Genomic DNA, 72,089 nt, shown 5'->3' with positions numbered 1-72,089 from the left:
GGGGAAATTAGCTGCATTGTGGCAGCAGGAAGCAAGTCTTATGCGGAGTGTTGTGCTAGGAATGGCAAAAGCTTTGTGAGGGCTGATCTAACAGGAGGATTGGATTCCCCTCCCCTTCCTTGGAAATTGAAAGCCCGAAGAGAGATTGTATCCTTCAGTGTCCTATTCAGTCAACTACAATGAAACAAAAAACCTGCAGCACCAAGTCTCAATGCCCAGGTCAATTGACTTGGGCTTGGGCTTGGGCAGTGGGGCTAAAAATCGCAGTGTAGATGTTCGGGCTTGGGCTGGAGCATTGGCTTGGAGACCCTCTTCCCTTGCAGGGTTTCAGGGCCCGGGCTCCAGTCTGAGCCCAAACATCTACACTGCAATTTTTAGCCCTGCAGCGTGAGCTCTGTGAGCCTCAGCCAGCTGACTCAGGCCACTTGTGGCCATGCCAGGGGTCTCTTATGGCACTGTAGACATATCCTAAGAGACCAAGGAGAGTTTGATAAGCTCCTAATCATGCCCCAAACTGTGGAACTCCAGACTGGCAGGAAGTGAGCAAGGGAAAAACCTTATTTGGGGTAGCTCGGTAACGGGGCTGGACACTGATAAATCCCTAGGGCCCTGGTGGGAGTGGGTTTGCGCCCCCACCCCTGGTGGGAGCAATTAGAGCACACAGGGGAGATTGAGGCAGCAGCTGCGGCCCTCTCTGGGATGACTAGGCAGGCAGAAATAGTAAGGCCACAACTTGGCCACCAGACCCTCCCACTAGAGGACCCATTGCATGGAACATTTCTTTAACACCACATCTGAACTTGTACATGCTTCGACTATAAACATATTCACATAAGAAATATTTGCATATTAGTATTATAACATTTTTAAATAGCACATAAATAAGGGGAGACAGAGAGCTGTTAATACGTCAGCTGAGCAACCAGCTCTGCTCTTGCAGCTGATTTTCCTACAAGTAAACCTCCTGTAGTTCTCCTCCAAGGAGTCCCAGTTTCATGAACAAGAGGATGTTTCCCAGATTAGGAAGACAAGGTGAAGGAAGGCTGAGCCCCATAGAGCCAGGGGAATGATTTTAGAGAAATCAAGGACAGGGGAAATATCCCAGAAGTGCTCCCCTTCCATGTCCCTCTGCTCCTTTATTGGCCCCCACGGAAATATTTTCTCTCCACAGAGAAATGTCTCTGGAAGATATTGTCCACTTCACCACCAGCCTTTCTGGGATGAAACTTCATATGATGTCAAGGACAAGGACTCGCTGCTGGCAAACTATTGGAGGTTCCCCAGACAGCAATGCTATTAAATGAATAGAGCTGGGTGTCTCTGAGATACAGACAGCCTCACCTACCAGTCTTTCCTTCTGCTTGACACCATGATATCAAGGCTTGGAATGGGAAGGGAGAAGGGGAGACTGAGGCCTGAAGAAGTCAGTTCTGCTCTTGTAGCACCTTCTGTGGCCAGCAACTCGCCTGTAATTTGTCACTTGGAAGTCTCAATCAGATAGAAAGTGTGTGTAGTGAGGCAGTGTGGCTCCCCACCACCCCGGAGAGGGAAGAGCCCGTCTGGAGGCTGGAGTGGGTGGAGCTAGGGAGCTCTGAGCCTGCCCCTCAGAGGGTCAGGCGGTGACCGGAAGTATAAAGGCTCGCCCTCACAGCTCAGTCAGGCCGCAGCCACTGGAGAGACCAGACGTCTCCAGCCTAACCTGTGACTGGGAAAACCCCGTGGCCCAAGATGGCTACCAGGACTGGCCAGGCCTGCCCTGCACCCGCTACCCGGAGGAGTTGCCAGACCTGCCCTGTGCCCACTACCCAGAGGAGCTGCCAAACCTGCCGATCGCCCACTGCCCAGAAGAACCGATGGTCCTGGACCCTGCAGAGAACAACACCTGGACCCAGGTACGACCCAAGGGGGAGTTTGGAAGTAGCCCTGGGGCAGCTGACCCTACTTTGGTTGCAGCACTGCCAGAGCCCATGTCAGTGTGTTACGGCCAGGATCCCCACTGACTAAGCAGCGGGTCTTCTGCTGCTGCTAGGGCCCCAGGCTGGGACACAGTGGAGTGGGAGGGCCTGCATCCTCCCTGCCACCCAACTCACGGGTGGCAGTCTCCCCCTCTCCCAGGTATTTGGAGGCTTGGGGCCTACTGTTGTTGCTCAGCCCTGCCTGAGGGCCTGAGCTCTGGCTCTGCACTGCCCCACCTTGACCTAGGGCCTGGGCTTGCTATTAATTGTACTGTTGTTGCTCAGCCCTGCCTGAGGGCCTGAGCCTGGACTCATTGTTGCCCCGCCCTGACCCAGGGCCTGGGCTCCTCACTGGTTGTACTGCTACTGCTCAGCCCTGCCTGAGGGCCTGAGCCCGTGACTCATGTTGCCCGCCCTGACCCAGGGCCTGGGCTTACGGTGTTTCTTTCAGTTACCGCAAGGGCTGCCGAGGGAGACCCCCCGCAGACAGACTAATTCCCCGAACAACAACTGTATGTAGTGAGCCAGTGTGGCTCCCCACCGCCCCAGAGAAGGTCGAGCCTGGTTAACCCTTGTACATTGGGATTGTGGAAGTAGAGAGTGAATAAATGGGAGAATGAGTTTCTTCTTGTAGGATATGAAGGGAGCAGAGCAGAAGAGTCAAGAGAAAGGTGAGGAATTCTCCTCCCCAGTCTTCCTTTCTTCTCCAATCTCAGGTCATGACTACTCAAAATTCACTAGACAAACATTTTTTTTAAAGCTGGAGTTAAGGCTCTGCTGCATTTCACTGTGTTTTACAAGCTAACAAATAAAAGCAAAAACAAACTCCTGACCCACAGGAGGGGTGATTGGACCTATATTCTTCATGTATGTCATAGCCAAAAAAAAACAAAACAAAAACCCACCACCACAACAAAAAAACAACATAACTGTTTGTACTTGAAATCATGATCATAAAGAAAATTATATGAAAATGGTGGCTCCACTATGGCTCACTTTTAAAACCAACATTAAGAATCACCAAAACCAAATGACACTTTGTTTTCCTTTTCAAAAATAATCATCTTTAGGAAGTGGAGACACCAGCTTTTTTGATACAATCTACCTTCATCAAGACTGTATGTGAATTGCAACCAATTTTATACTTAATAAACATTCCCCTCTCTGGGACTGACATCATCCTTTAAACTAGGAATTTGGGGGAGATGGTTGGGAGATGTACAGGTAATCTCCATGCCAGATTTTAATATTGAGAGGGAAGAAAACGAAGTAAGAAAAAATACAGCCGGGGGTAGGAGAATGGACATAAGGAGGAAGGGTAGAGAAGATACCAGTCTAATAGGTGATAGTGGTGGTAGAACGTCTGTGCCTAATTGGGTAAAGAATTTGAACGAAGCCAAACAGCAAAAATGAAGATGTTTGTACACCAATGCGAGGAGCCTAGGTAACAAAATGGAGGAACTAGAGTTACTGGAGCAGGAAGTGAAACGAGATATTATAGGGATAACAGAAACATGGTGGAATAGTAGTCATGACTGGAGTATAGGTATTGAAGGGTATGTGCTGTTTAGGAAAGACAGATATAAAGTCAAAGGTGGTGGAGTAGCATTGTATATCGATGATGAGGTAGACTGTAAAGAAATAAGAAGTGATGGAATGGATAAGACAGAGTCTGTCTGGGTAAAAATCACATTGGGGAAGAAAGCTACTAGAGCCTTGCCTGGGATAGTTCTTGGGGTGTGCTATAGACCACCGGGATCCGATTTGGATATGGATAGAGACCTGTTTAATGTTTTTAATGAAGTAAATACTAATGAGAATTGTGTGATCATGGGAGACTTTAACTTCCCTGATATAGACTGGAGGACAAGTGCTAGTAATAATAATAGGGCTCAGATTTTCCTGGATGCAATAGCTGATGGATTCCTTCACCAAGTAGTTGCTGAACCAATAAGATGCCATTTTAGATTTTGTTTTGGTGAGTAGTGAAGACCTCATAGAATAAATAGTTGTAGGAGACAATCTTGGTTCGAGCGATCATGAGCAAATTCAGTTCAAACTAAATGGAAGGAAAAACAAAAATAGATCTGTGACTAAGGTTCTTTATTTCAAAAGAGCTAACTTAAAAAAATTAAGGAAATTAGTTAGGGAAGTGGATTGGACTGAAGAACTTGTGGATCTAAAGATGGAGGAGGCCTGGAATTACTTCAAATCAAAGTTGCAGAAACTATCAGAAGCCTGCATCCCAAGAAAGGGGAAAAAAATCATAGGCAGGAGTTGTAGAAGAGTAAGCATCTCAGAGAGGTGATTAAGAAAAAGCAGAAAGCCGACAAGGAGTGGAAGATGGGAGGGATCAGCAAGGAAAGCTACCTTATTGAGGTCAGAACATGCAGGGATAAAGTGAGCAAGGCCAAAAGCCATGTAGAGTTGGACCTTGCAAAGGGAATTAAAACCAATATTAAAAGGTTCTATAGCCATATAAATAAGAAGAAAACAAAGAAAGAAGAAGTGGGACCGCTAAACACTGAGAATGGAGTAGAGGTTAAGGATAATCTAGGCACAGTCCAATATCTAAACAAATACTTTGCTTCAATCTTTAATGAGGCTAATAAGGAGCTTAGGAATAATGGCAGGATGACAAATGGGAATGAGGATATGGAGGTAGATATTACCACATCCGAGGTAGAAGCCAAACTCGAACAGTTTAATGGGACAAAATCGGGGGGCCCAGATAATCTTCATCCAAGAATATTAAAGGACCTGGCACATGAAATTGCAAGCCCATTAGCAAGATTTTTTAATGAATCTGTAAACTCAAGGGTTGTACCATATGACTGGAGAATTGTTAACATAGTTCCTATTTTTAAGAAAGGGGAAAAATGTGATCCGGGTAACTACAGGCCTGTCAGTTTGACATCTGTAGTATGCCAGGTCTTGGAAAAAATTTTGAAGGAAAAAGTAGTTAAGGACATTGAGGTCAATGGTAATTGGGACAAAATACAACATGGTTTTACAAAAGGTAGATCATGCCAAACCAACCTGATCTTCTTTGAGAAGGTAACAGCTTTTTTAGGTGAAGGAAATGCAGTGGATCTAATTTACCTCAGTAAGGCATTTGATACGGTTCCACATGGGGGATTATTAGTTAAATTGGAAAAGATGGGGATCAATATGAAAACTGAAAGGTGGATAAGGAACTGGTTAAAGGGGAGACTACAAAAGGTCATACTGAAAGGTGAACTCTCAGGCTGGAGGAAGATTACTAGTGGAGTTCCTTAGGGATTGGTTTTGGGACCAATCTTATTTAATCTTTTTATTACTGACCTTGGCACAGAAAGTGGGAGTGTGCTAATAAAGTTTGTGGATGACACAAAGCTGCCAGTACAGAGAAGGACTGGGATATCATACAGGAAGATCTGGATGACCTTGTAAACTGGAGTAATAGTAATAGGATGAAATTTAATAGTGAAAAGTGCAAGAATTTTGGGATTAATAACAAGAATTTTTGTTATAAGCTGGGGACTCATCAGTTAGAAGTAACAGAGGAGAAGAAGGACCTCGAAGTATTGGTTGATCACAGGATGACTATGAGTCGCCAATGTGATATGGCCGTGAAAAAAGCTAATACGGTCTTGGGATGTATAGGCAAGGTATTTCCAGTAGAGATAAGGAGGTGTTAGTACTGTTATACAAGCCACTGGTGAGACCTCATCTGGAATACTGTGTGTAGTTCTGGTCTCCCATATTTAAGAAGGATGAATTCAAACTGGAACAGGTACAGAGAAGGGCTAGTAGGATGATCCGAGGAATGGAAATTTGTTTTATGAAAGGAGACTCAAAGAGCTCGGCTTGTTTAGCCTACCAAAAAAAGGCTGAGGGGAGATATGATTGCTCTCTATAAATATATCAGAGGGATAAATACCAGGGAGGGAGAGGAATTATTTAAACTCAGTATCCAGGGCCGGCTCCAGGGTTTTGACCGCCCCAAGCAGCCCCCCAAAAAAAAAAAAAAAAAACACGCGATTGCGATCTGCGGCAGCAATTCGGTGGGAGGTCCTTCGCGCCGAGCGGGAGTGAGGGACCGTCCGCCGAATTGCCGTCAAATAGCTGGACCTGCCGCCCCTCTCCAGAGCAGCCGCCCCAAGCACCTGCTTGCCAGGCTGGGGCGTGGAGCCGGCCTTGTCAGTATCAATGTGGACACAAGAACAAATGGATATAAACAGGCCATCAGGAAGTTTAGACTTGAAATTAGACGAAGGTTTCTAACCATCAGAGGAGTGAAGTTCTGGAACAGTCTTCTAAGGGGAGCAGTAGGGGCAGAAGACATAACTGGCATCAAGACTAAGCTTGATACGTTTATGGAGGGGATGGTATGATGGGATAGCCTAATTTTGGCAATTAATTGATCTTTGACTATTAGCAGTAAATATGCCCCATGGCCTGTGATCGGATGTTAGATGTGGTGGGATCTGAGTTACTATAGAGAATTCTTTCCTGGGTGTCTGGCTGGTGAGTCTTTCCCACATGCTCACGGTTTAGCTGATCGTCATGTTTGGGGTCGGGAAGGAATTTTCCTCCAGGGCAGATTGGCAGAGGCCCTGGGGGGTTTTCGCCTTCCTCTGCAGAATGGGGCACAGGTCACTTGCTGGAGGATTCTCTGCACCTTGAAGTCTTTAAACCATAAGTTGAAGACTTCAATGGCTCAGACATAGGTTAGGGGCTTGTTGCAGGAGTGTGTGGGTGAGATTCTGTGGCCTGCGTTGTGCAGGAGGTCAGACTAGACTATCATATTGGTCCCTTCTGACCTTAAAGTCTATGAATCCATGGCTCTATCCTGGGAGCTCTCACAATTAACACTTTCTCTAGTTGACAAAATTCTTCTTTCAGCAGCTATTAGCACCATCCCATTATCTTCAGTTATACATATTCCCAGATAATCCTCTCTATTTTCTACATTTATACAATGAAATATAGAAAACACATAAAACCCACCATACTATCAAAGGTTAAAGTCCAAGTTAGCATGTGTCTTTTCTCCTGAGGCCTAATCCCTGATTTTATTAGCACAGAGAAAGTGGAAACAATTACAGAGAAATGCAAGATGTCATGTTACAAGCAACTCATGAATTTTATCCTCTGAATCTGTAAATACATAATTTTTTTCTTTTTCAATAGTGACATTGTTGAAGATTATCTGCTGGAGGCTCATTAAACATGTACCCCATTTAGACACTCAATAAAGGCCTATACAGTTTTCAGGGCAGTCTTTTGGATTAATGATCTACCCATATACAAATTATAAGCAGTGTCACCAGCTTGATGTGGTGGACATTAACTCTTATTTTTCAAGATGCGTTGTGCACATATACATTGCACTGCAGGCATATGTACACTCAGTCCACTTGAGTCGGAGCATGTGCACCTAGAGCCCTTGAGCTGGAGATTTTCGCCAGCAGTACCACTAGGCAGCACATTTGCCCCTGCTCTCCTCATATTCTCAGGTGAGAATAACAGGGACATGTCTGCTGCCTTTCTTTCACACCACTGAATGTAACATCCAAAGTGGCAGAGGAGATGGGAAGGTCATGGAATGTATATGTGCACAACAGATCTCAAAGAAAAGTTACTGTATAGGTAAGTGATTGTATACATATACATTCCACTGTAGGCGATTCATCAGCAGTTCCCTTACAGGTGGAGGGACTCTGGATCATCTGAACAGAGACTGTAACACTAACTTGCTAAAGTTGGCATCATCACCAGAGTTTTGCGTGATGGTGTAATCAGTGGAAAAAGTATGCACAGGCAACCATGTCACTGCCTTGCAGATACCAGCTATTGGAATGTTGCTTAGAAAAGCTGATGAAGCGGTCTGAGCCCAGGTGGAGCAAGCTGTTATTCTCAGCAGAGGAGAGACTTTAACAAGATGGTAGCAGAGCTTAATGCTGTCGGAAATCCAATGTGAGATTTGCTAAGATGACATCGATTGGCTTTTAACTCCCTCAGTGTAGGCTACAAAAACACCTGGGAGAACTCCTGAAGTACCTAGTGTACTCCAGAAAGAACACATAAATGTGCATTCTACAAACGTACAAGGTATTTAGTGTTTCTTCATCTGTAGAAGAATGGGGTGTCGGGGAAAAATGCTGGCAAATGAATAGTTTGGTTCAGATGGAAAGATGACACTACCTTATGCATAAATTTAGGTATGGCCAAAAGGAAACCTTGTCTTTATGGAAGACCATGAAAGGAGGGTCAGCCAGGAGAGACTGAATTCTAAAACCCGCCTTTCCATCAGAAATGCTGTCTTCATAGATGGTAAAGTTAGTAAGGTTGTAACTTTACTAGAGTCCTATGAGTTTGGAGAGGTCTAGATTCAGATCCCATCAGGTACAGGATCAGACACAGGAACATAAATGAGTAGCCCTTTCAAGAGTCAGGAAATGAGAGAGAAGAAAAAAAATGTTAAACCCATCTCCTGACTGATGCAGTGCAGAAATGGAAGCCAGGTGGACTCTCAGAGATCCAACTGAAAGGCCTGAGGATTTCAGGTGCAACATATAGTCCAGCCCATGCGTAACCTCTGTGTGGTGGGGTGATAAATGATAAGATTGCATCCAAATTGAATCTTCCACTTTGCTTCATTTGTGGCTCTAGTGGATTCTCTTCTGCTGCTCACCAAGATGAACTTAACCTCTTGGGAACAAAATTTGTCATGAGAATTCAACCACACCCCATGCATGGTGAAGATGAAGAAATATGAAGAGGACATCTAAGGGTTCCTCCACTAATTCTCTCCCCTCCACAGGATCCAGCACCGTGAGTGGAGGGATTGTAGCAGGATCCTGAGTAGAGGTTTCTCCCCAGGAAGAGGAGACTTCCTCCTAGAGAGTGACCATGAAAAAGGTCTCTCAGAGCATCCCAAGGCCATGGAGGGTATTGCACAGTCTGAGCCATTCACAGCAGGGACACCAGACTGGACTTTCCTTTTAGGGACCTGGCCTTTGGGTCTCATAATGGTAGAAGACCTTTAAGGTGATTTAAAGCAGTGCTTCTCAAAGCCAGTCCGCTGCTTGTTCAGGGAAAGGCCACTGGCCTGGAGCAGCAAACCGTGGCCAGTGGGAGCCGCGATTGGCTGAACCTATGGACGCTGCAGGTAAACAAACCAGCCCGGAACACCAGGGGCTTTCCCTGAACAAGCGGCGGCCTGACTTTGAGAAGCACTGATCTAAAGGATCTCAAAGATGAAAAAAGGTTCCTCTCTTTCAGATTCCAAAGGAGAAACATAAGTCTCTTCAGAAAAGGAGGAGCAGTCCCAGTTGGTGTTCTAGGTGGTCTGGATATAGGAGACACATTTGACTCCCAGGAAAGTGAAGATTGGGGTGGGCGGAATCCCAGCAAAGTGATTGGTGCCAGCATAATAGGTTGAAGAGATGAATTAATCTGAGCTGGAACTGATGGCACCAAGGACCTATGTTTTTGCCAGTGCTGGGTGCATTGATGGACCTGAGGACATTAGAGGTGGCTACAGCAAAGGAGAGTCTGATAGGGAAAGGCAAAGTAGTTCCCTTGCCAACAAGAAGGCCTGCGGCACCTCAGGTAAATGTATCAGTGTTAACAGTGTCAAAGGACTCAGCACAGGGAAAGAAAGCAGTCTTGACAGCCCCAAAGGAGTCAGTGTTGCTGCCTCAGACAGGACCAATGAGCGTTTGCATTTGTGAAGCCTCAAACCAGTACTGGAAGACTTAGCAGAAAACTTCTGGCTCTTGTCTGCATCAGAATGCCTGGAGCACTTTGACGAGGCTGACAGCGAAGACAAAATGTAACATTTCTGACCAGACTTGTGCTTTGAATCAGACGCAGTTGGAGGAGCACTTCCTGTTGATTGAGTCCCCTGCCACATGGTTGGGGGCTCAGCTCTGATGCAGGATGCATCGTCTCTTTCATGAGTGAATTTTAAGATGAAATTCCCTCTTTTTCAATCCGGTGGAGAAGGAGATACTAATATGAACCCTTTGAGGTCCTCCTGGTATTTGTCCCCTCATGGCCCTCAGCAAAACAAATCAAGCAGCTCTTCTGCCTCTCTGTGGAAATGCTGCATGTGGCCCACTGCTTAATACCTGGAGATTTTGTCATACTAAAATTCTCCAGGTAACTACAAAACTAAACAACTACTAAATATTACTACTATAACTATATACACTGAAAATCTCTAAGGTGCTGGATAATCAAAGCAAGTGGTAAGGGCAACTCCAACTCTCACCAAGGGTGATGAGCCACTGAAAGGAACACAGCAGACACACCCCTTTTAAGCCCTTGCCTGTGCATGAGGAGAGCAGAGATGTATGCGCCACTTATTTATCAGCAGTACCACTGTCTCCGACTTGAGTGCATTGGGCGCACATATATCTGCAGTGTAATGTAAATGTGCAAATCACTTGAAGAAGAACTTGACTTTCTAAATGCTAGGAATGCTTGAAGCACAGTAAGCTTTCTATAAGTAAGCAAAGAAAGCTGACCATGGGTGCACAGCAACACATATAATGGACACAGGAGAGGGGGGCTCTTCTACAAACTTGAGAAGAGGCCATACATGATATCAGCAGTGTCAGTTAAATCAGTGCTTCTCAAAGTTGGGCCGCCGCTTGTTCAGGGAAAGCCCCTGGTGATCCAGGCCAGTTTGCTAACCTGCTGCATCCACAGATTCGGCTGATCGTGGCTCCCACTGGCCGCGGTTCACTGCTCCAGGCCAATGAGTGGCTGCGGGAAGTGGCGCGGGCCGAGGAATGTTGCCGGCTGCCCTTCCTGCAGCCCCCATTGGCCTGGAGTGGTGAACTGCCGTCAGTGGGAGCCGCAATCAGCCGAACCTGTGGACGCGGCAGGTAAACGAACGGGCCTGGACCGCTGGGGCTTTCCCTGAACAAGCAGCGGAACAGCTTTGAGAAGCACAGAGTTAAATAATCCCCTCATCAACTTTCTAAGAAGCATACAGAAATCTTAAAATAAGCTGCTTTTTTTTTTTAAAAGGATCTGTTCTAAACTGGGTGGATGACCAGCACCAAACTTAACAATGACCTGTGAATTTCCAACTTGAAAGTATCCTCCTATTTCATTTTGGCTAAATTGTTTTGCAACGAGTTCCTCCTGGGGTGTCACCTGCAAGTGGGGTACCACTAAGCCCTCTGACCCACTAGACAGGACTTCCTCTCACACTGTGCTACTGTGACAAGCTGTAGACCCACTCCCGGTCCTATACTTCCTCCAGCATTCACACAGGTAGGTACACACCCAGCTGTTGTTACATGCAGGCTCTCTGACCAGCCACTGGATGAACCGACAATAGAGAAGCTACAGCCAAAATAACCACCGGCTTCCCAGCCTAGGACCCTCCCCCTGGAGTATAAACCCAAAATTCTACCGTCTGCACAGGGAACTGTATAGTGTAAGCTTATAGAGTTCACCCCTCCCTCAATGTGGAGTGGAAATGCAACAGCCCCCTGAGCTAAGATCCGCAAACACTTCACTCCAAACTTACTGGTTTAGATTAAAACAAAGTAAGTTTATTAATTACAAAAAGATAGATTTTAAGTCATTATAAGGGATAGCAAACAGATCAAAGCAGATCACCTAGTAAACAAATAAAAATGCAAACTAAGCCTGAGATACATGAAAGATAGGATATGAATTAGGAAATTCTCAGTCTGGCTGATGATACAAGCAGGCTGCAGATTCTTAAGGCACAAGCTACTCTTGTTATGCAGCTTGGGATCTCCACATTTTCTTACACAGGCTAGAAATCCCTTTAGCCTGGGTCCAGCACCTCCCCCAGTTCAGTCTTTGTTCCTCAGGTGTTTTCAGGAGTCCTCTTGTATGGGGAGTGAATAACAACAAATGATGCCACTCCCTGCCTTGTATAGCTTTATCATATGGCAGGAACCCTTTGTACCAAACTCAATTTGTGGAAAAACACTGACATCCCAAGATGGAGTCCAGAGTCATGTGGCCTGGTCACATGCCCTGGCATACTTTGCTGAGTCATAGCAGTCATTACTTACAGGCTGTCTGGAATGTTCACAGGAATGTTAAGTTCTTCCATGGTCCTTTGTCTTTTGCAGATAGGCCATCAGCACTGTCTGGCTTCTTCATTGTTGTACCTGAAAAGGTAGTTGTGGGTGTCACCTAGAGTAAGCACAATTGAAATACAGATACATAGTCAATATTCTTAAAGTTAGATACAAAAATAATATATGCATACAAATAGGATAATCATATTCAGCAAATCATAACTTTTCCAATGACACCTCACATGACCCGTCTTGTACAAAATGCATCCTAATAATATCACTATGAAGAATAGGGGGTGCAGTGTCACACATCTGATCCCAGGTTGACAGAGACCACCATGACCTCTCTTTAAACTTTTATGATCTATGGAAGAGTTTCTCTCAGATTTTAAATATTGTTATAGAATGTCCATTACCATCACAGAAGTTAAAACAGATGGCATTTATGTACAGCTTAAAGAATTGGAACCCAAACTGTGGGGCACGCCCCCTAGGGAGGCACAGAGGAATGTTCAGGGGGTGCAACGGGGCCCGGGCCAGTCTCTATAGGGGGAGGTGAAGGTGCACCACCCAGCCCCACTCTGCCCCCACAGCTCTGCTCCAGCCCTGCCCCAGTCCTGGCTGTAGCTCCAACACCAGCCGCATCCTTGCTTCTGGCCCTGGCTCCTGGCCCCAATCCCGACTGCAGCCCCATTCTCCAGCTCTGCTCCCAGCCCCAAATCCCTATCCTGACCCCAGTTCTGCTCCCAGCCCTGGATCTGAACCACAGCTCCCAGGGAAGCATGAGCAGGTTCCATTATGGGTAAGGGGGGTGCAACAGAAAAAGTTTTGGGACCACTGGCCTAAAGGGCTAACTCCTGAAGTCCAGATGAACTGCAGTTTGCACAGGACCCAGCCTGGGGTGGCGGGGGAAGGAAAGAAAAGCCGTTGTACGTCACCTTTATGCCTCTGAGATATGTCACTGGGAGCAGGTTCAGCTTCTGGTGTAAGTTACAGCAGTTCTAACTTGCACTCTTGTTGCAATGGCCCCCAAGGGCTACTCAGGCAGCTGCTGATTGGCGAAGTATAGAGATGTTCCAGTCTTCCCCTCTTCACCCCACCACTGTGGGAGAGAAGGAACAGGATGGGGACAGTGTAGGTTGGATACGACCAGCCCTGTGCGACCTAGACATTCCCCATATACTGGGGAATCCTCACATTTTGGCTAATCCAGTTTTGCAGCCTTGCACTGGCTGACTGTCAAAAGCAGCTGAAGTGAGTGGCAGGTTCTGCCTAATGTGTTTTGTGCTGTCTGGACAGGTAGTAGAAAGATCACATATTAATGTACATGATTTCAATGGGGCTGCACAAGTCAATACAGATACAGTACTGTGTTCACAGCTGACATTTGGATTAAAAATAAAAATGCTTTCTCTACTTATGGAATTTTTTCCATTTGGCAAACATCTTGTGATGTGGATTCCAGCAGAATGGGACTCAGGAAACTTTTGTTTTACTCGACTCAGCCATTGACAGACTCCCTTTGTGACTATGGGCAAATCGCTTCACTTCTAAGTATTACTTTTATGGCTCTGTTTTTCTTACTTATTTGTCCTTGCCTGAGCATCATTGACATCAGCAGAGTGCTAGGAACAAAATTATTTGAATTTGTGATTCCAGAAACCAATCAGGGCACTTTCAGAGTAAGGTCCTGCTCAATAGGAGTAAGGGTGGCAGAGTGTGACTGTAGCAACTAAGCCTCTGAGCAAAAATTGATTTTTCTGAAACATAATGGTGGGGTTGCAGTGTTCATTTAGGCCCAATTCCTTAGTCACACACTAACACCATCAGTCTTCCTTTCCATCTTCAGCCAGAATCCTCTTTCTCCTACCTGAATCTGTGAGCAATGCTTAAGTTAGAAATCACAACTCAGTATTCTGGATGTGATTGTGTTGTCACAAATGCTGAACATCCCTGAAAATGATGTGGCAGACTGATTGTACATAAATAAAGCTTCTATTTGACGCCAATATCTTGGTCACCATAAATAATGGAAAGGTTGTAAAGGGGAAAAAACAACATTAGTGGGTACTCAGATACTATGTGAGGAGGGCCATGTAAGTGCTTGGGAAGAGTGTGGCAGTACCTCTTTAATACATCGCTAAATTCACATTTAGCAAGTTTTTTATTTTAATAAAAAATATGTCAAACTGTCAGGTGGTTTCTTCTAGATTTGCAAATAGATAAAGCCCTGATATTAAGCAGTCATTTTCATTAGTGTTTAAATGTCCCCATCAACAATGAGATTATGGAAGAGAGAGGCAGCTAAAAAGACTGATGATGTAGAATTAGTCAAGTCTGCCATCTCAAGCCAGCATTGTCTGAGGATGCTGCCGCTCTATCAAATTCTTCAGTTATTGTAGATTCTCACATTCAGTATAACAGAACTGAGTTTTCTAGTTAATGGTCTAAAGCAACATTGAATAAATACAAATAGTTCAATCTTCCTATGCGGTCACCTCCTCCCACACTGGGGAGTATAATTAGGAAAATGCTACATTGCATGTCTTGAATAATGAATGTAGTTGGTTGTTAATCATTATATTTACATAGTTTATATGAAAAATATTTAAATTCATGAATGCTCTAACTTTTTTTTTTTGCCATACCATTAAAACTTGAAAAGTGCCTCAATGTATAATACTGTATTGGTAGCTTATTGATTTTTTTCCTGTGGTATCCTCTTGAGAAAATTGTTGGGCAACAAAATTCCAGGTGTAAGGAAATTTTTAGTTTAAAAAGAGGGATATTATTTTTTGATGAACATGTTGCAGGGGGGATGGAGATACACAGTTGTAAACTGACAGAGCAGTACATTCACATTAACAAATAAGCTGTAATATATTACAAAATATTGGAAAAATCTGTCTTATGGAGCCTATTTTGCAGAATGAATTGTGAAGTATATTTTATCTGTATTTTACACCAGTGTAATATTGATTTCCTACGAAAACACACTAGATAAAAGAGTTATGTGAAGCATAGGAAATCTCATTTGACCAACAAACAGTAACTGCTTCGTATCTGAAGTATGAACAATGGCAAAATCAGAAATGGTTCACATATTTTGATAATTAAAAAAAAAAATTGAGAACATTGATAATTTTTTAACAAAATCAAGCACTTGAGAGCACCAAACGATTAATAATGTAAGAAGTAATTTGTCTTCGCTAATGAAGTCAGTGGTAAAAATTGTAATGTGGCAATTTGTATGAGTGGATATTTCCAAATAGATTAATAAAAGACCGAAAGAGGAAAAAAACAGTGCAGCAGGGTTTTGAGATATAATAGATTTTAAGAAGTTTCTGGTAACAATAATTACTTTAAATACAGTGGCCAAGATTTTCCAAAATGGCTAGTGCTTTTGGGCAACTTGGTTCATGGGTGCCCAGTTAGAGACACCTCAAGGCCTAATTTTCAAAAGGTAAGTACTCAGTACTTTCTGAAAATCAAGCCCCTTTAGAAGTCTCAGGCTGGTCTCCCAAAAGTGAGGCACTCAAATCACTTTACAAAACACTGATTAATAAGAGTAGCTTGATTCTCTTAGGCATGTGAAATGGATGAGTATGCAAGAGTCAGCTTCAGCAGCGGAACCCTGTCTATCCTCATCACTAGAAAATACATACACAGTGCTGTCAGCCCCAAGCATTCACAAATTACATGTCAGGAACCAAAAACTCCTGAGATTTGCTTAAAAATAATGGGATTTTAAAAAAATAACTTTTGGATCTTTTTTATTTCCTCTTTGGTTTCCGAGCATTTAGAGTTCACATACCCCCAGCTTTCCTCCACAACCACGAGGGCTAGAAATCTACTCATTTTTAAATGAAAGATGAAATTCTCACTTATTTACATGACTCACAAACCTAGGGGTATCAAGGGGGGAGAATCTTGAAACTACACCAAGAGTTGGTTACACTGCTGTGAAAACCTGGCCCATTTCCCAGCTCTGGATCCAACTTCTGGACCCCATGTCCTCCTGGGTCTGGGTAGTGACTGATCACTGTTCCTAGGTCTCAGTGTCTCTTTTGCAGTCCCAAGGTGTAGACCCCATGTCTGGCACCCTACTTGGGCAGTGGAACCCCTTGGCCCAGCTGTCTACATCCTGAAACCAATACCACAGCCCTCCTAAGTCCCCAGTTGCTTGGATGTTTACCCCTAGGACTATACCTGGCTGTGGAAGGGACAATCATATGTCAGTAATGCCAGGAATATAGGTTTAGCAAAGGAATTTCTTAGCTACAGAGATTCTTACTCTTGAAAGCATTGAAGAGTTACAGAGCCTTGAAGAATAACAAACAGTCCTAACCACAATCTCCCTGATCTGAGCTCACCCACTCCTGTGAGTCTTGCGTTTGGTCAGAGTCCGTTAGTTAGGCAGCCTTTCCTGCTTTCTGGCTCTGCTTGTTTTCCGTCTAGTGTTGGTTGGTCCTGTGACTCAACTCCCTTCTTCAAAAAAATAAAAATAAAATAAAATAACCTTGTGTCGGGCCTCCCCATAAGGCTTTATGGAATGTGCTTATGAATGTATATGACATAACTGGAATATGTTTTAGGCTACATATGCCATGTAACATATCTGTGTAAAGGTCATGATCTACTGAATGTATTCATCCTATTTGTATGCATGTATCATTTTTGTATTCAAAGTTATGAATATTGGCTGGGTACTGGCTTGATTTTAACTAGCCTAGTAGAGCATTTGGTCAGCTTCTTGAGAAAAGTGCAAATTAAGAACCCAATCAAAAACCACTTAAGCCAACAATGAACTTGAAGATGCCAATCCACATCTGAGCCTTCCCAGGAATGTGGCTTGGCTGGTAAAAACTGAGTCATGCATGGACATGTGGCTTGCCCATGTGACTCCAAAACTCCATCTTGGAGCTGGACTTTGCATAGGAGTGAGGAGGGGGTCTCCACCCACAAGAGAAAGTCTAGTTAAACCCCTGGGAGACCCCTCCATTTTGTCTTCAGCTGGCTAAAGAGATAGCCTCTCCACCCCCAAGGATACCTGAAAGAAACTGGAACAATGGACAGTCACTACAGGGGGTGTGAGTGATTGCTGGACCCAGACTAGCAGGAGACTAGTCTGTAAAAGGAAGCTTTCTGGAACTGGTGAGGTTTTATTTGTATTCAGTTTCTTAGACATAGACTTGCGTGTTCTATTTTATTTTACTTGGTAATTCACTTTGTTCTGTCTGTTACTACTTGGAACCACTTAAATCTTACTTTCTGTATTTAATAAAATCACTTTTTACTTATTAATTAACTCAGAGTATGCCTTAATACCTGGGGGGGGGGGCAAACAGCTGTGCATATCTCTCTATCAGTGTTATAGAGGGCGAACAATTTATGAGTTTACCCTGTATAAGCTTTATACAGAGTAAAATGAATTTATTTGGGGTTTAGACCCCATTGGGAGTTGGGTATCTGAGTGTTAAAGACAGGAACACTTCTGTAAGTTGCTTTCAGCTAAGTCTACAGCTTTGGGGCACGTGGTTCAGACCCTGGGTCTGGGTTGGAGCAGACAGGCGTGTCTGGCTCAACAAGACAGGTGCTGGAGTCTCAAGCTGGCAGGGAAAGCAGGGGCAGAAGTAGTCTTGGCACATCAGTTGGCAGCTCCCAAGGGGGTTTCTGTGATACAACCAGTCACAAACCTTCTCTCCTCTTTAGTCAGCTAGAGAAATTACAGCTCTCCCAGGCCCCGTGCCGGGGATTTCAGCCACCAGACGTGTTTCCGTGTAGAGAGCCCATTCAAAGTCAATGGTCCTTGCCAGAAGCAAAACCATCCTTTTGTAGGAAAGAGTCATTCAACACTGATTGCTTGTGAGCTCTCTAGGAGGTGCTGCACCTCCTACCATGAGCTCAGTATCCAGAATATACTGGCCTTGTCAATGCTAGACTGGTTTGTTTCACTCACGGAACAAGAGTTAGCACACAAAAACAGAAAAGCCAACACAAAATGAAATTCACCATTTGACACAGACTGCAGTCACAACCGCAATGTTGCCAACATGTAAATGTATTGCAAGCCCCACAATTCTGCCCTCTTCTTCAGGAGCTCTTGTGAGGTTATAAGTTATTCCTGTCCTCACATGGACTTTGAAGCAGGTGTCTGCACTCACCTCCCTCCCACTTTCAGCAGCCATCTGCTCTCCCCTCCATGGCCCATATAAGTACCTGCTTCCCTGATCCCTTCCCTCCCCTGAGTGCCCTTATCCTACCAGACTCCTGGCTCCCTTGAGTCCTGCCCCCTCCCACTGTCTCAGCCTTTGCTGCTCCTCAGCCCGAGAAGGTACTTCCTACCCAGTCCCTCCCCATTTCTGACTACCTACAGCCCCTGCTTCCCAATCTGACCCATTCCCTCCTCACCCATCTCTCCCAGTTACCTGGCCCCTTCCTTGCCCTCCCTCCCACTAACCCCACTCTCCACTCCGAGCCCTGGCAGGTATCTGATATCCTCCAGCCCAATCCCCACCTCCTCCCAGTAATCTGGAACTCCTGTACCCCATCCCTTCTATCTCCTCCCTCTCATTGTCTCAGTGTTCACCACTCCCCTGCCCGAGCAGGTACCCACCACCCAGCCCCTTTTCTCATTCTCTGTTGCCTAAAAGGAACCTGATGCCCTGAGCCCTTCCTGCTCCTGGCGTCTACAGCCACTTACTCTGCCCGCCGCCAGAGCTTCTGCCCTCTCATCCCACAAACTCCTCACTGCCCCGAACTGCATCTTCCACCCCACTCACTCTCAGAGGCTTTTGGGGGGAATCTCATGTTCTTGATTTCCCCCCACTACTCCACAAGCTTCTCGGGGTAACTGGCTGACTTGCTCCCCATCTTTCTTTGGGGGACTGACAAGGCGGCCCACTCTCCTCCCCAATCTGATGAGATGCCACTATCAGTGGCTGGGGCCAGCCTTCAGTCCCCTTCCTCATGCAAACAGAGATCAACTGGGGGGAATCCCTTCTCGCTCTGGGAGTGGGGAGGTAAAAATGGTAATTCCTCCTCTGTCTCTCTCCCTGCCTTGTGGGATTGGGAGCTAAGGCTGAGCCCCACTGCCCCTTCCCCTCTTCCCCCACTTTCTGGGGGGTATATGTACATCAGGGGTGGGCAGCCTTTCAGAGGTGGTGTGCCGAGTCTTCATTTATTCACTCTAATTTAAGGTTTCGCATGCCGGTAATACATTTTAACGTTTTTAGAAGGTCTCTTTCTATAAGTCTATAATATATAACTAAACTATTGTTGTATGTAAAGTAAATAAGGTTTTTAAAATGTTTAAGAAGCTTCATTTAAAATTAAATTAAAATGCAGAGCCCCCCGGACCAGTGGCCAGGACCCGGGCAGTGTGAGTGCCACTGAAAATCAGCTTGCGTGCCATAGGTTGCCTACCCCTGAGGTACATTGTTACAGGAAGGCATTTCAATCAGGGCCGGCTCCAGCATTTCTGCCGCCCCAAGCAAAAAAAAAAAAAAGCCGCGATCCCAATCGTGACCGACGGCGGCAATTCGGGGGAAAAAAAAAAAGCTGCGATTGGCGGCGGCAGTTCGGCAGCAGGTTCTTCTCTCCTAGGGAGTGAGGGACCTGCCACCCCCAAATTGCCGCACATGCCGCCCCTCTCCCTTGGCTGCCCCAAGCACCTGCTTGTTAAGCTGGTGCCTGGAGCCGGCCCTGATTTCAATATACCCTTTCAGTAATGGCTGCACTCTGCCTCACAAGCAGTTGCTTGGAGTAGCATTGTCCTGGTTGCTCACCCTGCAGCAGCAGCAGCAGCATCCTCTCAACCCCTCTGCCTGAAAATCTGCCCTTCCCCATGCCGTCCTCTCCTGCTATGGCTACACCTCCTTCTGCTGATCAGGAGTAAGGGAGAGCTAAGGGCAAGTCTATACTACCTGCCGGATCGGCGGGTAGTGTTTGATGTATCGGGGATCGATTTATCGCATCTCGTCTGGATGCGATAAATCAATCTCCAAATCAATGCCCGTACTCCACCTCGGCAGGAGGAGTAAGCAGAGTCGACGGGGGAGCCGTGGCAGTCGACTCGCCGCTGTGAGGACGGCCAGATAAGTCGAACTAAGATACTTCAACTTCAGCTAGCTGAAGTTGCGTATCTTATTTCGAACCCCCCTGCTAGTGTAGCCCAGGCCTAAGGTCTGACTCCTACATCTTCCTCTGCATCCCCCAATCTGACAAAGGGCTTCCTGCAGCAGAGCACTGGGATCTGGGGTAGTAGCAGGGCACACAAGAAGGTAAGGGGGGTACGAAATGATAATTGTGGGGGAGAGGGTGGCAGTAGCAACTGACTTTTATGGGCAAATGAAGTTTTGTGCAGCTCCATGTGTGATGCTCCTCATCTGTGAGAAAGTCTATAATGTCCCTCCCACCTTCCCTCCAGCCCTCCAACCCCGTGCAGTGGCAGCAGAGAACCATGGAGGGAGATTAGTGACATTTTTACATTGTAAAGAAACCTCACACATGGAGCTGTGGAAACGCTGGCAGCTAAGGGAACAAGTGGCTGCCAGGGCCTGGGAAGGGCAAGAACTAGAGAGCAAGACCTACAGGCACCTGCTCCAAATCTGCATAAAGGCAAGAACCCTTCATGTTATTGCCAGAGGAATTGCAGCAGGGGCCAAAATCTTTTACTTGTAGTAAATATGCCAGATTGGCCATACTGTGGTTGTCACAGACTCATTGGGAATAGGCTAGGGAAATAAAGTATCAGAAGACAGACTAAAAACTGTGATTTTTAAAGAGGCTCATTATGTTTTCAGGTCTGACTCGTGATCTTTGAACTCATGGGGCAGGCGATACTGCAACTACATACAGAGTAAGTGTATTTTAAACAGACAGAAACCATAACAGATAATGAAGCACACATTTCCCAGCACATACAGTATGTGATCATCCTCACAAAGGCCTGCCAAGTGCCATGCATCTTACATGACACTCATACACAGAGTCCTGCTGTGTCTCATTCCCTAAGCCCTACTGTAATGTCACACATCAAGCAGGCAGAAAGGTTTGCCCTACAATTACTCATTCCCACCACTGGAGCTACTGTGACATTTGCTAAACAGCTAGCCAAGCTGTCTCTTCTCCTCCCGTCTCGCTGCGCCTCTTCCTGGATCAGGAAGGAGAAGCAGCCAGCATTGAGAAGTAGGGAAGGAAAAGGTAGTAGCTATGACCAGCAGTGACACAAAGTGAAGGCCTTCTCATGCTCTCCACTGCTTGCTAGCTCTCCCAGACTTGTCACCTGATCCCACTACCACCTCACTCCTTCCCCAAATCCATCTAAAATCTTATGTTCCATAATTATGCAGCTGCAGAATTTGCAGCTACACCCATGATACATTGTGCTCCAGAATCTAAATTGTCATTACAAAAAAAAACCAACAACACACACACAACAAAACTTGTGGCTTATGATTGCAAAGATAACCTTGAAAACATGAATCAAGAGTAATGCAGGTCTACACTAAAAAGTTAGGTCGACCCAGCTACATCACTCAGGGGTGTGAAAAATTCACACCCCTGAGAGATGTAGTTAAGCTGACCTAACTCCTTGTGAAGACAGTGCTGTCAACCTCGTTACCGCCTCTTGGGTTGGTGGATTAACTACAGCCATGGGAGAACTGCAGCATTTCTAGTGATATAGCCTAATTGATGTAGTGTTGTCTTTTCTAACTGTAAGGGGACTGTTGCCCCCTTACTAACATTCAGTGGGGTGTTTTGGTTGGCTAGCTCCCAGCACTGAAAGGGGAAGGGTCGATGGCAAATCAGGAGCCTGAGACTGACAGTCCCCAGGGGCAATGGGGAGAGGCCAATGCTCCAGATCAGCCTGATTGACAGGGCGGGCAGGCTAATCAGAGAGTCAGGAGGCCAGGGTGGGTCCCGTCCTCCGTGGAAACTGGAATGGCCTGAGTCAGACAGAGTGGGGCCGAGCTAAGGAGAGGGCAGGGGCCCGAGCTAAGCTGCTGGAAGCAGAGTTGCAGCCCCAAAAGCCAGAGCACAGCCCGGAGAGAGCAGACCTGCCCTGGGACCAGAGCTGTAGCAACCAGAGCCAGAGGGGCCAGACAAGCAGCCAGGAAGCAGGTCAGAGCTGGGAGCAGAGTCACAGAAGCAGCCTGCAGAGCAGAGCTGTCCTGGGAGCAGAGCTGCAGCAACCAGAGCCAGAGAGGCCAGAGAAGCAGCCCAGGGAGCTGAAGGCAGAGCAGCAGCAGCAGCCGTGCTGAGGCAGAGTGGAGCTGGAGCTGGGGCTGGAGCAGTCCGGAGCTGGAGCTGAGGCTGGAGCAGTCCAGAGCTGGGGCTGGGGCAGTCCGGAGCTGGAGCTGAGGCTGGAGCAGTCCGGAGCTGGGGCTGGGGCAGTCCGGAGCCGTGTGCAGTCCGAGTGCGGTGAGCAGCTGGGGAGAGTGAGGGGGACCCTGGGCAGTGGGCCCAGCACAGGGAGACGCCTCAGCCAAGAGGCCTTGCAGGCCAGACTTGCAGGGGGATCATAACCCCGACTGGGCAGGGGCGACGCTGGGAAAAAGGGTCCTGCCACCTAGAGCCTGAGAGCGTGTGGCCACCGCCAGAGCAAGTGTCCAATCCACAGCGTCTCTGCAGCACAGACAGGGCCTGAGAAGCAGGCCTGGGACCTACAAGGAACAGATTGAACTGCCCTGACGTTCCAGAGACACTGGTTGTAATGTTCCCTGCCACAGAGCAGGGTGATGTGTTTTCCTCTAACCTTTCCCATTTTTCCTTATTCTTTTTTTAAAATTAATTGTTAATTAAACAACTTGTATTTGCTTTAAATTGTATGAAATGATCAGTGGGTCAGGGAGGTGCCCAGTGCAGAGAGAGTACCCCGGAGTGGGGACACCCTAGCCCCTGTCCTGGGTGACCACCGCAGGGTTGGGGGTCGAGCCCCCCAGGAATCCTGGGCCCAGCCTTGTCGGGGTTTATGAGGACTCTGCCAGACAGGAGAGTGGAAGGGAAGTCCTCAAGGGCAGGGAGGCCTCTGGGTAAAGGAAGTGGGAGCGAGGACTCGGATCCTTTCGCTAGCCCTCTTCACCGGGGTAGTGCAGAAGCCAGGAAAGTTCCCCACAATAGCGGGACCATTCCCCCGCTTACATAATCATAGCTCTGAGAGGTGCTAACCGCTACCAGTCAGCTCAATGACTTGTTAATTTTGAAAATTAACGACACTTCAATGTCATCACTGTTATCTATTTCACTGCTGATCCTTTTCACAGAAATGTCCAGTTAATTTGTTTATCACACAATCCAGAAAAAACAATACAGGCACTGCAGTGCTTTGTTATTACTCTTATACTTAGTTCAATAACACCTCCTCCCCAATTATTCATTTATCTTTAGCTGTTGCAGAATTTCTACCATCTTGCCAGGAAATTCCAGAGACTATGCAAAAAATTTTTAGTCCATCTTGTTTGAATATAAAATGGGGCTTTGCACATAAAAAGCACTAAGGACACTGGTGTAGGAGAAACACTTATGGAAAAGTAGTACTTTAAGTATATTTAATAAGTTCAACAAGATTATCTATTTAAGGCACACTGTACTTAGAACAAAGTACAACTGTCGGGACTGAAAGGGTGGATCACTGAATCGATTTTGGCTTTGTATTAATGTCATCTATTGGGAACTTTTACCATTAGTAAAAAAACTTTTCTGTAGTAATAATGGCAAAATTATTTCACATTCATTAAAAGGAATATCAGTCCTGATTCTGAGTTTTTAAAATTAATTTTTAACAAACAGAAATGTTTTCACATTTAATTTAAAACCTGCAGTTATAGAAGTGAAAAACCCTATTGAAAGGTTCATAGTGTACAGTCACGCCCCCCCAAACGAAACTCATTGGTGATTCAGTATTAGAGACAGAGCAGCCACTAAAATACAAGCAGCCCATGGGTACTACTAAAATATCTACCAACCCAATATGTCAACCAGCTGAGGAACACCAGTTCTGAACACGGGCACTTAGATCACGCATTGGGGCACTCAAATGGGTATTTAAGTGCATAGCATGAGCAGTTACACATCTGAGAACCCATATGAGTACACTCATGTACAGCACAGACATCCACTTTTGGAACATCTCTGCTATATACTTCTACTAAATGCTTCTTTATGGAAAACTAAAGCATCTATTCCTGAGTTAGAGCTCCAAATGCCCCTTAATATCCTCCCCAGTGGTCAGAGCAACCTACATTTTTCAGAAGTTGTTAATCCAATCTTTAGTTTTATGACTGTCACATACAACAATATGCTTTTTAAAAGGGGTGGGATTCTTCATAAATTGTAAACATACCTGTGAAGTACCTCAATCCATGGCTGAGGTATACATTAAGATTCCTTTGTTGTTAAGCAGTAAAAAGTGCGGCAACCCCACTCTGCAATAGATAAATTATTATTAGTAAACTGCACTTTGGGAATTCTGCATGGATTGTATAACACAGTTTTGTTAACTTAAAGCTTTAAAAGCCAAAATTTTCAGCAATTATAGTATTCTTGCAGTGAGCTCATTAGAAGTAAAGTTGCAGACTTGAAACCATTTCTAAGTTGATATGTTTTGCCCGTGATATCTCTCAGAAATAGAGAGAGTACATAATAATCCAATGCCTCATGCAAAATCAATTATTTTTTAGTTCAGGATCCTCAGTCACTGAAACAGGATATTACTTTATGTCCTGAACAATACCTTGTTCTAGTTTCTAAGGAAACCAGTAGCAAAACTAAGTTTACAGTAATGCATCCTCAAGAAATTGACTACAATGTCAGTCTCCAGGGTATCATTACAAAGTGCTATTTGCATTTAAATTTCTATAACCCTTAAGCAACTGAATTGTTTGTTTATAAGCATGGATATGATCTATCAGGTACCTGGGTGCTATTCCCTCCACCCCCGCAGGTTAGCAATATATTGGCATTTAACTATGTGTAAAGCTAGCTTCCATATCTGAAATACCATTTTTATATTTTTATTTTAGAATTTTGTTTCCATACACAGTGAGACTGCTGTTCAAGCCTCGATGCATAACGTGTGCTTCATTAATTAAAGTTGCTCATTTTGTTGCACACATGGTAGCAACTAGGCTAAGTGATGTTGCAGTGTGTTACAAAGAACAAGATTCTACAAGAACAATATCTATTTTGCACGCAGGGCTTCGGGAGTCTTGGGCTAGGCAGTGTGGTTACATGCTCCTAGGGGAAGTCAAGGAAAACCCCAGATTTTTCTTGACAGACACTTGCCTCTTTTGTCAAAAAGAGGCAACAAATATTCTGATGAGTTACTGATGCTTTTATAGTTGAAAACTCTCCTGACAAACTACTCCACTGACCAAAGATGACAAGGCCCTGACATCCTGCTTCCGCCTTCAGAATATATAGAACTGTTGTAAAAGCTGTTCACATAGGATGCAATCATAAAAAACAAAGACTCAGGGGCTATTTTCCCCCCAAGTGAAATCAACATCGATTTATCATCTAGCAGCAACCTCTTTCCAACTGCTTTCCTTTTCACTGTTGTTTTAAGACTTTACACTTTTAAAATTTGTAATTATTTTTTGACAAAAAAATCTAAAAGCTCTAATTTTATTCTGTATTTAGTGAAATATAAACATGATTAAAAAAAAGGTTCTTCTAAACAAAATCACTTTTATGACTAAGCGGTCATACTCAGAAATTCAGAACCTGAATAGAAGAGGCCAGATTTCTGCTCTGAATTGCAGTCAGGCAGTTGCAAATGCAGCCTTCCACAATAAAACAAATTTAATTAAGTAACGTTCTACCCATAGCAGGTACAGTCATTGATTTGGATCAGAGTTTTTAGCAAATTATTTTAGCAAAATAATTGTAAGCCAGTCTTTTTTCTTAAGCATTTCTCCTTTATTACACTCTGCTCACTCTTCATATCAACATGTATGATAAATTCATTGCTTCTGCAAAGTACGAAATTATAAACCCGAGAGAGGGAAAGAATTCTTCTGGGTATCTGCAAACACAAGTGTACTGCCAGCTGATTCTCTGTAAGATTTCCTGTACTTTTCATCAATATGCCTTAAGCCTGACCTGGAAGATACCCTTCAATTGATGGAAGCAAGTAATTAAGTCTCTGTGCTCATTACAACCTGTGCAATCTCATGAGCAAAGAGTGCCCTTTGAGCCAAACAGCTTGGTGGTTTTATGACAAAGACTTTTGTATTGTAAGGTTAACAATTAGAGTCAGGCAGAATGTTCTTTTCATGGGGCTTGACACTCACTGAAGTGCTACAATCACCAAACTCATTTGAAAGGAGACTGGTTTTAAATCAGATTTTGGGAGGCAGATGGCTTTTGATTCACCAGTTTAGTCATCTAGCATTCCTGTTTCCCCTTTCAACTCTCACTATGCTCAGACTTCACCCTTAGGATGTGGATTGGGAATATTTGCTGTTTGAAGGCATGCATATAATAAAACTCAAATTTAGGGCTGTATTTAGACAATAGGGGGCACAATTGCATATGCCAGTCTCAAGCAGTCCAACAAACCCTGGGGTTGGTAGAATCTGAAGCTGGTTCTGGATTTTGTGGCTGATCCATATCACTATGATGGGCCGAAATGCTGGATCTGAACTCTCCAGACTTTGAGGTACATGAGGGATGGGGGAACAGGAAAGGTTTGACATCCAAATATTATAGCTTGTGCTTGTCTCTATATCCCACATGAGCAGCACTCAGGTTGCCTGAAGATGCCCAGGCCTTATCCTGCATTGTGCAAATGGACAGACCACACGCAAATCTGCTGGGTTCCTGATTGTGAATGCCCACCAGTGTTCCAGTCACAGAAAGCCAGCATGTAGCCTAGAGGAGGCCAGAATCAGGATGGAAAACTTCTACTCATGCTGTGTCTCTGCTTGCATGTTTTGCAGCATTGACTGTACACCACTGGTAGCCAGAATCTGGCACTAAAGTTGCATTTTAAGGGGAAAATGAAAGGGGTTTTTTTTTGTTTTAACTTACCAAGACCTGAGTTCAGGTCCGATGTGTTCCTCTTGTAAGAAGCATACCTCATTTTGTGCTACTTTGGGTGTCAGTTATGCCACCATCTCCTCCTTGGGTAGCAGACTCCTCCTGGGAGCCTGAACTTAAGTCTTTGAAGGCAAGTGAAAAAGGAACACATTTGAAACAGTTTTATTTTAACCATTTCTTCCTCAATTCTTTTTGGCAATGAAAGAATAGTATCATAGGATGAAATAATCAATGGCTGTGTGGGGTAGGAATGGGTGGTAGAACAGGGTTAATTGGACAGAGGCCGAAAATGGGGAGTTAGAGCAGAGAAAGCCAAAAGGAGAAGAAAGGCTGGTGAGCAGAAACATTGGAGAGGAATGAGGCATGCAAGAAGACCCAATAAGGAGACTTGTTGGCACCTGTTGAACAAATACAACTATGCAGACAACCAGAGGGGCAGTGCAAAATACATCTGACAGATATGAAGCAGAAGTGTGGCTGGGGCAGAGAGACACGGAGCCAAACAGGAAAAGCAGTTAAAGAGTTAGCCATGATGACTAGTCCATGTGATCAAAGGTTTTGAGTGCTCTTGGAGGGTTGAAAAGAAAGGTTACTTACCAGTAATAGTAATTGCATCTGAAGAAGTGAGGTTCTTACCCATGAAAGCTTATGCTCCCAATACTTCTGTTAGTCTCAAAGGTGCCACAGGACTCTCTGTTGCTTTTTACCAGTAATAGCAGTCCTTTGAGAGCATTCCCACTGCATACTCACACTTGTGTAGGGTGACTAGACAGCAAGTGTGAAAAATCGGGAGAGGGTAATAGGAGCCTATATAAGAAAAAGACCCAAAAATCAGGACTGTCCCTATAAAATCAGGACATCTGGTCACCCTAGGTGGGATGCACACCCTGGCACTGCTGAGCTTAGGAAATCTAGAAAAGTAATGCAGTCCCAACTGGCATGAGTACCTCCTTATGGTTAGAAGAGCGTATAGTCCCCAATGGCTTCAATTCCGCTAAACCCATGTCCATCAAAGAACGGAATTCGGAGGTAGAGGGAACAGTAGGGATATCAACAACACCTTTTCAGAATCACAATTGATGGTAAATAACCTCTGTTTTTCAAAGTGGCTTGGGCATATCCCTATATGTGTGTGTCTAATCAGCAGTACAGCCCACAGGAAGGTGTGGTGAGGAGTTAAATTAACCAAGGATTGGAAAACTGCCCTTTTAAAATGAGCATCAGATCTAGATGCGAAGATGAGAGAGTAGTGCTCCATGTTCTGAGTAAAAGCTAATTTTAACACAGAGATCTATGGCAGGATAGCGCCACATCTAGAACAGCATGTCTACCACCAACTGCTTCGCAGACTACTTGTGATGGTCTTGAGGGCTGTGACAACTTGTCTGCCATTATATTTTCTTTAGCTGCAAGGTGCGGGGGCTACAAGATGTATTCAGTGTGCCAAAACGTTGCTCTGAGGATCTTTGGTGGGAAGTGATTGCTCAGTGGAAGCAGCCCTTGCTAACGGAAGAAGAACAGTGCTCTTTTGTTGGCCATCAGCTTTATGTACCAATTAAAAAAATTGGTTAATCTTTACCAACACGAAAAAGAAAGTTAAAGGTCTGCTCTGATTTTTGTCAGATGAAAGGTTTGTTCAGTACCATATTCATCCTCATTCAGCTGCTTTGGCAGCAGAGCCATATTTCTTTGGATGAAAAAGAAAAATAAATAAATAGAGTTAAATTAATATTGGATTTAAGGTTGGGTCACTCCTTGCAATATCAACAAATATTCTCAGGGATTTACAAAGATTTGCTCTCGGCTAAAACACAAAACATAGGCAGAGAGCACATTTTACGGGGCATGAAACTTGAAGCTAATCTGTTTGGTTTTGAGCTAAACATTCCTAAAATATAAATCAGGATTTTAAATATATTTTATTACACCACTGTAATTGGGATTAGTATACATTTGTATGACAACAAAACAAGCATTTAAAATTAATGTAGAGGAAAGCTGTAGGTAGGAGGGATTTTTAAAAATACTGTAAGTATGTAGTAGTTTGCCAACTATAATGCTTGATTTTTAGTATATTTTGGTAGGTGTATTATTTTTAACAGTGAGCTGTACAATTATTACATCTTAAAATCAGTAAAGAATTAAAATTCAAATGCTTTTAAAAGACATTTTGCAAGTCATTAGTCTCTAATTTGAACCAGACATTTTGTCTTTAAAACAAACAAATTTAAGACTAAGGAGCAATTTCATTTAACTAAATAGTCATTCTACATGAGAGGTACATTATAAGCACCCAACAAACGAACATTTTTCAGTATGAGCTCTTTCTTCCAGTGCTTAAAAGGCATATTTTAATCTTAGAAATAAGTTTAAATTTATAAACTAAAAGTTAGACTAACTATTCAGAAATATAGAAAGGAGACATCCATAACGTAAAAATAAATAAATCAATAAAAAACACCAACCAAATGGAATATAAGAAATAAAAGAAAGATGTAGATACCCACAAAAAACATTTAAAAGAATGTTGAGTATGTGAATAAAATCAAGAAAATTCACAGTTAAGGGTGAAACATGCCATATGTTATCCAATGCTTGGGCACAATGAGAGCACTCCTTTCACTTCTGTTGTAATGCCCCCTGTGATGCCTAGAAATAAAGAACATATGGTATATTTTCCTTTACTGTAAATAATTGGGGTGGTGGTGGTGATTTGAAAGATGGATTACTATTTTGTAAGTGTTTAGTTTGCTGGGTCCAGCAGCTGACCTTATAAATTCATTGCATTACCTTGACAACAAAGTATCAGATGTGTAATGGTCTGATTCAGTGTGCAACTGAACGCCTCCTGAGAGATGCTGAGCCCCCACAACTACTAGTGAGTTAAATGGGAGTTGAGGCTCCTCTGTCTCACACAGGATGAAGCTTTATTTTAGGAACTAAAGGCCACACATTGCCCTGAATTGCCACATGAAATTCCCATTGACTTTGACTTGCACGTGTACAACTATCGTTAAAGGCGGTATACAGGAGAGAACATTTGGCAGTTCTGTACTCTGTAGGCACATTGAGCTTTAATTTGCCTGCCATGTCATAAGCAAAATGGAAACAGTAGCAAAGTCACATTGTCCTTAATACTGATATCTAATGGATCAGGATAGAGTGGGCAGGTGTTATTTTGGAACTTTGGCATCTACTCGGGCCGATCTACTGCAACACCTGGTATTACTGCCAGTCTAAAGGGCACAAATTTCATTACATCACAAAAAGCTACTTCAACTACTGAGCCTCAACATCATTTCAATTTTTCACTCTTTTATCTGTATGTGTTTTATATCTCGACAAAGTCTTATCTCTCCAGGCTACTGAGATAGGATAATTCTCTGTAACAAAGCCCAACAGAATGAAAAAAAAAGAACATTCCAGAAGAGAATGGTTACTGCGACAGTGACTACACTGGGTTCAAATCTTACCCGGTAGGCACACACTGCTGGTAGTTCAGTGCCATATACATAAATTGCCAAAATATACCAAGACACTGAATAGGTGTTAGGAACTATGCTGTTATAGTTAGATGCTGTTATAAGACCCAAAGCAGAGAGAGAGAGAGAGAGAGCATGAATTAGAGAACTCTAAAGATGGGGGATGTGTTTAGGAATCCTCTAAAAGGCTGGAATAATTTCTTTTTAAATAGAGAATTGTGTTGCTAGTCTATCAGAAATATAATTGGCATCCTATATAGTCATGAAATACAGTTATCCAAATTCTGAGGCAATGTAATGAGATGTAGGGCAGTTATAGCTGCTTTAATAGAAATGGGAAGGTTGTTGCAGGAAAACAATTAACAGGAGGCTATACTTAAAGGAAAGTAGTGGAGGGCGGGGGAATAGACTAAATATGTTCAAAGTTGATATAGTGCCCTAAAGCAGGCATAGGATTTTATACTTATCTAAGATGACAATGAGATTTGGAAGGAGACAGAGAGGTGATGAGGTGGAGAAATCCAGAATGGCAGCTCCATATGGCAGCAGCGAAAGAGGTGGTTTTTACACCACAAGTGGCAAGATTGCACAAAGGAAAAAGGCATTGTATGAGCAAAGCAAAGGAATCGTGGGAAAGTGAAGGCTTAAGCAAGACTATGGAGAGTTTTAAAAACAAGACGGTCTTAAATAAATACAAAATGAAACCTCTGGATGCTCAAGACAGCTATCTTAATTGTATGTCACAGCTGAGCCATCTGTAGGACATATCACCACTGGTGCTTAACTGAATAAAATGGAAGGAGAGCGTACTAAAAAAAATGAAAAAGAAGAAATATTCCACGGCACCGTGAAGAGGCCTCTTTCTATTTTTCACTCCTCTTTTTATCTCCTCCCTGTCTATTTCTGTAGCTGGTGTGATTTCTCTTCCTGTTCCTGCTGCAGGAATAATACCGAATTATTGCTTCTTTAACTATAGCACTTCTTTAGAGTTTCCATGGTCGGTCTCCTTGCAGTGGGTTGGTATTTAATACATCCATCTCCACTGAAAAATTCAAGTTCATAATTGCAAAACAAAATTGTTAAAAAGGTTTTTAAACTGCTCCCTAACAATGAGATAATCATTCAAGAGAACTGAGGTAATCATTACAAGCAAGCAATCCTTGCCAAAGACTGAATTAAATTAGTTCTGGAAAGACAGCCATAGTGCTGAAGCCTGCATCCTGTTAAGAATATACAAAAGGAAAATGCCTCATACATATTTTTGCATACGTTTTTCCACTGCCTAATTGGGCAGTAGGAGTGAGATAACTCATACCCAATTGTTCTTGCAAGCCACAAGTGTAAAGAGAGAAGGGAATTGTTAACAAGCTAATATTAGAAATAAAATGATCGAATCATGTTATTGGACTATCAATTGGATGGATGTCACAAATTCTCTTGTAGCAAATTTGCTCTTCCTTTTGCCACAAAGATTAGCCACAATCTGTGATGCTAGTACTTTGCTGGAACGAATAGTACAGGAGCTTCACTGCTGTGTTATTATCTGGGATCTATTATGTTTTACATTTTTCAAAAATCTTTAAGCTAGATCTTTGACATTCAACTGCCTATAAAGACATACACCGCCTGATGAGAAGCTTTGATGTGCATTTTGAGGATTAAATAATCTAGATGGAAGGCAATGTGTTTCCAGCCAAGAAGAAAACTATGGAGGAAATTTTGCCTCCTGCTGTTCAGCACTGCTGGCAGTCAATACCTTTCAGCTTACCCTCTAAATTTGATTTCATACATATTTACAGACTATTTTTCCTCTTACTACTAATTCTTTTGAGACCAAATTAAGAACAAAGATAGCAGGGACAGGCTTCATCAAATAAAAATGTAAATATGCTGCATCTCATTTGTGGATGAAGAAACTTTATTTAAATATTTTCTCAAATAGAATATCCTTGCTGTGTCATTATTGCTTGCAACTGGAAAAGTAATAGCCAACAAGTCAGAATAACATATTGAGGCTTAAGTAAATTTATTCATTCTGATAATGTAATCTAGGAGGTTTTTTTAAACCAGAATTTTCTGCATCTTCAGACAAGGAAAACATATTGATGATAATTCCATATCAGTTCATCAAGACTAACTTTATTATAATACATACAAATGAATGTACAATCATTACTTACTGTACTTACTGTATTGTGAGGTAGTTCAAGAACAAAATTTCACCTACATTAACATTTCTATAATTTAGAGGGGAAAGTTTTCTTGATTCATTTTTCATTTGCAATGTCATTCTTCTACTGCAGAAAAATAGGACTTACAATATTTTTGGCTCTGCTGCAGTAGAGCCTGTTGTTAATAATCAATTGTTAATAATTTGCTAATAATCAATAACCAAATAATTGATAACCAATAATTGATAAAAATGTTAACTGTAATTACATGTTTAGTGAGAGTGGCTCTCTTGAATCCCAATTACTTCAGTAATAACAAGCCTCGGATAAATTACATTGATATATCCAAACAAAGCTAACAGTTAGTAAAGACAGCACATACACAGAGAAGCATACAGTTACAACAGCTGCGGAAGACGTCCCCTGTTGTTCACTGACAGCCTGCCTCCAGTCTGCAAATCATCTCACTTCCCCTATGTTTTAGGGGCAATTATAGGCTTGTTCCGCTCACTGTGCATCATTTTAGTCTTTTTCTACTTCCTCTTTTTAATATACACTTCTTATTTTAGGCTGTTTCCAAGGTTCCCTGTTCCATTGCATCTGTCTCAACACCTATCTTGGTTAGTCACTATGTATACCCTTTTTGGATAATTTAATTCTTTATACATCTTGCAGTTAATACATTATGAAATAAATATCTTAAAACAGCCTAAAAATAGGTTAAAGGTTACTGAGCAGTAAAATTCCATTCTTCATCACAGCTCCAACTCAAGGGGAGTCTTGCTCCTAGGCAAACGTTAAAATCTTTCTTGGCCTACCTTAAGCGTCAGCAGCAGCGGGTGCACAAATTACCAACAAATCTTATGCACAGAACTTGTAAAGACTGGAGCATGGGCAGTCAGGCTAAGTGATCAGAGTCAGGAACCAGAGCCAGGGGTTGGAGCGGAAGCAGGACTCGGGAGTCACGCCAAGGTTCAAAGCCAGAGCCTCAATCAGGAGAGGGGTCAGGGGTCAAGTCAGAGTCAGTGTGGAGGAGCAGGGACCCGGAGCAAGGCAGAAAGCAGAAGCCAGGAGCGGAGAATCTGGGATAAGAAGGGCAGGGACCAAAAAGAGGCTGGGAGGCAGGAACCAGGAATAGGAAGGAAGACATGGCTCAGGAGTCAGGCAAGTCAAGGTCCAAAATAACAGACAGCCAGAGATCCACCCAATTGCTCAGACAACTTCTTGTGCCTCCTTGTGACCTGCTGGGTGATGGCTGTGCTCTAAGCACTGGAGGAGGACCCATGGGGCCAGGTTCAAGACCCATAATCCTTCACAGAGTTATGAAGACATAAATTAAGTTGAATACACAAAGAAGTAACTAAAGAAAACAGAACAACAGTGACTTGTTGCTATAAAACACAGAAGAAAATAATTTAAATGAAAAAGAAGAAAGTGGTAGGGGAAGATTTTTCTTCTAGTTTTTAAATGCAAAATTCTAAATCCAAAATCAGAACTGAAAATTAATAATTTTTTGTATGTGATTCTCCAAAGTGACACTAAAGCAGACAAGAAATGTTTTCTATTTTACTAAAACCCATTAATAGTAACTAACTAAAATTTCAGTTGGATGGACTTTGCATAGACAAATACTCATTAGTTGAAATATATGTCAGCGTGCAGGGAGCAAGGATGAAATCCTGGCCCCACTGAAGTCAATGCCAGTTCTGCCAATGACTTCAGTGGGGTGAGTGTAACAATCTTGGAGTTCATTAAACAACAAACCAGTGAATGAGAAAGGAATAAAACTTTAATAAAACAAACTGGAGAGCATCTCTCTGGTAAAATGGTTGCTCTCACTACGAGATCATACTGAACCTGACTATGAGACACTCTTTAGGAAATATCATGACCTGTTTCAAGGGTTGGGTTGCTTGCAGGGTTAACATACAATTCAGATAAACAAGCAAGTCCCTCCAGTTATCTATCCATGTAGAAAGGTGCCATTTACACTCTGTGGTAAGCTCAAGGCTGAGCCTGCAAGGATGGAAACAATGCAAGGAATACAAAAAATTGAGGAACCAACAGAATGGGTGAGCTCCCTAGTCATTGTGGAGAAAAATAACGGCCAACTATGCCCATGCTTAGATCCCAGAGACCTCAACAAGGCTATAAAAAGAACATTTCAAACTACCAACCAGAGATGAAATTATGGCTCAATTTACAACTGCTCAATATTTCAGTAAATTGGATGCATCCTCAGGTTTTGGGCATTAACTAAAGAAAGCACAAAGCTATGCACATTTAATACCCAATTTGGAAAATACAGATTCATATGCTTACTCTTCAGCATACATATGATTTATCAACATATTAACGGTGTTGACACCTCAATGAATGACGTCACCATCTGGGACTCAACAAAAAAAAGCATGATTGTAGACTTTGGGAAGTCCTGGATGCAACGCGAGCTGCAAAGATCAAACTAAAGAGGGGAAAATGTCTTTAAGAGGTTAGAGAAATGACTTTTATTGGGGACATTATTTCCAATGAAGGTGTAAAATCTAAGAGGAAGATTTCAGCCATTGAAATGATGCCATGTCCCCAGTCAAAGAAAGATGTCCAACAATTCCTGGGAATGGCTAATTATCTTGGAAAATGCATACTTAATCTATCTACCAAAGCAGCAGCTTTGAGAAAACTCCTACAGAATAAAAATGAATGGTATTACGGTGCAGAACAGAAGGATTCATGGGAAGGTTTAAAACAACAACTGATACAAGAACCAGTGTTGAAATTCTATGCACCAGGAAGGCCTATTAAAATTTCAGCAGATGCTTCACAGTCTGGGTTAGGTGCAGAGATTTTACAGAAGCATGAGGATTGTTGGAAACCAGTGGCATATGCATCCAAATGACCGACTGAAGCAGAAACCAGATACGCACAGATCAAGAAGGAGAGATTCAATCAGTATATTTATGGACAGACAGTGGAAGTTGAAACAGACCACAAGTCCCTGGTAGCATTATTTAGCAAATCGCTAAATGACTGTACCTTAAGGATTCAAAGAATGATGATAAAGCTGCAAAAGTATGAGTTGGTTGTGACCTACACACCCAGTAAATTCATGTTCACTGCTGATGCACTTTCCAGAGCAGTGGCTCCCACGAAATCAGAGAAGACTTTAGAGACAGAGATGCAAGCCTATGTAGGTTTGATTGTAAATTCCCATAGCTAACAGGAAACTGCAACAAATAAGAGAGGAGAGGTTACCAGCACATCACTCTCAAGTGAGTCTTTGCCACTCACTTTCCTCAAATACCCCTTCTCCAGGCAGGTTAACAAGTCTCTATGCGTCTTTCAGGATGTTTAATCTCTTGCTCTGATCTTCTCAGTATCAGCCTTTCTTTAGAGTCTAAGTTGTTCTCTTGTTCCTTGACACTGAGGATTTCACCCCTAGTGTTTTAAATATGCTGAGTTCCCTTCATCTTCTTTAGCAGACATCCTTTTCTGCCCAGCTTACATTCAATGAGAAACAATGGACATTGTTTTCCGTAACTGAAAGCTCTGAGCTTTCTTCCTTAGTTATTACTTTAGCAAAGACTACTAATTGCTTATATAGTCATATATGCTATCCTAACATACCTCTGAATGTATACTAATAATAGTACAAATGTTGTTATAAACATTACAAGCTTTACAACTCAATGACTCAATATTTCAAAAAGTATGATAAAGAACATATTTTCAAAAGCAATGATGAGTTTTTAATAAAGTTCAGTACATAACAGCAATATATAGAAATATATTATCATTGGAAAAGAGGTTGGAAACATTTACTGAATGTTTGTCTTGCAGGGTGCCATTAAATCAGTAAGTCTGGCCTCTATGCTCCTTTCTATTTTATCTAGAAGATCTAATGTGACAGACCAGAGGGGCATGGAAGGAGAGGAGCAGAAATTCTGTGGTATATTCCCTCCTCCCAGGACCCTGTGGAAATCTCTATCTGAGCTCTAGGACCAAGGCACTGCACGAGTTTGGGATTGATGCTAGAGCTAGAATTCTGCGGAGCAGCTTTATTGCATCACATGGTTCCCTGCATAGCTGATCAGATTAGGGTGACCAGATGTCACGATTTTATAGGGCCAGTCCAGATATTTGGGGCTTTTTCTTACATAGGTGCCTATTACCCCCCACCCTCTGTCCCGATTTTTCACACTTGCTATCTGGTCACCCTAGATCTGATACTAGCCCAGATGCTCTAGATCTGATGAGGAGCACTCAACACAAGTTCAGTGGGACTTTAAGCTGCCTTTGTACCTCCTTGATCCTGGGGCTAACTAGCCAACCCCCAGCATAGATTAGATACCAGGAACTATTGCATAGCAGTATATGAGTCAGATTCAAGAACAGCCCAGCCCCATCCCTATGCCAGCAGCCAGAAAGAGGTTTTCCGTAACTGAAAGCTTACTAAGCCACTATACCAATATTATGCAACCTGACAATCCCCTATGCGGGGGAAATCCTTCAGTGGCTGGATCCACTGGCTTTAGAATACAAAACAGACACTATGCAATGGAGAACTGAGGCCACTCTGTCTGCACTGGTGTTAACAATGCACCAAGCAATATTAACTTCTACTTGACTTTCCACAGCTGCTATTGTGCAGATAAAGGGGGATGCAACTAAAGGCACATTGCTTCTGGTGGAACCACGCTGCTAGGAATAGGGAGCACCTATGCCTGGGCAGCAAAATAGAGGGTCTAGAACCAGAATCCCTCACAGATCTCTAGGCTCCATAGATTTCAGTGACCTAACCTCCGGCTTCCTCTGAATTCCCTAAACCTCTTTCTTTGAAGGGAGCATACAAAAATATCTCCGTGAGCTGCGTCTTGCAAAGAGTTTCCAGGGCTCTCTGTCCTCTCCTGCAGGTTTTTATTCATAGAAAATTACAATGTGTCCTCCTACCTTGGATCATTTTTTTTTCATGAAGTTGTTTGTTGGCAGTTTTTTCATGAAGTTCAGCTATTTTCACAAGCACAATATTAAGCTGAGATGTATTTTGTTTTATACTCCTTGTTGGTTTCTTCTATGCAAGTTGAGATAAAATCTACTTGAAAGTAGAGCAAATTTCTTAAACAAATTTTCTTCTTGGCAATGTCCCATGTAAAGAGGGAAGACAAAATGAATTTCTTTATAACTGCTGTCTGCACTGCAGAGCGGTGTCTACGAAGAGTTGTGACAAGTTTAGCATTTATGCTGGATAGTGAGGGAACTAAATAAGAACTGAGTTTTCCAAACTTTCTCTTTAATCTCTTACTATATAAATCAATAAAATGCATGATGTTTTATTTGTGAATATAAACATGTTACCAACATAATAAAAAAAGGGCCCTGCCCTTACTCCTGTGAGTAGGATCATTCATTTCAATGGGACTACTCACATGAGTAAATGCTTCAGGTTCAGACCGAAACATTCTTATACATATTCACAGTTCAAATGTATGCCTCCTCAGACCATTCACTGGCAAGAGCTTGGTTCTACTCTAGGCAAAGCCTTCAGTCAGACTGCCTTCTCTATCACTTCAGGAAAACTTCAATGGCCCATTTCAGCATTACCCTGCACCTTGTGTAGTCATATGTACAAGTGCAAGGAGAGTGAAAAATGATAGCAAGTCAGAATGGTAGCCATCATGACCCTGGGCTTCCTACTACCTGGTCTCAGACCCTTACTGTACCACCAAGTTTCTCATATGGACATTTTACCTCACGGCACCCCTTCTTCTGCTCCCTTGTTACAAGGATCCCATTCCCAGGAGCAAGGTCTCCTAATAGGTATGGAGGCTTTCTCTGACCACCACTGAAGAAGTCACCATTCACCACAGCTCCACTCCAGACTGAACTAACAACCTTGGAATTTATTATTTACAGTTAACACCTGTGAATAGACACTGTTAGTGATCATCTAGCAGTGTCAACTGTACCTTTCAAGTCCTGAAAAGTATTATTTCATACCCCAGTTCAGGCTTTCTTTCCATAAGCTATGGAGTCCAATGTTTTCCCACTCCAGTCTCACCATCACCCTCCCAGCACCTGGACCTCTACCATTCCTGATAGAACAATCTCTGCAGACACCTTTCTCAGCAACTTCAGTAAGCTTGGATCTTCAGCTGACAAATCTCCACGCGTACTCTCCTCCAACAGCTCTTTTGAACAAACGTTCTGGGGTCACTCCTAGCAACCCAGTGGACCCTCACAGAGGCCTTAGTGGTTTGAAACCTCTCTCATTTCCACTCACATATTTCACCTCCCACATACCTTTGCCTAAGATAGTATAAATGCAGTACATATGTTCTCCAGCATAGCGTTTTACATCAACTTGGCACTCACTTTATACTGGTGCAAAGTACCAGACAAGCTAGTGAATTTGGGCCTAGAATGTGAATCTTCTGAGTTTTCCTTGCAACTGCATAATGTTCCAATATATGATGCTCTGGCACATGCCTACTGAACTTCATAAGAACACAAATATTAGGAGGACATACATGTTCAGGAAATCTTCACAATTTTCCTGGAAGACTTAGAATATAACTTGGACCACTACATCTGAAAATAGATCAGCTTACAAACACACACATTTCCATCTCTCTTCAAAGGTTTATGGTGCACAGATAATAGGATGAGTTTAAAAAGGGAGAAAGAAAGATGACGTTTTAATAATGAGAAAAGAAGATAGAAAGATTTAAGACTGACCTTTAGAGGAAAATATTTCATGCTAAATGTTTTTTATAAAAGGTCTGTCTTCACCATTTCTGCAGGTGAAATGTGTTCATGATAATAAGTGGTTTCCTGGAATTTTAATGTCTAATTTATGAGGAAAAAAAGAAGTTTTTCTCATCTGCAAGACTGTATTCAAAAGAGAGGGTTAGCAAATATCTTCTGTAATGACTGTATAAATGTGAATTACACAAATGAATGTTTCCACAGTCTCAAAGGTCCCACCACTGTAATTAAAAGGTGAGTTAACTTTCACTTTTATTTTGTTATTCTTATCTTCTGGGGCTAATTTAGGATATTTGTGACACAATAATATTCATTTATTTCTCTGAGCCATGTTGTATGTTATTTTAAAACTAACATCTATGGTGTCCTTGCTTTTAAATGTAGATTTAGCCTTTCTAGATGAAGCTTGGTGAAACATCTGTGTTAGAAAGTATGAAAAATTATCATTTTCTGTGTGGACCAGGCACAGTGCTCACATTATACTGTCTTATAGAGAGAATTAAAGTGATGCTGATGTCTGAGGAACTGGATGGCTCAAGGGAATGGTAATGTGACACAGAGTTTCATTTGATGAAAACCAGCGTGAATTGAACTCATGCTGATAATGTCCAAAAGTCATTATCATTTGATGGCTGTCCAATAACTTATAAAAGTTATAAATAAGTTAATGGTTCAGTCCAGTTCTTAGCAAAGTGTCCAAATTAGAAGTGAGCAAATAACGCAAAAATGTTTCTACAAATATAAATTCATATTTCTAAATGATTTCGCTCAATCTTCTTTTGTATGCACTTTCTTTTTAATAGTGTCACAAACAAGTTCATTGGGAGGTATGTTTGTGAATTTAAAACAAATACTGGTGTATATTTATGAAAAATTAATCTCAAATGCAAATGGCTGCATTGGAGACCTAATCCTTACAATTACATTCATCCAGTCAAGGAACAGAAATGTGAGAAAGGCTCTACAAGTTCAATCAACATTAACAAATACAGCTTGAATCTTGAATATCAAATACTCACAAATGAACTACTCATGATCAAATTATAGTCCAATAATTACTCTCAGAAATTATTTGTCAAAAAAAAAATTCAAATGACAAATTCAAAAGAGTAATACGTTGTTCACAAACAAAAAGAGAGGCCAAATTCTCCTAATAAATAATAAGGCAGGAATAATTCACCTTGCATATGAAGTGGAGAATATACAGACCTGGTGGACATTGGAAAGAGGTTAAGGCCTTGGCAGGGAGGAGTCTGGCTGACAAATGAGGGCATTCTGGGCATCTGGCAGATTTCATGAGTTGGTGTATTCGGGAGTACAAAACTCTAGTATTGGCATTTAGGGAGTGCTGGTCCTTGGTGGTGGGTGAATCAGGGAGTATAAATGAATGACCAGGAGAGAAGGGAGATCTGGTGGATGGGGTATTTGAGATGGTGGGTAGTGTAATACTTTAGCAGTGGTAAGAAGCTACAAAGCTCTGGGAAGGGCCATTTGGGTGCAGAGTGCTATCTATTTATAGAGGTATTTATAATGGGACCCATACCACAGGGCCTACACATCTCTGTGTATCTGAGCAACTCTTGCTGGGAGATGTCAAGAGGTCCAGGGGGTGTTGGCATTTGGCCTGGGGTTGGGACATCTGGTGGGTACACATCTGATATGGGTTCAGGATCTGATGAGTGGGGGCATCTAGTGGATGAAGAGCTCTGGGGGAAAACATTTCAATGAAATTTTTGAAGCCAATGTAAAAATACCTCTGTAAAACTGGTATAAAAGTGGGAGGAGAATCAGACCCTGACATCTGAATGGACTTCGTTACATTTGTTACATTGGTGGTAAGACTGCACAGCTGGTCATTTATAAACAGATTTCAGTTTCCGGCACTGTCAAACCACCACCTTTACACAGAATCGAATTCTATTTGCATTATTTGAGTGACAATAGTAATAGATTATTGCTGATCTCAGGCTTTTACAAGGAGAGAATATTCAAATAGAAGTGAATGAAAGTGCATTGTTTTACCCTAATCCTGTGTTCTTGTTTGGCCCCATGTTCCATTTACAGCAGGATATTGTATGTGCCTCATATATGCAGATAGTAGTGAAGTAGCAGGAAAAATGAACTTGTTTACAACAATTACAGCCTGGTAACTAACTTCATGGCTATGCACAAGTCCTGTCAATGTCTATACCCCATAGATAGTGCAGGGGATGCTGGAACAATTTGTACTGTGGGGGAGCTGAGAGCCATTGAACCAAACTGTAAACCCTATATGTGATGGATACCACTTCAAGCCAGGGGGTGTGGCAGCACCCCTAGTTCAGCACCTATGCATTGGTGTATTGAATAGTAAAGTCCAATTCTCCTCCTTTATACTGGTTTTAAATCAAAGGAGTTCCATTGACTTCAGTGGTGTTACTCCTGATTTACTTGGATGTAGGAGAAGGGAGAATCCGATCTAGTAGAATTTGCCATGAGAGTGACCACAAGCATATTTTGTTGTTAAATTTAATGACACTCACAACACTTCCAATCGGCAATATGTATTGTTCACTATGTACAATATCATGCCACAGGGAAAAATGATGCTTAAGGCAGAATGGTTATACCACTCTAGCCTTGAGCTAAAATGACATCATGAATAAACAGTGCATGAAATAATAATAGCAATCAAGATAACTATATTTAAAAAAAGCAGAATGAGGGCAAACCATTAAAGCCCCAATTTAAACAAAAACCAACCAACAAATCATTAAAAAATGTAAACATCTAGATTAACAAAGAGAAAATGGCAATATAAAAATCATTAAAGTCACGTATTGTGGTGAATGCAGCGATTTCCTCTCTATTGAGCTGATTGGCAACCAGCGGGAGGTAGGGGGAAGCGAGTGTCCTGAAAGCTGCAGCCTAAAGCAGCCTCAGACTTTCCTATCCGCCTCCTCTGCTACTTCCTCCCCCTCCTCTCTAGAGCTTAACAGAAACAGAGGAGTGTCTGACGGCACAGTTGTCAACTCATGTTGGAAGTTGGGGGGAGGGCAGATATAACTAGGGTGACCAGATAACAAGTGTGAAAAATCAGGACACTTTCTTTTTCGTGAAAGGGGGATAAGCGTTGCCTATGTAAAACATAGCTCCTAATATCGGGACGTTTGGTCACCCTAGATGTAACCTGGTCCCCTGTGATTACACTCTTACTAAGTATAGCTATAAAAACTAGAGAAGAATCCAAACGGAGTTTACACCCATGCTGGAAATACCAAAATGCTGATGAATTTTATATTGAATCCAACTTAATTTTACGATTGATTTTTTTCCTTCAGTGCAGTAGTGAAATCATATTATAATACCACTTATCTATAGAGAACGTTAATTCACACTCTGAATTAAGTGGCTCAAATGAGGATTTAATTTAGATTTACTAAGACAGCCATTGCATGTTAATTAAATAGCAATTGATTATTAAAATATTTATACTGAGGTTTAACATCTACAGTATATAAAATTATATGTTAAATAGTGTGCCAAGAGTAGTCCCTTTCAGTGTACCTGTATAACCCCACTGAGTACAGGAGGGTTGTACAGATGTAAATGAAAACAAAATTTGATTGAATAAATTGATTTTCCCTCTTCAGTTGATGTTTATTTAACTTACAATAGCTCAATGACTCAATGAGTCTAAATCAAATGCTTAGCTAAGTGTATTTACGACACTAAAAGTATAGTATTGATTATGCCCTATATTCTGAAACTGTAAAACATGCTAGTAAATTTACTTATTAATTGCAATAATAATCTTTACTTCAAATAGGTGTTGAAAACTGTTGATATCTGTGTACAAGATTCTGACATTTCAGATACAACTAATGACTACATTTATACCATAAATAGAAATCCAAGCCACAATATGAGTGAGTTAACAATGATATGGAAATTCTAACTTGTGAATATCCTGGGCTGGACTGTAACTTGGAGTATGCACTTACACCAGGGAATAGGGAGAGTTTCGTGGGCTGCTTGGTCCTTGGATCCTGGAACACAAAAGTAGGCAGGTGCTCAGTGCCAGCTTTTTCCCCAACTGGAGCAGGCAGTTGGGAACTGGAAGAGAATCCCTCCTCCCCTACTCTAGAGCCACCGCAGCTGAGTCAGCAAAGGAGATGGTGTCATAATTTGCTAGTGGTATACTTCAGCACCAATTTACTTAGGGTATGTCTACACTACGGGATTAATCCGAATTTATATAATTCGAATTTTGGAAACAGATTGTATAAAGTTGAATGTATGCGGCCACACTAAGCACATTAATTCGGCGGTGTGCGTCCATGTACCAGGGCTAGCGTCAATTTCCGGAGCGTTGCACTATGGGTAGTTATCCCATAGTTCCTGCAGTCTTCCCTGCCCATTGGAATTCTGGGTTGAGATTCCAGTGCCTGATGGGGCAAAAAACATTGTCGCAGGTGGTTCTGGGTACAGCCTCATCCCTCCCTCCATGAAAGCAACAGCAGACAACCATTTCGCGCCTATTTTCCTGGATGAACACTGCAGACTCCATACCACGGCAAGCATGGAGCCCAAGACAGCAGTCATGAACATTGTAAACACCTCGCGCGTTCTCGTGCAGTTTATGCTGAGCCAGGACCAGAAAAATGAGGAGAGGAAGAGGCGGCGACGGCAGTGCAGCGACAAGAGTGATGAGGACATGGACATGGACACAGAATTCTCTCAAACCGTGGGCCCCGGTGCTTTGGAGATCCTGTTGTTAATGGGGCAGGTTCTATCCATGGAACGCCGATTCTGGGCCCAGGAAACAAGCACAGACTAGTGGGACCGTATAGTGTTGCAGGTGTGGGACGATTCCCAGTGGCTACGAAACTTTCGCATGCATAAGGGCACTTTCATGGAACTTTGTGACTTGCTTTCCCCTGCCCTGAAGTGCCAGAATACCAAGATGAGAGCAGTCCTCACAGTTGAGAAGCGAGTGGCGATAGCCCTGTGGAAGCTTGCAACACCAGACAGCTACCTGTCAGTCGGGAATGAATTTGGAGTGGGCAAATCTACTGTGGGGACTGCGGTGATGCAAGTCGCCAAAGCAATCACTCAGGTGCTGCTATGAAAGCTAGTGACTCTGGGAGATGTGCAGGTCATAGTGGATGGCTTTGCTGCAATGGGATTCCCTAACTGTGGTGGGGCGATAGATGGAACCCACATCCCTATCTTGGCACCGGAGCACCAGGGTACCCAGTACATAAACCGCAAGGGGTACTTTTCAATGGTGCTGCAAGCACTTGTGGATCACAAGGGACGTTTCACCAACATCAACGTGGGCTGGCTGGAAAGGGTTCATGACACTCGTGTCTTCAGGAACACTAATCTGTTTAAACGGCTGCAGCAAAGAACTTACTTCCCGGACCAGAAAATAACCGTTGGGGATGTTGAAATGCCAATAGTTATTCTTGGGGATCCAGCCTACCCCTTAATGCCATGGCTCATGAAGCCATACACAGACAGCCTGGACAGGAGTCAGGAGCTGTTCAACTACAGGCTGAGCAAGTGCAGAATGGTGGAAGAATGTGCATTTGGCCATTTAAAAGGTCGCTGGCGATTGTTACTGACTCGCTCAGACCTCAGCCAAACCAATATCCCCATTGTTATTGCTGCTTGCTGTGTGCTCCACAATCTCTGTGAAAGTAAGGGGGAGACCTTTATGGCGGGGTGGGAGGCTGAGGCAAATCGCCTGGCTGCTGATTACATGCAGCCAGACACCAGAGCAATTAGAAGAGCACACCAGGAAGCGCTGCGCATCAGAGAAGCTTTGAAAACCAGTTTCATGACTGGCCAGGGTACAGTGTGAAATTTCTGTTTGTTTCTCCTTCATGAAAACCCGCCCCCTTTATTGACTCATTCTCTGTAAGGAACCCACCCTCCCCCTTCTCCCAGCTTGCTTTCAAAGGAAATAAAGTCACTATCATTTAAAAATCATTTATTCTTTATTAATTGATTATAAAAAGAGGGAAGAGAACCCGGGTGGGGGTTGGGAGGAGGATCAGCAGGAAGGAAAAGGCCACTAAAAAAAGGTTAAAAAAAATGATAGCCTTTTGCTTGGGCTGTCCACTGGGGTGGAATGGGAGGGTGTACGGAGCCTCCTCCCCCGCGTTCTTACACGTCTGGGTGAGGAGGCTATGGAACATGGTGAGGGGGTTGGAGGGTTGTACAGGGGCTGTAGCCGCACTCTGTTACCCTGCTGTTGTTCCTGAAGCTCCACCAGATGCCGGAGCATGTCTGTTTGCTCACGCAGCAGCCCCAGCATTGCATCCTGCCTCCTCTGATCTTCCTGCCGCCACCTCTCATCTCAAGTGTCTCTCCTCTTCTCACGTTGGTCCCTCCTGTCCTCACGTTCACTGGCTTCTTTCCTATACTTTGAAACCGTGTCCTTCCACTCATTCAGATGAGCTCTTTCACTGCAGGTGGATTCCATGATTTCTGCGAACATCTCATCTCACCTCTTCTTTTTCCGACGCCTTATCTGAGATAGGACAGAGGAGGGAGGCTTGAAAAATTTGCAGCTGCTGGAGGGAGGGAAAAAAGGAGAGAATTTTTTAAAAAGATACATTTTGCAGAACAATGCTTATACTCTTTCACGGTGACCAACACAATTCACATTACATAGCACATTTCTGTGATTTCGTGCAAGGTCGCATTTTGCCTCTTAATATTGAGTGCCTGTGGCTTTGCTGCTAGAGATCACAGACGCAAGTCCAGGCAACAGAATTCGGCTTGCATGCAGCCATGGTAAGCCATTGTCTTTCGGCTTCTGCGCCCTCCTTTCCCACATACCAAGCAAAGCCCATTGAGTGCTGCGGTTTTCCTCTTAACCTTCAGCAGCAGAAAACAAAGTACACCCCCATCCAATTCTCTGGATGATCGCTTTATCCCTCCTCCCACTGCGTGGCTGGTATCAGGGAAGATCCCTGCAGAAACCCAAACTAACACCCCCCCCACCCCACCATGAATTCTCTGGGATGATCGCTTTACCCCTCCCCCCACCGCGTGGCTGGTATCAAGGAAGATCCCTGATAGCCAAACACAAAAAGCTCAGGGCCAATTCCCTCCCCTACCCTGCGCTTGGCTAACTGCAGGGAAGGATTTCTTTTCAGCCACAGGCAAACAGCCCAGTAGGAACAGCCACCTCTGTCCCCTTAATTAAATTCCTGTATTTCAACCAGGTTACCGTGAACGATATCACTCTCCTGAGGATTACACAGCGAGATAAAGAAAGGATGTTGCTTGAATGCCAGCAAACACCAGGACCATACGCTGCCAGGCTTTGTCATGCAATGATACCAGATTACTTGCTGCAAGCATGGCGTGGTCAAGTGTTCTACCATGGAGGACGGAATAAGGTTGCACTGCCCAGAAACCTTATGGCAAGGCTTTTGGAGTACCTCCAGGAGAGTTTCATGGAGATGTCCGTGGAGGATTTCCGCTCCATCCCCAGACACGTTAACAGACTTTTCAGGTAGCTGTACTGGCCGCAAATGCATCCCAAGTCCTCAGGGCAAAGTAATCATTAAAAAACGCTTGCTTTTAAAACAAGTTCTATATTTTATAAGGTAAACTCACCTGAGGTCCCTTCATGGTCTTGGATACTGGCTTGGGAGAGTTGGGAGGGTACTTCAATCAGGCTGAAAAAAAGATCCTGGTTGTTGGCGAGAACGGAGTGCTATGTGCTTTCTGCAAGCTTGTCCTCCTCCTCCTCCTCCCCCTCTTCCCTGTCCGCAGAATCCTCAGGTGGAGCTGATGAGATTATCCCCGCCTCGGAATCCACGGTCAGAGGTGGGGTAGTGGTGGCGGTCCCCCCTAGAACTGCATGCAGCTCGGCGTAGAAGCGGCATGTCCGCGGCTCTGACCAGGAGTGACCGTTTGCCTCCTTTGTTTTTTGATAGGCTTGTCTGAGCTCCTTGACTTTCACGCGGCACTGATCTGAATCCCTATTGTGGCCTCTCTCCATCATGCCCTTGGAGATTTTTTCAAAAGTTTTTGGCATTTCGTCTTTTCGAACAAAGTTCTGCTAGCACTGAATCCTCTCCCCATATAGCGATCAGATCCAGTACCTCCCATACGGTCCATGCTGGTGCTCTTTTTCGATTATTGGCCTGCATGGTTATCTGTGCTGATGAGCTCTCTGTGGTCACCTGTGCTCTCCATGCTGGGCAAACAGGAAATAAAATTAAAATGTTCACGGGGCTTTTCCTGTCTACCTGGCCAGTGCATCCGAATTCAGATTGATGTCCAGAGCGGTCACAATGGTGCACTGTGGGATAGCTCCCGGAGGCCAATACCATCGAATTGCGGCCACACTAACCCTAATTTGAAATGACAGTATCGATTTTGGTGCCACTCCACTCGTCAGGGTGGGGTACAGAAATCGATTTTAAGAGCCCTTTATTTTGAAATAAATGGCTTCGTTGTAAGGACGGGTGCAGGGTTAATTCAATTTAACGCTGCTAAATCCGAATTAAAGTCATAGTGTAGACCAGGCCTTAGTCAATGGGAGTTTTGTCTGAATAAGGATAGCAGGATGAGGCAGTAACGTTGTGTTAATAGCTTCCCTTCAGACCCTAATGCTGTATTAGTTGGGGTGAGTTTTGTTTGTTTGTTTCTTTTTCATGCTTTTTCAGATTCTGGCACCTTCAGGACCTAATAAAGGCATAGGCACTATAAGCCCATGCCTAGAGTTTTGTCTTCTGGAGTCACAGGATGAAATCAGGTTTCAAAGTGGTAGCCGTATTAGTCTGTATCAGCAAATACAATGAGGAGTCCTTGTGGCACCTTAAGCCTGGTCTACACTAGGGGTGTGTGTGGGGGGGAAATCGATCTAAATTACACAACTTCAGCGACATGACCTACTCACCGTGGTGTCTTCACTGCGGGGAGTCGACTCTGACCTCGCCTCTCACGGCGGTGGAGTACACGAGTCGATAGGAGAGCACTCAGGGGTCGATTTATCGTGTCTAGACTAGGTGTGATAAATCGACCCCCACTGGATTGATTGCTGCCTGCCGATGCAGTGGGTAGTGTAAACATACCCTTAGAGACTAAGAAATGTATTTGGGCATAAGCTTTCATGGGCTAAAACCCACTTCATCAGATGCATGGAGTGAAAAATACAGTAAGCAGTGTATATTAGATAATGTTTTCACCCCTATTACAGCACGAGAATATGGGAGTTGCCTTACCAAGTGACGGGTCAGTGCTAATGAGGCCAATTCAATTAGCACTGATCCCCCACTTAGTAAGGCAACGCCCATCTTTTCATGTGCTGTAATAGGGGTGAAAACATTATCTAATATACACTGCTTACTGTATTTTTCACTCCCTGCATCTGATGAAGTGGGTTTTAGCCCACAAAAGTTTATGCCCAAATAACTTTGTTAGTCTCCAAGGTGCCACAAGGATGCCTCGTTGTTTATGATTAAATCAGAATTTCAGCTTCTTTTTTTAAAAGGGTGTTTCTAGCCCTCACAAATGGAAAAAAAGCTTGAAAACATCACAGGAGTATAATGTATGCTTGCCTAAGTTTGCAGAAGCCTGAAACCATAACTCCAGGAGGTGAAGTCACTGGTGTCTTGGTGTCACAACAAACTAATCCAGCCTGAAATCTGACCTTCTTCTTCCAGTTTCATTCATCAAATTTTTTATTAAAGCTAATGTTAAAAATATTATATCACACATAGGTTGAGAAAGGAGTGTCTGTACATCTGGGTATAGTTCCATTAGTCAAATTATATATAATTGTTCAGATTGTAGTAAAGTGAGCCAAGAAGATTGACGCTCACATTACTAGAGAATGTGTCGCTATTTTTAATTTAGCTCCCATATTTTCTAGCCAGTAGCAAAACTACTAATGGACAAAACATAAAATTCAGCCCTTTAACTTATTAAAATGAAATATTCGGCAACCACATGAAACAGACATGTGCCCTCTGGTGTGTGTTCAGAACTTCTTACAATATTATAAAAGCAGACACAAGTATTTCAATGATTTGTACTAGGTATAATTTCTTTCTCCATTTAGCTTTTCCTTTCTGATGGCAAAGGTTATTGTACAATGCTATGTGTAGTTATAGTTATCAAATAGACAAAAACTATTCAATTTCCATAGAAGATACAGGATCTTCAAAATATAAGAGAAATACTAGTTGTGTGACTTATCTCCATTTCACATTCCTCTGCTTTCAGACTGGTGTGCCTGATTTTTGTGTTAAATGGTTTCCAAGTTTTCAAACTAAAAGCAGTTAAGAAACAAAATATTTACATTCTTACAACTTGCACTTCCTGCATAGCTAGATATAATACAGATGCAAAGTCACTGTTCTGCAAGAGCCTTCTACAAATCAGTAATAAAATAATTAAATTAGTGAGCTGTGTTTAGATCAGAGATTCTTGGCTGCCAGCTCCTAAGAACTTTGGGAATTCAGAACCACAGAAGGATCATTTGGAGTCCATTTGGCAGAAACGTCAGAAACTTGCTGCTCCTGGGAACATCCTTTCCCAATAACATTTATAGCTCTAGATGGAAGTGAAAAGCACCATATGTTAAGAGTTTCCTGCAAAGCTTCCTGGTAAGAAAGGAAATAAATTCAACTTGTCACATCTGCTTGTGGGCCAGTCAAGTAGGATTTCATCACAGCCGTAAGTGGTTTACAAAATTGTCTTATCAATTAAAGGCGATTTTAATTTTGGGGGGGGAGACATGGGGGTACAATACAAATGTTCATATAATCTCGGTCATTTAATGATTTATTCTTCAGTGGGCTTCAATAACGTATTATTATTTGTCTATAAACTAAATTTACTCATAGATTTTTAGCTAAAAGTCATAGTTCAGTTGGGGAGCCAATTTGCACGGTTCGGCTGCACAAGAGGCTAAGGGTCACTATTCTACCCTCAAATTTTGACCCAAGAAACTGTACATAATTTACATTAAAAACTGCATTTAATTAGGCAAAACTTAAGTTTCTATCATCCTAAAAATCCTGCATCTGGGGCAATGTAGTTACATGAGTTTAACTGAAGTAACACTTCCACAGAATCGGGCCTCATGAGGAAAAAGTTGCATACTAAGATTTTTGCATTTGCAGTTGCTCAAGTAATCATTCTTCTCCTTGCAGACAAAGCAGAATTTTGTAAAAGTAACTACAAGTGACAACGGTATTTTGCTGCAGAACTGTTGTTGAAATGCACAGTGTTGCAATCTGGTTGTGAAACTGTTTCAAAGTAAAACTCTAGAGACTAAATACACATTTTTGGCATCTGGTCCTGCTCCCACTGAAGTTAATGGAAATTTTGCCATTGACTAGAGAAAGAGCTGGATCGGGCCCCGAAAGGTGCAATTATTTGCCAAACTAATCAAGTTACAGGAAATTGCAACTCGAAAGGTAGACTTTTTTTTTTTTCAAAATTCCAGATGCGTACATGGAGCTGATCTACACACATTGGGCCATATACTGCCCTGTGTTTGCATGCACAGCTTCCATTGATGTAAATGGGAATCTGATGCTGCTCAGGGGCAGTACAAGACAAGTCCCTTAGAGCCCATTCATTCCGCTCTATCACCAAACACTTTAAGCACAAAAGAGAGTAGAAGTAACACATCACATTACATTCAATATTCATGTAATTATTGAAGTACACTGTACGTACTGCATTTGCAAACTGTCCATAATAATTTAATTTTGTCTCTTCAATTTATAATATGTTAATTAGGCATGAAATTAAATGCTTTTTAACATACAACTGATTATGCCATAATGTATCCAACAAGGGTTGATTACTGAATAATAAATCCTAATTTGCATAAATATTTTATATCTTTTTTAAAAATCCACATGCTGTAACAAAAGAAAACATAGGAGAAAGGCAGTAGTTTAGCAAAAAACTCTATATGCACCCATTTACATTAATAGGGATTCATCCACCCCACGGGAGGCAGTCTGTGTTTGTAGTGTCACCTTCTCCAAGAAACTCTGCCAGGAGAGGACAGCTTTACATTCTAACCTGGGCTTCAAAAAAATAACATACTTAAGAGAGTATGTTATTCAGTGCCTCTCCCAGAAACTCTGGCTCATCCTTGGCTGGCTGACACTGCCCACTTTGGGTATTACTATACGGCTGCTGGGAGCATGCCTCCCAACCAGGTAGATAGAGAACTGCTAGCATGCCAAAAATAGCAGTCTAGTGATCGCTGCGTGGGTTAGCCACCCGAATTCAGACCCAGGGGGTCAGATGGACTTGTACTTGGGCAGCTACCCCAGGCCACTGCCCTTGACGCAGCATCCACACTGCTGTTTTTAGCACACTAGCTTGAGCAGAGCTAGTGCATTTCTGCTTACCCAGGCTGGGAGGCATGCTCCCAGTTGATGTGTAGACATACCCTTTGTAGCCTACCAGTCAGCTCCAGCCTCCTCCTAAAGCTGCGTTTATGGGTTGCTTATCCTCGAGGGACTTCATACCACCAGGAACACAGACCCACCAATAAAGGGCCTTATCCGAGACATGCAGAAGACAATGGAAAAACTCTCATTGACCTCAGTGGGCTTCGGATCAGTCTCTCAATTTCCTGGAACGCTCTTGCTTGTATAGTGAGGGACACACCTAGAATTGTCCGGACACTGGGCTCCATCCTACTCCCTCTGAGTTCAGGGGGAGTTTTATCTTTACGTTCAGTGGGAGCAGGCCCACTATGTGTAACTGAGGCAGTATATCTACCTTGGGTAATTTTGTGTTTTTTCCTTGGACTATTTGGATTGTCAGAGACCGTTAGGAGTAACATATAAATGTTCACTCAGGAAATGCAGCCAAAATAAGTGAACAAATTTCCCCCCATGTCAGGTATATTTTTATTCTGGTTTATATAAAGAAGAAAGAAGGGATTCATGTGTAATCAGATAGGCCAAGATGCACATTCCCCTTCTAAGAAAAAAATCTGGATTTAATGCCAGCCTCGACATGATCAATATAAACAAATTTCTGTGACAAAGAGAGGGAAAACTTTAGTGTAATGAGAAAACCTGAGAGCAGCAAATCGTTTTCTATGTCTGCTGAACACTCACCCAGCTAACCAGCAGTGAGTGTCAAGAAGAAATATTCCTCGTAGGAAACAGGCCTGCAATAAAACATAGTTAAGGCTCAGTCCTTAAGTTGCTGAGTGCCTCCTGCCAGACACTCAGCACCACACAGGAGCCAGTGGGAGTTGTGGTTGCTCAGCCCTTTCAGGATCAGATCCTTGGATATTAATGTTATTTATGTTTGAAAAGTTTGTTTTCTTGCCCAGAAAGACTGTGATGAATTTGATCCTAAGTAAGTTTTCAGAAAGACCTCACCATCAATGGGAGGACACGGTGTAAACCTCAGTATTTAAGAAAAGCTTTGACATGGGGAATGCCCTGACTGTTGAATTCACATATAGGGGGTTACTACAGTAACTCGAGAACTTTTTTTGCAGGGTATCTGACAATTCAACCACAGAACATCTAATTAGATCCACTCTTAGTGGATATGCATGGAGTCTTCCCTCCATGGATGAGAAGGAGTAGCAGGAAGAGAGACCTATCTTGTTTTAAAAGTCTTATTATGCAGTACACCAAGAAACAAAAAGAGCAGGAAGATGCAAGAATAAGGAAGAGGAAAATATGAAAAAAAAAAAAAGCCTTCATCTCCTTTACTGTTGCTTTATCTCCTGTTTCTAGGGCATCCTCAAATTCCATTTCTCAGCATGTGCAGAATGCTGCATGCTGCCTTCTCACAGGTACAAAATGGTGATAACAATAAACGCTTGGCTCTTACACAGCACTTTTCTTCCATATAGCTCAAAATGCTTTAGAAGTATAATCCCCCTCCATTTTACAGTTGGAGAAACTGAGGCACAGACGGGTGAACTGACTTGCAGTACTCATCAGGTCGATGTCAAAGTCAGGAATAAAACATTGGTTGCTTGATTGCCAGTCTTGTGTCCTATCCACTGGACCATGCTGGATCCCTAAAGTACAGTTGTATTAACCCTTCCCTTCTCAAACACCTTTACTAGCCATCCAGTTCTTTCAGTGTTGAGTTCAAAATTGCTCTCCCTTCCTTTTTTTTTTTAATTCATCATTCATAGATCTTTTTTCTATCCCATTTTCCTACTCCTTTTGCCTAGCCATAGTGTCCCTTCATCAGGAGTAATTTGAGGAATAAAATGGAGACCATTCTCCTCGCGAGCCTTACTTGCCCTGCCCACAGTATCAGCATTTGTCCATTCACCACATCCACTTCGTCCAGGTCCTAACATATTCCTAGTTAGATAAGGCATGTTATGAAATATATGTAGGCTGACACATCAGGAGTATTACCCTGAAACCTTTTATTATAAAACATTTTTAAAATAGCCACACAGGAGAGCTAATTATTCACTGAAACAAACAATGAAAAATTGATACTGAGTTGGTATTTCTTCTCTCCAATATCAGATTGCTACTATATGTAAAGTACAATAAAACACTCACACTAAAACTTCCCTGTGTGGTATCAAATTACTAAATTTTCAGAATTTGAATAACTTATCACCTTCATGCTCTAGTTAAAACTCTGTGTCCCTGCTGGGGGATAGGAGTCTTCATGATGACAATATACAAATTGGCTGAAGTTAATGATTCTGTTTTGAACTGAATTCTGGAGGAGATATCATTACAGTTATATATTCCTGGAGACTCTGGTATAACAATCAAAGAGTTCTCAAAGAATAGGGATCAATGAAGAGTTTTTTGTCAGCCAATTCTTCACGAGAAACAGGAGTGCAGGGCTCAGCAAAACAGTGTGAGAGCAAGCTATGGTCTGAGGGAATCAGAACTTGGTCATGACCTCTCTAAGGTAATAATATTTTGTCTGTATTATTTATTTTCTGTCTTATAAAAGAGAGAATGCTTCTAGTGTGTACCTATTTCTCAGATTGTAGTTCAGTGTTTTAAAATTTCATTAGTTCATCTTTCAGAGTAGCAGCCGTGTTAGTCTGTATCCGCAAAAAGAACAGGAGTATTTGTGGCACCTTAGAGACTAACAAATTGATTAGACCATAAGCTTTCGTGGACTACAGCCCACTTCACATTAGTGGGCATTAGTCCAACTATCCACTTTAAATGGAACCCTTGTAATTAAACCTACTAATACTACAAGAGACAGATCTCAACATTTCAAGAATTCTGTCCTTTCCTTTTCCAGAGAGGCTTTATCATGTTGCTTGCCTGCACTGCAAAGACAAAGGATACATAGCCAATTCCTGCTGGACTCAGGGAAGAGAGTTAGAATGGCAGGGTGCCTGAGCAAAGCCTGGAGGTAGGAGTCTGGGAAGAGGGAAAGACTCCACAAAGACAAATGGATTTTAATGTCAGTCTTCTTTTGTAGAATGCTCTTTATTGTCCCTCACCCCTCCACACACACACTCTGCCACAATCTTCCTCTCCTTTTCTTCTCCCAATGAACTCTGTCTGCTTGCCTGTCCCTGGTCACATGCACTCCCCCAGCGACATCTCCCAATCTCTCCCCTTGTGTCTGTACTGCTTTTCTTTTCAAGTCACACTGTCACATAAGGCCTGGCCCAGTCAATCATTTCCTCCTCACCAACAGGTGGTGGCAGAGACCTCCCTCTCCTATGGAGCCCCAGCCCATCTGGAGTTCTCAAGCAGATCTAGGGTGCTCTTCTCCCTATTCACCAGCATATGTCAATAGTGAGCTCCCTTCTCTTTGGGGCCTTTTTTTGGTCTCATCCTTCTCTCTCTCTCATTAAGCCCCCCATTTTTCTGTCTCTCTCCCCCCTCTTCTTCCTGTTCCTGGATGATTTTCAACATTTCTCCACCTCAACCCCCCAACTGTTCCTTAGAAGATGCCTCCTCACCCCAGTTTCATCCCTATGCATCTTCCCCATCTGTTCCTACCCTTCTTCTCATGTTCCCTGTTGGTTCCGCCCTCCCCGTTCTTCCTTAGTTGTTCCCTCCATTCCTTCCTTGTCTCCTCCAGTTGTTCCCTGGCTGCTTCCTACTCCTAATCCCTGTTTCCCCTTTCCCTCCCTGTGCTTTCCTGCTCTCAGCACACAAAGCTTTCCATCCACCTGAGCAGAGCAGCTGAAACTATATTTAACAAGCGTCTCTGAAGCAGGATAGCACAAGCACTTTAGGGCACTTGTTAATGTAATCCCCACCTTTTCTGTTTTGCTCCTTTTCCTCTTTCTGATGTTCCCTTCTTCTGCCTGGCTTCAAGCAGGAGTAGAGGGTATAGTCAGGGAGGGCCAGAGCAGGCAGGGGGGTGTGAATGCATTGAACAAACTGTTCAGAAGTGCAGTGCTACTGTGCGTCAGAGCAGCTGGCTAATTACCCATACCTGCTCTCCACACAGTTGCCACTATTGTTACAAGAGCCTTCTCCTCTGAAGCTCCAGCTGTCTGGAACAGCATCCCTGTATCTCTCTACTTCATTGACTCTCTTCATCTCTTTTCAGAGCACAGCTGGAAAGTTATTCCTCCCTAGCCTGTACCTCTCTGCTGTTATTTAACTCTGTAACTCTATTATTTACAGTAAAGTTGTCATGGCCTTGGGATACAGTATGTATGAAAGACATTGTCAAACTGCTTTGTATTGGGGGGACGGCAGGGAGGGGCAAGAAAGAAAGACATTAAAAAGTCCCCAGCTGGATGACTCTAAACTAGTGCTGTGTTTACTGACCCAAAGGAAGTACCAGTGGCCCTGGAACGGGGGGCATAGGGGACCATGGCCCTCACACTTTTTGAAAGTGGACAGGCCTGTCCTGTCCACTTTTTGCCACAGGTCCCATTCCTGCCCCGCCTCTTCCCCCTGAGGCCCCACCCCTAGGCCAGCCAGCACACCAGCAGCTGGAGAGCCCTGGACAGCGATGGGGAGCTGCATACTCTCCACCTGTCTGGGGTGTGGGGGCTTGAGAGCAGCCCCTGGCCCTTGTCCATGCCCCCTGAGCTCCCTGGCCAGGGCAGATGGGGGGTCCACGGCTCCTCACAGTTTCCCGGGAGGCTCTTACCATGGATGGGCTGTGGCTCCGAGGCTCCGCCCCCTGACTTGAGCCGGGTTGGTGTAAGAGCTGCACAGGCAGCTATGGGAGCCATGGACCCTCTACCTGACTGGGCTGGCGACTCTGGGGCCAGGGACACGGGCTGCTCTTGGGTCCCCCAACCCAAGAGCAGGTAGAGGGGCCCTGGCTCCTTGGCCCAGCTGCCTTCCGGCTTGGCTGGGGGTGAGGCCTCCGGGGGAAAAGGAAGGGCAGGGGTGGGACCACAGAGGGGGTGGAGGGCTCTGCCCCCCGCCCCCACACACACACTTTTGGGAAGGCTCTGCCAGACCTGGAAAGTACCCATCCTTGTTTTTTAACCCTTAGCCTATTGGCCTATCCTAAAATGTTAATCAGCATAAGGACTGGCCAGTTCCTGTCTGGGAGTTACTAGAGTAGCTGTGGACTTGGTCAGAGGAGGGCGGGTTTCTCACTCTGGGAAGCAAGGCCAGGATAGTTTGCTCTTGTGTAAATTGGCCCTGTTTCTTCCTGTCCAGAAACATACCCTTCCCATTCTCTGGCCTTCTGACCAGCCACAACTTGGTTCATCTCAGACCAGTAACTTGTGCAGGGTAGGGACACCATGGGGAGAACAGAACATGGGTATGAAGCAACTCTAACAAGGAGCCCTGAGCTCAGTGCTCAGATGAGGAGGCAAAGTATGCTAGTAATCAGTACCAAGTCTCAAAGAGAGGGAAGGTAAAGGGAGGAATTAGGTGCAGAGTGCAAGGTCAGGCCACTGCAGAGGAGGGAGTGAGAAGAGAAGAGAGGCAGGAACCAAGCTAATTTTGCTCCCATCCTCAACCATAAATCCTAAAAATTTATATAATTTTCCTCAGCGTTAATGACAGAAAGACTATTTGTAACTCTACACTTCTACCTTGCTGTTGTTGTCCTTTCAGAGGTTCCATGCTGCATGAATAGATTCTTTCTACCTGTGATTCATAATAATAGTCTACTGTATATACATATATATAGCATCATTTATCCAAGAATCCCAGAGCTTTTTCCAAACAATAATGAAACCCACAGCACCCTGTTAGGTAAGCAACAATTAGTATTCCCATTTCACAGATAGTTAGCCTCAACCAAAGAGAGTATTTGACTTGTACAAAGTCCCATAGAAAGTCAGCAGCAAAGCTGACAATACAGCTGTGCATCCTGCTTTCCAGTCCTGTGCTCTGATCAGATCACCATTCAACCCTTCCCCCCAAGAAGCCATGCTTCCTAGAAGAGCAAACACCAGTGCATTAGTGGACAACAAAAGAATGAGAGGACAGTAGTTTGATGAAGGTCCAAATATATAAAAGGGAAGGGAGACAAGGTGAAGAGGCAGTTCCCTAGTATAATACTTGATACAAGTCACTGGCAGATAGGGTGACCAGATGTCCCGAGTTTATAGGGACAGTCCCAATTTTGGGGTCTTTTTCTCATATACCCCCCACCCCCGTCCCGATTTTTCACACTTGCTGTCTGGTCACCCTACTGGCAGAGGTGTGCCTGTTCCAGGTCATGTCATCATTGTAAAAATAAATTTCACATAGTCCCTTCACTAAGGGCTTGTCTACATGGGAAAGTTTGATCAGTTATACTTCTATAGTTATACTGCTAGTGTTAACTCTATATAGTTATACAGTGTAGACCCTTCATATACAAGACTGGCTTTTTTCAGTTTAGTGTAAACCTCTTTCCAAAGTGACAAACTAAACCTCCTCCCCAAAAAAGCCACTCTTATTCTGGAATAAGAGCAGCAACATAGGGAATTACACCAGTCTAACTATATCAGTTTACATTCACACCTTATTTTATACCAGTATAACTTCCAATAGTTGACAAATCCTGAATTACCTGTAATCTCAGGCTGCTAAAATACTAAAGTGGTGGGCATGAAATCGATAGAACAGAACAGAAGCCACCAACAAAGACTAGTAGAAGGCTGCTCCAACCAAATCCTCTTCCCCCTCCCACTCACTGAATTTGGGGATCAGTATTTTAACAAGACGATCTGGGCACTTTTTTCAGCTCCAGATTATTATTTACTATGTGTATATAGCACTATAAGTTTGGCATTGAGCCTTACACAATGAGTAAAGATATGTTCCCTGCCCTAAGCATGTTACAGTCCAGATAATCATAAAACTACCAAAGGCAGAATCTAAAACTAGATTGTCAATTTGATAGTATTCATCCTGCTGTTGCTCTCTTTGAGAGAGAGAGGACTGGGACTTTATTTTATTTTTAAATGATCAATTACAGGAAAGTTGTCAGGCCACAAGAATTGTTCTAATTACTGAGTTTTCACTGTATTAAATACTCTAAGTTAAATCAACTAACGTTGAGCAAACTGCTGCTACTTCCCGCCCCCCCCCCCCTCCACGACTTCTTTCTTTCTAAGAGTCCTCCACAGAATTAGCAGTTAGGTGCTAATTGCAAATGATTAAGTGCTCACCAGTCTTACACGTCTTGTTTTAATATTAATGAGATGGATTAGCATGGAATATTGCTTGTATTAATATTATAAATGGAAGTCTGCATGGATCACTGCCTACTGTTTTGTATTACAAAAAGCACGAAGCAAAAGAAGAAAACAATTTAAATACAAAAAGTGTATTATTAGAATGCCATGTATTTCTGTTGGCAAGAAAGAAGTAAAGGCACTGAGGAAAATAAAGTTAAAAACAATTAATTTGTACAAACTACATATAATTTTTTCAATAACCAGAAGGTGCAAAGTTTATCTTTTTATAGTAGTTATCTCATCAGTCTCTGTAAATAAGCAGAATAGGTTAAGCGTAAGTCAGGTTTAAATTATTCCATACAGCACAGACACACACACAGAAACACCTATCCTGCTTTGCTATAAAGAGGTAAGTTGGCTATTCTTGAATTTTTTCACGTATCTGAACTCCCGTCACAGGACCACTAGTAACCCATTCAACATCCTAATTGTTCTCTCCTGTCTTCAAGATGAAAAGCTATTTCTAAATGGGCTTTTCTTATTATTATAAATCACCTCTCCTTCCTCCACTGCTGTTCCTCCTCCTCCTCAGATGCCATGGAAGATTAAAGCCTATTTTTCATGCATTGTTGTGTTAGCATCTACAACATTTGACTAGCTCAACCCTGCCCCGGTGACTCAGGAAGAAGGTGATTGCATTTCACTGTAGAAGATAAATCACATCTGTGTTAAAATGAAATTAAACTGGTTGAAAATGTAAAATAAATTGTTTTTATTTATGGCAAACAGGAACAATATTATATATATATATATATATATATATATATATATATACACACACACACACACACACACACACCTGATCTGTGGAATTTTCACTCTCATAGATCTCATTGAATTTCCCTAGCAAATCTTATATATATGTGTATGTGTGTGTGTGTGTGAGAAATGAACTTTTGGGAAGCTTGCAGAGTCACCTGCACAAATGCATATTGCAATGTTAGTTACTGGAACAGTATGTAAAATATCATGTTTAAAGGGCAAAAATCAGTGACAGTGCCGGTCTGTGATTTTTCCAAGTGGCTGGCGGTAAAAACTCCTATTTGCAAAGTCACTTTATTTAGTGAAACTGTAAAGGAAGGTGACAAAATTAAAATTTGGTCTATAGTACCATGTGGCCTCATTTTTTTTAAACTTTTGTGTTCTACCTCCAATCACTTGGAAGGGAAAAATATACAAGTATCTTTTTTAAAAAGGGTCACAAAACCCATAATTAAATATTTAAAATCAAAACCATGTTGTCTGGTTCACAGCTTCAGTTTTGTGCCCTGATCCTGCAAAACACTCAAGCATATGAATATCTTCATCCACCTGGCTAGAACTATTGACCTAAACAAGGCTACTGGTATGACTAGAATTACTCACACACTTAAGGGTCCACAGGATCAGCCCCCTTGCTTTCTCTTGTCTGAAAATTGCAATCTCTTTTTACAGCTTTTTTTCTTGAGGTTGAAGGTAAGAAGAGGATAGTGGAAGTCAGGGAAATTATTTTATAATATTCCTAATAAAAGGTTTAAGGATCAAATAAAATACAAGTCTAGAAGAAGCAAGCCTCAGTTGCAAGATTAGCAAGAATACTGGGGCAACCTTAACAGAAGCAGCATGATGGTTACAAACAGTAGCAATAGAGACAGGCACAAATGGCAGCAATTAAGAAGGGGTCAGTTACCAAACTCTGCCCACAGATATGCAGGTGCAACTGCTGTTGAAATTAATGGAAGTTGAGCAAAATCTCAGAGGAAAGAACTGACCCATAGTTTAGCGATCACTAACCCAAAGGCACAGTGCTGATAAAAGGAGGCATGGCTGCAAACACAACAGCATCCACAGCAAGGACAGATTCAGTAAGATCTTTTGCTGTTACCCAGGCAAACTAGCCTCTGGCTCTTGGCTCTATCTTACAGAGCCCCATAACCATCTCTTACCTTCTCTTAGTAGGCCACTGTTGCTGCTCATGATTTTATTACTAATTTCAGCAGTGATGCCGCATTGGGATCTGCTAGCATATACTCCCACATCTATGCTGAATCCCATTAACTTCAATGAGACTCAACACAGGTTCAGGGGGTCTGTGCTAACAGATTCTGATGCAGCATCAGGATATTATTTAGTAGAGAAATGAGAGTTAATTGTAGCAGCATATTATCCATCAGCTGTATGTTGCCCTAGGTAACTGACACATTGCTAGCTTGTAGCTAGTTACTAATTTGGGCAGCTTTGCTTGTTTGAGTCCTCTCAGTTTGTTTCTCTGCTTCACATCACTTGTTTATTTTGACTTTAAAAATATGTTTTGTGGAAATGAGTAAGCAGCAGGTATCTCCCAGCTGATAAACTGCACCTTCAGGTCTGGTTAGTAGACATTTGGTTTTACAGAGAACTGCCTTTTTAAAAAAACAAAAAAAAAAAGTACTTTTTTGTGAAAATGTTCATTAAAAATATCCCTTTTGAAGGAAAAAAGTTTTTAAATTGAAATGCTTTGAACATCTCTAGTTTTACATGAGATTAGGGAACATTTGTCCTCTGAATTATTAGCATGAATGTTTTATTTTTATTTGTTTTTCTATTAGATGTTATTATATAAAAGAAGAAAATCCTAGCTCAGTGATCTGTTTTTCTCTAAGTACTTATTCAGCTTTCATCTTCATAAGCTACAAGTGCCTCTAAGTATTTATAGATTTATCTTCATAACAGCCTTGTGCAATAGGGAAGGATTATCATCTCCATCTGACAGATGGGGAACTGAAGCAGAGTGGTTAAGTGAGTTACCCAGGAACACCCAGCAATCTGTGGCAGACACAGGAGTTTAAACCTGGTTCTGCTAAGTCCCACTACCATAACCCTCCTCCCTGGAAGTCAATAAGCTCCTAATTTTCATCTTCTCAAGGACTAACAGAAATGAGGTGGGGAGTATAGTTGAGATTCAGATCTCATATGCACATCAGTGCATCCTGATTAGCTGCAGTTGAGTTCAGTGAAAACTATTCACTTCTCCAAAAGCGAGTAGAAGTTTTCTTCTGGATCTTGAATACTATAATAATTAATTAATTAAATTTATAATGCTTAGCTTTTATACAAGGATTTCCTAAAGAGGGGTCTTGTGGAAAAAGAAATATGTGAGCATGTAACATTAATTTTGGCATTTCCCAAATTTTGGGTGCTTGACCTTAATAATGTTCTTGTAACATTTGGTGTGTGTGTGTCTGAGTGAGGTTACTGGAGTTATGCCAATTTCCCCTTGTTCTTAGAATAGGAGATAAATCTGTTGCTAAATTTATCTTTTTAAGTGGAGACCACTACACATTGAGTACCTGTGTAGATGAATACCAAGATTTATCATTCCTTGGAGTAAACATGGGCATTGCTGATCTTGGATCAATGAATCTGGAGAGTCACCTCAAGAGAACTTTATATCGGATTATTATATAGCTTGACTATTATTTATAACATAGGGTACGTCTTCACTTACCGGAGGGTCCGGCGACAGGCAATCGATGTTCTGGGATCGATTTATCGCATCTGGTTAAGACGAGATAAATCGATCCCGGATCGATCCCGGAAGTGCTCGCCGTCGACGCCGGTACTCCAGCTTGCCAAGAGGAGTACGCAGCATCGACGGGGGAGCCTTCCTGCCGCGTCTGGACCGCGGTAAGTTCGGACTAAGGTACTTCGAATTCTAGCTGAATTTGCGTACCTTAGTCCGAAGTGGGGGCTTAGTGGGGACCAGGCCATAGTGTGGCAAAGCACAACAGCAGGTTCCTGTCTCCAGAGAGAGAGAATGTCTCATATCACAAAGGAGGTAGGCAGATGATCCAGCTGCCACCTTCTTGGATGCTATCGTTCAGTCTCATAAAAGATGCAGCCACAACTTCTAGGTTTCCTGCATTTATATCCCATGTTGCACTGAAGTAATTAGGGAAGCAAATGATTATATTTCTCCTTTGGCTGTCATCTTCTTCCTTAGTCCCCAGGACAGATTATTGGTCTCCTGATTTTCCTCGGCTTGTTATGAGGAATGGGTGCATTTGCTACTATGTGGATTCAGCAGATGGTTGTATTCAATGTTCCTAATATTTAGATCACTGAATCCAAATATTACCTAATCCCATTAACAACTATTACACCTTCTCTCCATCTCAGTACAACATGTCAGGAGTCTTATATATAATAAATAAATAAATAAATATACATAAATAATTATTATTTATATGGAGTCTTCTCTCCAGTGCCCTCTTTCCCCAAGGAGGTCTGCTTTTTACTTTTACTAGCTTTCTGGGTGAGAAGTGACAGCCTCAGGTTCTATAGTGGGAAATTAATTGGCTGGCCTCATATCTTCTATCCTAGGTGTATAGGTCCAAGAAGTAAAATCACTACATCCTAGGCTCTGTGAAAGTATTTACAGGGTGTAGGATGTTTGTCTAGCTCCATCCTGCCATCTGGCTGAGAAACACAGCTACCCTTTAGAGTATGTCAATGTCTCAACAAATTTATTATAGGAGTCCTCCATTCCTAGCGATTATGCAACAATGACTGGATGAAGAAATAGGGCATCATGCTTGGTACTATGATTCACCCTTGTGCAGCATTGGTGCTTTGTCATTTCTTCTGTAATTTTTTGCATTAATAAAGACTATCTTCCTCTCTGCTAATTCTTTTTCACTCCTGCTATAGCATAGCAGGATACTCTAAAATCCCACTTCCACATAATCAACCCCCTTTCCTCTACCCAAGTAGAGGTAGCATTACCTAAAACAGGGGTAGGCAACCTATGGCCGGCTTGCTGAAGGCGGCACGTGAGCTGATTTTCAGTGGCACTCACACTGCCTGGGTCCTGGCCACCGGTCCGTAGGGCTCTGCATTTTAATTTAATTTGAAACAAAGCTTCTGAAACATTTTAAAAACCTTATTTACTACATACAACAATAGTTTAGTTATATATTATAGACTTATAGAAAGAGACCTTCTAAAAACATTAAAACGTAATACTGGCACGCGAAACCTTAAATTAGAGTGAATAAATGAAGACTTGGCACACCACGTCTGAAAGGTTGCCGACCCCTGACCTAAAACAATACCAGTTCATGTGCTACATGTTAATTTCATGCATTTCATTAAATTTTGCAAATTGGTGCAGTTTACCAAATTTTCCATGTAGATTGTAATGTTACATTTTCTTTGATATCTAGGCTTGTCTCTGATCACCCTATAATTACAAAATTAATTTTTCTCTTCTTATCTGTACTGACTTCTTAATCAAACAGACGGAGAAGTTGGGAAAAACAGTAACCACAATACTCAATGCCCTCAAATGTATACAGGCTTGATCCTACAAGGTGTTCAGGCCCCAATCCAGCAAAGCACATAAACACAAGCTCGCTTAAGTGCACAAGTAATCTAATTAAAGTCAATGGAACTACTCTGGTGCCTAAGGTTAAATACATATTTATGTTCATTGCTGATGAGGGTTAGCCTACTCTGCACCTTGCAGGATCAAATCATAACTAAGCATCATTTTTATGGCATGTGCAATGAGGGTCTCAGCATTATTTCCAGTGTGAATGCTTTTGGTTTCCAATCCATCAATTCTTTTTCTTAACCACATGTACAATTATTCAGTCACCTTTCATTTCCTCACATCAGGTCTGTATCCTGTACAGTTTCAAAAGGGGATAGAGTGCTGAAAAATGAGGCAGAATGATATATTAGATACATATGCACATCAAAAATACACAAGAATGTGGGGACGGGGAAGAAAGAAAATAAAGAAAGCATGTTCTTACAATCCCAGGACAAGAGTTGCTCTCTCCCAAAGACAATGTACCATACATGTGTTATTTATATGTCACCATTTTAACAAGTCGTCAATGAAAAACATCTTGTTACCATAGTAACTGGCACATTGCATGCTATCTCTGAGACTACTACATCACCAAACTAGACACACACAGAGGCTCACACCAATGAGTCATATTTCAGCAAAGGTGAAAGAACCGTGTGCACACTCTTCTGTGTATACAATTTTTCTGTTACTTTTAAACTTGAAAAGGATAATTGTGCTACTGTTCATTGATTTGTTGCTCTGGCAGAGATGTCCGTATCATCTCATCACAGTGACGCTTTACTTGGTTACTTCTCGTAATGTGTAATTTTATTGGGGCTATCCCACTTCCAATTGTTAGAGAAGGAAAAGACTCTTTAGTACATCCCATCTCTCTGCCAATTCAGAATTGGTTCTTCTGGTACATGTTCTAGAATACTGTCCAATTTACTCCACCTCTCTCCACCAATGATGGCAATTCCACTGCTTTCTTTGAGAGACAATTCCCACAACTTAATACAGGTCACTCTCAGGAAGTGTTTCCTGATGTTTAGCCTAAATGATTACTACCTCAGTTCCATCCCTTTGCTCCACGATGAGGACCCCAGAAACTATAGTGATGAACATGGAGTAGATGTCTAGATTGATAATCACTTACTCCTAGTAATACCACTGTGTACAATCCTAAACATTTCCTCTCCAACCTTGGTATTTATAGCTGCCAATTAATATTTGAAGAGTATGTTCTTTCTTATTCAGAACTTCGTAAAGAAAAATAAATAAATAGAACAAAAAGGGAGACTGAAATTTTGCATTGGGAGTGGCACAATGAAACATACTATATCATGAGCTTGAGGAACTGGAAGATGAAAAAAGAGCATAACAGGATGATGATGTACTTTGCAGTGGTAGGTATGCTGCATATGTTCACCTCAGTGAGAGTATCAAGAGAGTGCAGCCGAGACCCTGTGTATAATGCAATTATGCCTCCTAATACATGATTCCAAATTCCCCATTCATAAATGTGTAATGTTGCAACAAAACCAAAGTTTCCACTAAAAAAGAAGTGAAGATACTTTCTGTTCACATCTTGAAGGTTAAGAAAAGCAGTGATGCCTCTCTGAGTCTGTAGACAGCACATACCAACAGCTTTGAGAGCAATGAGCCACCCCATTCATTTCAATGGGGGTATTAATGCTGAAGTCTAGCTATAGCCATTTAAATGTCAGCATTTTAGCTACACTGCTGATCAAGTTAGTAGAAACATCCAGCTGCCATGCTTATACCAGTACTTTGTAGTTGGAGATAATGGTAGATACTGGGGCAGGCAGTTATTGTCAACATTTGTGGGGCTGGAGAATGAGGATTATAAAATCCTATTGCCCTAAATTGAAAGACACCTTCTGTCCAGTGCAAAATGAGAAAGGAAAGAGATACATCCACTCCTTAGTATAAAAAGCCTTAACTGCCTACAGGCTGCTAAAAACCAAACCCATCTCCTGGGACTCCCTGGTGTCAAAAGCCCTGATGTCATCTAACCATTTGTCAAAACTTCCAGCTCCTCCTTTTAACATCTACATTGTAATTATGCCCTAACCTGGACAAAGCCATGCAGCATTTTGAGAATGTGAGGGCAGAGTAAAATCAAATGAGTTTATTATCCAATTAAATAGATAACAGCAGGGTTACTACAGTGACTTCACTGGAGCGTAGGGCCATTGTTGGAGAACCATTGGGGAGTAAGTACCACATCCATCCCAGGTCTTGGCTTCAGAATTTATGTCTAATGAGCAACATTGAGCCTTGAACAGTAGCATCCTGCATCCTTAGTGATGGGAAGGGAACTTACTAAACCAACTTTTTAATTGACTAGAAACTCTGGAAACTCCTAACGCCACTTACACACACTGCACAGCTTACTGCTTCTGCCTCCCCACTAAGAATCATGAGAATTCATGCAGTATTTTCCTCTTACTCATGAAATTGGAATTGAAAAAAACAATGGCTTTCTCACACCAGACGGAAATGAGATCAGCCTCAAGACAGATACTAGGAACCTTAAATTCTCACCCTCTACAACTTACCTCAGCCCTGACATGATGTTCCTGTTTATAATATAAAGTATAAGCACTAACAGTGGGAGTCAGCATATCTGCATAGTCTAGGCCATGCTATTGTGCACATAAAGTTTTGTGTTATCTAGGTTGGAGAGAAACTCCTGTTAATTGTCCCAGCATGTCATTTGATGGTCTGTTATTCAATCAAAATATATAGGCCTTGACAGAATAGCTTAATGTCACAAAGTTAATGTGCCCCAGGCCAAATAACATATTTTTATTACTAAGTTTCAGACATAGGAAAGAACTGTGAAAAAGTAAAAAGTGAAATGTTTACAACTTGCCAAGTTTGAAAAAAGGCAGGGCTGAGATAATTGGGTCAAACCAGTACAGATGATGAACTAATTCTAACCTAAACCAGTGCCGCAAACTCAAGCAGAACTGGAACACAAGCTTTGACATTTTTAAAAGTTTAGATAAAATTTTAGAAGTATTTTAAAGTTTTGTACTCCTCTGAACTTCCCAGGTTTGGCTGCCAGTTTTATGCTTTTTTGTTAACGCTACATTACTGCTGATTTACCTCTTTATTGCTTCATGTTCTTACCTTGGTCCTTTTTTTGTAGGTCTTACCATGAATCTTCCCTTTTGCTTCGCTATTGAAAAAAATTAAATGAGTTGCTCTTCTGAAGAAATAATTTTGCAAGCACCAGTGACATGCTCCATTGACACTTAACATCCTAAAACAGTAGGCAGCCTGCCACACTAAGGACCCAATCCTCCTTTGAAGTCAACAGAAAAACTCTCTTTGATTCTTGAAGGAGATGGATTGGGCTCTTTGTAGTAATGAATCTGGCAATTGGGGGAAATGAATAGGTCAGAAAGAATTGGACACTAATTACTTTGGTTTTGGTTTCTTTACATTTTCAAATTGCTCTACAAGGTGCAGGAGCAAAGTGGTAAGAGATGGCAAGTGAGAGACCAAAATTTTCTGTCGCTTAACCTGCTCCCGAAACAGTCCTTTCTACACAGAATGCACAAAGTGGATGGGAAGGAGATGGCATTTTGTTGTTGTTTGTTTGTTTTGGAAGGTTTCCAATAACCTCTAGTAAATGATCTGGAGAATGCTGGGAAGCTCTACCCCCATTCTCAATTTTAACATGCTCAAAAGTGCCTAATTCCAATCCTGTAAAGCCTGTGAGTAGTTCTGCTAATTTCAGTGCTTACCGTAAGGCCTGTGGTTAACTGTTTGCCATGCAAAATATGGATTTTCATAACTAACTTTAGGCACTCAAATTTGAAAATGTTGTCCTTAGTTCATTGTACTAGAGGGGTGTGTGTGTGTGTGTGTGTGTGGTGGGGGTTACATTCACCTTTCCAAAACTTGCTGAAACAGCATTGGGTAAATTATGTTCACAACTTATTTATACTTCAACCATTCTATGGTTTTCCCACATTTTAACCCTATTTTTCCCAGTGTCAATCACAATTGTCTCTGAGTTTCAGACAAAGAGCAAAGAAAAAGGCTAAACACAAAAATGATTTTCCTTGCAAAGACATGTGAAAGCTTTCAGTGCCTCCTTCTCTAGTTCTGTGAGTTGTTAATGATTTGAATAGCGTGGGTAGTGGAAACAGATGCTATCAGATCTACATTTCTGGCGGAGGATAAAGCAGCCAAGGCGAACATATTCATGCTGTTTACGAACGGACATGTATGTAACCCTTCTGCCAGGCCGAGTTGATAGCAGCAAGGGCCGGGTTCAGTACATAGGGGTCCCGGTCCCCTCCCAACAATGTAACGCAAAACCAGCTCAAGCCCCCACCCAGTGACCTGGGAAAATCTTACACACACCCCTGAGCGCCTCAAAGAGGCAATACTTCCCCTCTTGCAAGCACAGAGTCTCGGTGTAGCGGAAAATTTTTAATAATATGTGGTAAACAACATCAGCATTAAATTAGGAAAATACTACAACTAGGGTTCATAGACCAAACCATGAGCAAAGACCCACCCCAGCAAATTGGGCTGTGTCCTTTCCCTTTGGTTCTTGAGTCCAGCAACCCAAAAATCACCCAAAGTCCCAAAAGTCCAACACCCCAAAAGTCTCTGTCCCTGGTCAGTGCAGCCCCAGAGTTCAAAAGTTTATCTGCAGAGTTGGATGGAAATGGGGGAGGGGCATGCGGGGTGTTAAGAGGCACCTTATGTAGTCCAAGGCTGACTGCCCCGCCTCGCCGTGGGGTTCTGCTGCAGCTTTCACCATGAGCCGCTCCACTCCACCAGACATCCCGTGAGCCGCTCCAGACATCCCACAAACTGCTCCGCTCTGTCAGCCACTCCGTTCCACTCTACTAGCCATCCCGCAAACTGTTCTGCTCCGCTCTACCAGCCATCCCATGGGCCACACCAACAGTCACACAAACTGCTCCACTCTGCCAGCTGCTTAGCAATATATCCTCAGCCCCCCCACCACTAGTTAACACAGCTCTCAGTGATTTCAGCTTATAGTAGGGGAGTCCCAGTGCTGGTGCACCATTGGCCCAAAGTGAATTCAGCTCAGTAGCTTGTAACTAGACTCCTAATAGAATCAAAATTTGCTCTGATATTCAACTGTAGAGAAAGAAGCAGGTGCAATTGGTGTTTCAGGCTTATACCACCAAGTACAAATACCTGTTCCCCAACATCTCTCAATTCACTGGGTTTCAGAACCCATGTCCCTTGTCTAGCGAGTGCTACTTAGTTGATGGCGAGTTCCTCTGTCATAAAAGAGTTCCACTGGCCTTGATTCACATAATCAGGGTAACAACACTTTATTCTTCCTGCCCCAATAACAAAGAAACTGGGGATCCCACAGCAAACAAAGTGACCATTTGGGCGGCTGTGGACTCATGCTAGGCAGAGTGGGTGTGCATATGCAAACAAGATCAGCCCCTGAAGTTCTTTTGCACAACTCGCCATAATTCACCACCAGATGTCAGGGTAGAGCTCATCCTGACTCCGCTTACATGTACCAAAGTTCATCTTTATGACATACACTTGGGCAGGGCAGAAAATTTCCAGCTCTTGGCGTCATGAAATGATACAGTTAATTTCTCCATGTACCTTTTTATTTTTGAGAAGAAAAAAGATTACTTAACCTTTTCAGTTCTCTGCATGATATAGGATACACACCTAGGTAGCTGTTTGGGTTTTTTGCTCCCAGAAAAGCTAAATTGGGCTTACCAAGTGCTTTGGGATCCTCAGATAGAAGGTACTTTATAAGTGTAATTTTTTTTATTGTTACTATACAACATTCACTATATCCAGAGGGCTTTCTAGGATACACTGCAATAAAAGACCTAGAGCATGGCCACAGCTGGCCTGGGTCAGCTGACTGGGGCTCGCAGGGCTTGGGCTGTGGAGCTAGAAAGTGCAGTGTAGACATCTGGGCTTGGCACAGAGCCTGGGCTCTAAAACCCTATGAGGCAGAAGGGCCACAAAGAGCCCAGGCTCCAGCAGGAACTCTACACTGAGATTTTTAGTCCCACAGCATGAGCCCCCAAGCCTGAGTCAGACCTGGGCTCTGTGGGTTTTCTATTGCAGTGTAGATGTACCCCACAGCCCAGTCCCACAGAGTTGGGTTTAGTCTACAGTGTAGACATACCCTTCCAGACTGAGGTGCAGTATAAAGCTCCTGAACTGCAGTGCAGAGACTGAGCCATAGCATATAATGCATTATAGCCAAGGACCTCAAAATGCTTTGCCAACACTCACTGCAAACACCCCGTGTGGTAGGTAAAAACCATAACTATTTTACAGACGGTTGCTCTAAGCTACAGAGACGTTAAACTGCATTCAAAGTGTTTTATGTAGGGAGAGGGGGGATACTTGATCAAAATGGGATATAATAAACACTGTTTGCCCCTCCCCCCCATCCTACTGTTGTATCTCTGCAGGCAGATCCTGGCTCCAGTGCAGAGCCTCACTTCAATGGAACTCCTTTGGTGAATATGGGAAATTGTCTCTGGATTAAAATCTACTTGAAAAAATCCACAACTGGTTATACTTGACCACACCATGCCTTTGCTCTGTACTGCAGAGGCAGCTGGAATACAAACCCTATTCCTAAAATTGTGCTGTCATTACTGATGGCATCAGTGATGAGATTAATAAACAAGTCAAAGCAATGCTGGTTTGTGGTCTGTGAAAAGCATGGAAAAATCAATATTTACCTTTTTTGGGGGGGAAAAGAGAACACTGAGAGGGGGATGTTATTTTGCATCTGCTAAAAAAGTATGACCAATAACAGAGTTAAAAGCAAAAAAATAAAAGTGAACAAGAAATACTTGACAGCATTTCTTTGACAGTATTGCAAGGACATGATGATCTCTATGATAGCTGTGTTTAAAAAAACCCCAAATCAGAGGCGATGTGTAATGGGGGCATGCAGGAGGAGTCGATTGCCCCCCAGATTGGCTGCCGGGGGTGGGGAGGGAGAAGGGCACCATTCTCTCTGGCAGCTGGACAGGGAGGGGGACAGAGCTGCTTCTGTCAGAGAGAGCCTGGCTGGGAGGCAGCAGCGGCCTGCTCCCTGCCCGGGCTCAGCAGTCAGGGACAAAAATAAAATTGCCCCTTTTTATGAAAAATTCCTGATTTCTTAAGTGATAATAACATAACATTTCATACTGCACCCATGAGAACAGGGGTTCAAGATTTTTAAAATAATTGCACATACCTTATAGTTGAACCTGCCTGGAGCCAGACTAACATTCAAAGGTACAGCTAGCACTAGTGAGGAACACTGAGGGGCTTGTCTACATGGTTGGGTAATATGCTCTGCGGCAATATGATTTCTAAAGTGCACAAACATGTTGCAAATAAATTGCTCTGTGTGGATCCTGCTGGTGTGCACTAAAGATTCTCTAGTCACTTTAACATAGTACTGTTTCAAGCAAGATCCACAGGGAGCAATTACTAAGCGATATGTTACGCACCCCTGTAGAGAGCATTATCCCACCATATAAAAATGCCCTGAGTCTCAATTGTATACATTTTAGTATTAAAACGACTAGAACAAAGATTCCCCCATTTTCATTCATGATACAATTTCCATTCAGTAGAGCCTGGGGATTTTTACAGAGACTTT

Source organism: Trachemys scripta, chromosome 8, assembly GCF_013100865.1.
Source record: "Trachemys scripta elegans isolate TJP31775 chromosome 8, CAS_Tse_1.0, whole genome shotgun sequence".
Classification (NCBI taxonomy): Eukaryota; Metazoa; Chordata; order Testudines; family Emydidae; genus Trachemys; species Trachemys scripta.
Note: the sequence above shows the minus strand (reverse complement) of the source record.